This window comes from Juglans microcarpa x Juglans regia, chromosome 2D (genome assembly GCF_004785595.1).
Source record: "Juglans microcarpa x Juglans regia isolate MS1-56 chromosome 2D, Jm3101_v1.0, whole genome shotgun sequence".
NCBI lineage: Eukaryota > Viridiplantae > Streptophyta > Magnoliopsida > Fagales > Juglandaceae > Juglans > Juglans microcarpa x Juglans regia.
In genome coordinates, this window is record NC_054596.1 from 19,848,065 (window position 1) to 19,920,153 (window position 72,089).

Below are 72,089 nucleotides of genomic sequence, written 5' to 3' on the forward strand. Positions count from 1 at the left end.
ATAAGAATAGACCACAAATAATGTGTATTCAAATATGGAGATAAAAATAAATACAATGTGATTCAAAGTTAAAGTTTTGATTGTTTACTGAATTTATCCACAAATCATTCAAATTTTAAAGATTCTTTCATTTTAAAGATACCGATAGCAGTGCTCTAAGCAGTTTTATTGTTAAGTGTAATTCTCTGATCGGCTTCAACCTTGAATAAAACCAAAGTGGCTGTTCTTTATTCCTATCCAAACCTCTCGGCATGATTTGGATTTTTTATAAACTGGAAACAGCGTGCGGGTTATTAACTTTAGTGGACAAAAGACTGAAACAGACAGAAATTACGGATTTGTCGTATCAGGGATGGGAAGAAACCAAAATCATTGGCTGATCCGGACCCAGACCCCAAAACCACCAGCAAATTACTGGTCTTGTTGACGGTTTTTCCAAAACTTCAGCTCCTTTTCAGGTATCTGCCTTTCCATCCCTCTCTCCCTATATATAAAAGAGCCCCTCCATTTGATTTTCTATATCAAGCACATATCCTTCTCGGATCAATTGTATTCTCTAGTACCCAAAGTTTGCAATTCCTTTTTCTCTAATTTCAAGAGCAAATCAGTCTAATTGTGAAGAGTTACACGAAGAAGATGAGTTCAACAAGCAGAGCTATTGTAGCAGCCAGCGTAGGAGTCGTGGAGGCCATGAAAGACCAGATGGGCATCTGCAGATGGAATTATATTATAAGATCTGCACAGCAAAATACAAAGAACCATCTCCGGTCGTTATCTCAGGCAAAGAACCTCTCCTCTTCAACTTCTGCAGTGGTTTCAAGCAAAGTAAGAGATCATCAGGAGAAAATGAAGAAGTCAGAAGAGTCTTTGAGGACAGTCATGTACTTGAGCTGTTGGGGTCCCAATTGAGGCTTTGAGGTCTGCTGAAGAAAGCGAGCCACTGAGTAGTTCTCGGAGAACGTCATTGCCTGAAGGGAAATGTCAGTCCGAGCTTGTCATAGAGGAAATTTTAGACTTAAACATGGCATTCGGTTTATGCAAAATTATTAATGGTAAGGAAAAGTCTTTTGCGAGTTCGAGCACAAAATCCGTATGATTACATGTAAGGCATTCGTTCAAAGCGATGTAAATTGAGATATAATTGATTTTCGTGAGAGACCACTCTTTTTTTTATTTCTTTTTTCAATAAAAAAAAATCATGTGGTGTCGTTATGCGATTTGATGCACCAAAACTACTTTACCTGAAGGCTCTTAATGTAAATTGTGAACTGTTGTACGTAATTAGGACTGAACAAAAAAGCCGGCCAATTTTCACTTCCGGTTTCTCGACCCGACCCGAAATTACCCGAACTGTTTAGCTTTCGAATCGGAACCGGAATTTACCCGACCCGTTTAAAAGCACCCGGTTATTAGCCGATACCCGAATTAACACTGATGAAAAGCACTGCGCCACTCATCACCCCAATATCTTCTTCTTCTATTCTTCAGATCATTTCACACGGATAAAGCCGATTCTAAATTAGGATGAAGGTGGTAGTTAGGGCTGCAACCCGACCAAACCACACAGTATCTGGGCCCGACCCGAACCGACCCGCAGTGCATGCCAATTTGGTCCGACTCGACCCGCTGAAAGTCGGGTCTGATGAGCACCTCCCTTCTTCATCTTCTTCCCTTTTTTCTTTTTTTTTTTTTTTAATGTTCTTATTTTTCAAAGATGGCAGTGTATCATCAGACATAAAATTTACAGGCTCTAGATTTCTTCTTTTCAACGAGAGTTCGGAATTTATGCGGATGCGAACAAGGCCTGCAACCTGTGCCTCTGTCTGATCAAGCAAACTCGATACACCAAGAATGGTTCTTGAAGATGTACTGCAGGATAAACTCTCAGGGTCCTCGGATTCCAAGTCAAGAAAACGTGCAGAGGAGCTACTGCAGGAGCTAGAGCAATACCAATCTCAGCTATCTTCTTCGAGCCTGTCATCAATATTAAGTATAGAAGATGATTTCAAAGATGGGGTTGAACAGTTGATGAACCAACGGGCACCAATCAGATCAAGGAGACTTCCCATCTTTGAAGAGATCTCTCCATTTAGGAATCAGTTAGCTTGTTGATTCTTTTTTTTTTCTTTTTAGTTTTTCCCCTCTTCGTTTGTGAGAATTTGTGTGCGAGCGTCAGGATGGTGGATAGATTCACTTGGATCAGGAGATGTGAGCCTTTGAAAGTAGCTGTATATTTTTCTTCACCTATCAAGAAATAAAAATCAACGACGAGCTGGTTCTCGGGCAAGACTTCCTGTCGCAGATCGCTGAAGAAGATGCAGATATGCAGAGAAGACGGGTTAAAACCGACTTTTGACGGGTTCGACCTGCAAATACATTTGACCCGCATTTTATCGGTCGGATCGGGTCGGATTATTCGGACGGGACGGGTTCACGGGTTTTCTGCCCAGGCCTAGTGGTAGTCATAATGCTTCTCCATCCATGGCTTCTGAAGAGAAACGACTAACCCATCGAGTTCGATGTGGAGAGCATGGCTTCTGAAGAGAAACGACTAAAATCGATGACTTGCACGATTGCATCTTTGCTGAAGAAGGAATGCGAATGTTGGCTTCTGGGAGATTCTAGAAACAGAAAACTTGACTCTCTCAACTTTTTGAAAGGGAAAATGCGTAAGATGGGGATTTGCTTCAAGAACAAGGGCAATTTTGTGAGTCTGAGTCTGAGTCTGAGATATTTCCCCCTTTCTTGGACCGGGCTTGTGTCTGTAAGACCATTGAGCCCAAGGACATAGCATACTCATCCTTATAGGATTTTACTATCATCTAACCATGTTTGATTTTTACTTTTTATTTTCTTTTGAGAATTCAATCTCTAGGTTTGACCCAAATCAAGCCTTTCAGAAGTAATTATGCCAAATAAGATTTAAAAAAAAAAATTCGGGTTGGTATACATGTTTCTTCCGGTATACTTTTCGAGTCGGGTAACAATCGGTTAAGCGGCCAAATGGAATAACACATTTTCAAGTCGGGTCGGAATTTGGTACTTTCAGGGTCGGAGAACGCTTGATTTCCAAGAACCTTATAACTCACTGTCACCAAGGGTTGTTTTGGACTTTCTATATGCAATTTGGACATGCAGCTGTAATGTGTCCGACACCCTTACATTTATGACATATAATATCCCAATGTTTCTTTTCATGGATACGCATATAGTTTTTCTCATCATTTATGTCCCTTAATTTTGCTTATATATAATAGAGCTTGCATTGGTCTTTTCATTGATACCCATGCATTTAGTTTTAGGTCTACGATCACATGACTTACAAAAATAATGTCAATCCGCTCAAAAATTGTTGAAGTAGACCCAAAACCATGCCTAGAGAATGATAGGATTTTTACCCTAATTATCATTTAAATATTCAGTTCATTTATTAAATAAAATGCCACATATATATAAAGAAAATTTTAAAAAAGGGTAAAAAACTAATTAATACTGAGATCAGCTTGTTAATAAATTTAGAATTTTCAAATAATAAAACCACTTTGAGTGCTTAGCCATCGCTTATAATCAATTGTAAAAGATGGGGGTTGCGCTAAATAAGGACTCGTTTGGTTACAAAAATGAGATAAAATAAAAATTTAAAGTTGAATAAAATATTATTTTTTAATATTATTTTTTATTTTTATTTTGAGATTTGAAAAAGTTGAATTGTTTGTTATATTTTATATGTAAGTTTGAGAAAGTTATAATGATTATATGAGATGAGATGAATGAGTTAGTTTGATCTGTATAACCAAACCAATCCTTAATTTCATAGAATCTTTGTAGACTCAGGTAACATATATATTATCATTTTCGCAAGCAACCCTGAGATCTCTGAACGCACCAAGCTCAAATCTATGGGGACAAACTCAGTCATCACTCTAATAGAATTTCAGCAACCATGATGACATCCTCATGAACAATCTTCAAATCACAGAAAGATCAACAAAACGCAATACTAGTCGTTAGGGGTGCTCTACCCGGATGGTGTGGGGCAGGGGCACCCCCTCCCCTTCCCGCACCATGGTAGGGGTGCTGTTTCAACCCTGCCCCCACCTCCGGGGGCCCCCGCCCTGGAACCCGAGGGTGGGGTTGAAACCCCACCCTGCCTCACCCTCGGCTTAACCCAATGATACATTAGATCTAAAAAAAAAATTGGATCTAAAATTTAATTTTAGACTCAAATTATAATATAATATAAATTATAAATTGAAATTTATACATTTAAAAAAATATAAATTCATTAGAATTGTATTTTAGATTATCTTGACCTCCTAGACTAAACATTATATAAAAAGTCAAGATAATAAAATAGCCATACTTAACCAATATAAAATTGGTCTAAGATGCCATATGCCTTCCGTTGGGGTCCCCCCAAAAAAAAAAAATACTGATTGTGGTGGTTTAATAATGAGAAAAAAACCAAGGCTTTAAGGCTCAATATGTGTCAATAAGCTAGCTAGCGTTTCTTTTCAAAAGGTATTATGATTTCTTTTATGACTTTTTCAAAACCTGAAAATCGTGCATGACCATATGTTGGTGTCTTTCATTCACATCGTAGAGTGACATTCTAACCCCCTAGCTACGGTTGTTAGAAATAAGGCCGAAATGGTGAAAAGAAATTAAGTTTTTAATAATTTTGAATTCAAAACCATATATATTGAAAGGGGTAAATATGTTGCTGACACATGGCATCCTAGCCCATCTCAAAGGAGGGTGATTATAAAAAAGGAAGAGAGAGAAAAGAGGAGACAAAAGTTTAGAAAGAAAAAAGGAAGTAAGGAAAAAAGAGAAAGAATGGGTCAGGTACACAAAGTAAGCAGAGAAGTAACATAAAGCAATTACTGACAGGAGCTCAATAAACGGGGGTTCTGAGGTTAGACATCAGGGGGGACGGCTTCCAAACTTCTGGGCGATTAGAGATTGAGCTTCTTCAATTTTTAGACAATAGTGAACTATAAGAAATCATGAAAAATTATAAAATACTTATATTTATAGTGAATTTGCATCCAAAATGATCCAAGGACGTAAATCCTGTGCCGAACCACATAAATATATATATTTGTTGTATTTATCTTATTTTTATTGCAATGAACATACGTACAGATATTGTACTGCAGTTCCGAATTACCATCGTAGACTTCAAACGAAACTGCTTCAATTTCCAGACGAAAGACTCCAACTTTATTATTTGTATAGTGAACTACGAGAGATCATGAAAAATTATAAAATACTCATATTTATAGTGAATTTGCACCCAAAACGACCCGTGGACGTAAATCCTGTGCCGAACCACATAAATATATATATTTGTTGTATTTATCTTCTTTTTATTGCAATGAACATACGGACGGATATCGTATTGCCGCTCCGGATTACCATCGTAGACTTCAAACGAAACTGATCAAGATCCAAACCTATCACCGTGTGCCAAAAATGACTATTTTTCCCTCTTCAATCTGTCGTTACAAAAAAGCCTTTAGTATATATGTTTGATTGTTTTTAGAGAAAGAAAAGATGACAAAACAATGTAGGTTGAAAAATGAGTCTGTATCATTAGGCAATATCTAAGCAGGCTCGGGAGTGAGGCGTGATAAGGACCCTGCTCGAGGTGGCAATTCACCAACAATTTATTTTGAGTGAGTAAGAGACCAGGAGAAATGAAGAGGTCAGAAGAGTCTTTGAGGACAGTCATGTACTTGAGCTGTTAGGGTCAATGTTTTGAATACCGTACCAGACGCCGTACCGGTCAAGGCACTGGAACGAAATATTTCGGTACCGGTACCGTTTCGAGATAGCGTTTCGGGATAACGTTTCGGGATAGTCGATATATGAATAAATTATATATATAAATATATATAAAAATTATATTCTAAAATAATAGTCTATATATAAATAAATTATATATAAATACATATATATAAAAATTATAAATTGTCTAATCTGAATTGGGGGTAAAAAAATAAGCTTGTAGTTTGAAAAAACGAAAAAAAAAAAAAACACAGGCCGAAATATAGGCCGGTACAGGTTGAAATTCAGGCCAGTACGACCGGTACCGGCCGGTATGGCCAGTATTTTGGCCGGTACGGAACATATATAGTACCTGTACCGGCCGGATGGCCGAAACGAAAAATTTCAACCGTACCGACCGGTACAGTACGAAATTTAAAACACTGGTTGGGGTCCCAACTTGGTGAAAACGAGTGGCTTTTGTTTATTCCAATCCAAATCTCCTGACTGCTCAAAAGAAAAAAGTGGTCCAAGACTCCAAATACCTGGCATGGATTGGCTTGTATATTGGAAAACAGCGTGCGCGTTAGTAACTCAAGTGGTCAGCATTATTTTATCTGAAAGTGACTGAAATGTAAACCATTGGCCCCCCGTACCCGAAAACCACCAGCAAATGGTTTAGTTTTGGTGGGTATTCCCAAACTTCAGCTCCTTCCCTAGTATTCGACTGTCCATCACTCTCTCCCTCTATATAAAATGAGGCTCCTCCATCTGGTTTGCTACATCAAGCACGTATCCTTCTTGGTTCAGTTTTATTTGCTACCCGAAGTTTGCATTTCCTTTCTCTCCAATTTCAAGGGCAAAGAACAGTCTTTCGAAGAGTAGAAGATGAGTTCGACAAGCAGAGCAATTGTAGCAGCCAGCGTAGGAGTTGTGGAGGCCATGAAAGACCAGATGGGTATCTGCAGATGGAATTATATTATAAGATCCGCTCAACAAAATACAAAGAACCATCTCCGGTCCATGTCTCAGGCCAAGAGCCTCTCCTCCTCAACTTCTGCAGTGGTTTCAAGCAAAGTAAGAGACCAGGACAAAATGAAGAGGTCAGAAGAGTCTTTGAGGACAGTCATGTACTTGAGCTGTTGGGGTCCCAATTGAGGGTCTGGTCAACTGAAGGCCATTCATAAGTCGGCAAGGCGATGGGAAATGTCAGGCTGAGATGGTCATAGTAGAATTAATTGTAGACTGAATATAGTATTTGATTGATGAAAAATTATGGTAAATTGTGAACTTTAATTGGTAGATTCTCTATTAATACGAGCCGTGTTGAAATTGTTTGTATTCTTCAATCATCCTAGCTACCTTTCATGGATGATCGTATTGCATGCACCTAGCAGCGTTAAAGAAATTGTACCAAATTTACAAGATACAGTGCAAAACTAATTTATTAACTTCGTCTTGTTTGCGTATGCTTTCGGAATAGGCCTCTTCAAGCGATTGTGTTGCCAAATTCTTGCATCGCCAATTGTAAACACCCAAAGGACCAAAAGAGCTACCTAATCAAGCAATCGCCATATGTTCACCTGACAATCTGAAATTAGTATTTTTTTTTTTTTTTGAACTCAGATATTAATTTTGCAAAAATTAAAAATTTAGACTTCAATTTATAAAAATATATAATAAAAGTATTGATAGCGCTATTAATCCAAAAAATAAATATTAAGGGCCTATTTGCATATATACTTAGAATCTATATATATCTATAAATAGTAGTCAAATTGTTTGAATTAAAATGTTTTATTAAATTTTAAGAAATGAGAGAAAAAGTTAAATAAAAATATTATAATATTAAAAAATTATTTGAATGTAATTTTTTAATATTAAATTTTTTTTTAAATTTTGAAAAATTAGTATTTTTATTTTATGTTTTGTTTAAGAGTTTGAAAATTTTGTAATGATTAAGTAATGATTAAATAAAAAAGTTAAAAATTAAAAATTAAAAATTAAAAATATTTTATATTTAATTGATGTTTAGAAAAAAAAAATTATCTAAGAATAATTTAAAACAGTTGCTACCAAACCGCGGACCTTAAGATCACCAATCAGCTTGCACATCAACATCAATGAGTAGAAAGCCTATGTTTTTGACTTTTGCTTTGCTGAACTTAATTTTAAAACCGCAGTATTAATGGACTACCTAATACATTGACTCATCTTGTGGTCTTTTGGATCATCAAACTGGTTGATTAATGGCATTCTGAGGTGAGATAGTAATTATGTGAATATTAGTAAAATTGTTTAAATTTAGATATTTTATTGAATTTTAGAAAAGAAAAGAGAACAAGTTAAATAAAAAATATTATAAAGTTAAAATATTATTTGAGTATTATTTTTATTTTGAAATCTAAAAGAGTTGTATTATTTTTTATATTTTATTTAGAAGTTTGTAAAAATTATAATATAATTAGCTAATAATTAGATAAAAAAGTTAAAAATTTAAAATTGAAAAATATTTTATATTTGAATTATGTTTAAAAGTAAATTACAAAAAAAAAATTAAATGAAATGAAATATTGAAAAAAAATACCGTGTGCATGTTACTTCACTTGCAAGGTGAAGTACTAGTACTGCTTTGTCACGATCAAACCTGCAAGCAATATCAACTTTTTTTCCCGTAAAATCAAATTATTAATGGGGAAAAAGTGATCATATAAGGGCAGAAATATCACTTGCCGGCAGGTTTGGAGGGTGAGATGAGAATTTTATATTTTATTTGAAAGTTTAAAATATTATGTTTTAATATTATTATTTTTTTAAGATTTGAAAAAGTTGAATTGAGATTTGAAAAAATTAAATTGTTTATTATATTTTGTATGAGAATTTGAAAAATATGTAATAATGAGATGATATGAAATGAAAATTTTGTATTTTGTCTTATGTCCCAAACCAACTAGGCTATTAGCATAGTAGTCCGTTTCTGCCAAACAAGTGGGCAAATCTCTCAAACCACTGTCCGACCACCATAATACAAACCTCAAATAAATATTTAAACCCTAAACCAACTATCTAATGTTCATAGAACTAAAAATAAACATAGAAATCCAAAGATAAATCCATAAATCTAAATAAGATCTAGATTAAAAATAAAAAAGATAAGTCTTAGATCGAAAATAATTTTGCTCTTGGGTCTGCCCACCGTCACAACGCATGAGTCGTGGGTTTGTGCACAGCCACAGCATGACTTGGCCATAAGTATGCACTGTGCTGTGGAACGTGGTGAAGGAGAGAATGAGAAGAAAAAAACTGGAGAACAAGAGAAGATAGGGAGGAGAAAAAGAAGACGACGAAAAAGAGCATAAGGGGAAGAAGATGAGGAGGAGGAGGAGGAGGAGGAAGTGGAGGTGGAGGAGGATGAGGAAGAGAAGAAGAAGCAAAAAAGAAAGAAAAGAAGAGACATCATGCAGCTGTAATGAGGAAAGAAGACTAGGAGAGGAGAAAAAATATATGATTTAACTTTAGAGAAATGATAGTTGCAGTCGTGAGTATGTAAGTACTGCACAATCTTTTTGAAAAAAGTGAATAAATACAGGACTTACATGAAAAAGAAATTTGTTTTTTAATAGTGAATCTCACTTTTTTTCAAAATAACTGCATGATGCTCACGCACTTCACGACTGTACGTAGTATTACTCTTAACTTTATATACCTCAACGGGTAGGTGGGTACCTTGCTAACAACCTGCCTACTTGTGTATATAAATTTAAGCTACCCACCTGCACTCACGCCTGGGGCGGCTAGATCGTTGGGCAATGGGCAGGGCAGATGCAGGCGACATGCCCCCACCCCTATTTTCTAGAGATCATCTGTGTCCAACTAATTCATGTACCCAACTCTACCACCTCTCTATATTAGCAAAGATTTTATTCCATCAAACATATCTTAAGGAAAATGATTATCCTATAACTCTCTTACAACTGGATCTATATTAAGTGAATGATAATTTTGTAAATTTTAAATTCATTTTTAACGAAGTTGCATGCTTGCATTGGTTAATTGTAAAATGGGTTATAAAATAGCTGTAAAGAAATTATAGCTATATCATTACTCTATCCTTAAATCCTTAAAGTGCAGTTTTATATTCATTTAAGAGTTTCCATTTACTTGAATTAGTCTATTATTTTGCTTGGCTTATGTAATTCAGGAGATAAAAAACTAAAGGGTTCTGCAGAATAGATAGTAGAAGATGAGCACTTCAGCAAGTATAGATTGTGCTGTGGCAAGGTCTATTGCATGGAGTCGTGGAGTCTCTAAAAATAGTCAAGTAATTGAGTTGCTGTGGTCCTAACTGAGCTGAATTACATGATATTGTATTATATATGGACCTAAGCTGCTGTTTGTTCAGAAATAGATCATAAATGTATAGGCTGAAATCTTTGTCATCTTTTCAGAACAAAAGGAGTTTATTATGTATCTAATATATATAAGAAATAATAAAAAATAAAAAATTTTAAGAGTTAGGTTACATTTGGTTACGCAATTCAAATGAGATTAGATTAGATTAGATATTTTGAATAGTAATGAAATTTTTGAGTTAAGACGTGATGAGATGATTTGTAAAAAAATCTGTTTGGATAGTAAGATGAGTTGAGATGATTTGTAAAAAAATGTGTTTGGATAGTGAGATGTGATGATTTTAACTTTTTAGAGATTTGATAAATTGGGGGATCCCACCACTTATTGAAAAGTATTTTTAATTATTAGGTGGAAAATATTATGAATAAATTAAAAATAAGTATTATCTATTATTAATTTAAAAATCCATAAAGATTTTTACTTTCCCAAAATATATTTTTTATAGTTGGCCATAATTATTTCAATATTCCCAAATATGAACATATTTCTTTGTTAAACGAAATTATTCTAATTATGACCTATTTATTATAATACTATATTTTACGAAATTCAAAATATGTTTTCCTAATTATATATTACAATAAAATAAAAAAATTCTAATAGATAATTATATACATTTATGGTCTTCCAACATCTCCGCTGTTGGTGCTTGCCGACGACCACCAATTGCGTCTGTATGTGCCGCAACCTCGATGGGGCAAAATCAACACAACGGATGAATGACGGTCCCAATTTATTGCAAATTGGGTGGGGATGATGTTGGTTTCACCCGTTACTGGGATACAATGGGTAAAGGGTGTGAACAGAAAGGAGTAAAATTTTGAAATGGGATGGGAAAGGAAAGGAGGATTGCAAATTACAGATGGGTCAGTGTTTTTTACTGTTCACTATCAGAGAGTAATTGCAATTGTTAAAAAGCTTTTGAGATGAGATACAAACTTGAAGATTACTGTTTGGGTACCCAGACGAGACGAGTCGTACAACTCGGTTGAGATAGTTTGTATCTCATCTAGATATTCAAACCAGTTACATTGTTTTCTTTCTTATTCTGACTATTTCCGTCTAATCATACTAGCACAAAATCATCCTAGTAATTTAGCATCCACAAATTGTTTAGTGATTAATCTCCCACCTCCCCCATGGATGAGAATTGGAATACTATGAGGGAATTGGGAATTTACTCCAATCTTGTAGTTTAAATAAATTGTAGATTTAGTTTTGTATCAGGATGCTTGATCAGTATATCATGTTTAAGAACTCCACAATTATATTGAATTTGTATCTAGCCTTTTTTTGTACAGCATTTCCTTCAATAACACAGTATCCCAAACTTAGTATCCCGATTTGGGAAGGTAAGAACGTCATGACCTAAGGGGCTGTTTGGATTGAGATAGCCTCTCAACTCATCTCATCATATATAATCTAATCATTATAACTTTCTCAAACTCGCACACCAAATACAATAAACAATTCAAATTTTTCAAATATCAAAACAAAAAAATATTAAAAAATAATATTCTGACAATATATTATTTAACTTTCTATTTTTATCTCATCTCATCTCATATTAACTCACTATCCAAACCTTTCTAAAGGCATTCTATATATGTGAGGCATGTAAAACATAGTGCAGATCATTTGATAAACTAGACATAAATGACATTGAGTGATTGTATCACCGTTCCTTTCTCCAATGAAAACGCTCTATACCTAAGGTCCAAAATCTTACCTTCTTCGGCCAGAGGGTTGTTGAAGCTTCGGTTCCACCCACCCTCCTCTGTTCTATATGGTCTCAAAGCTATTCTACCATGTTTTTTTTTTTCCTTTGTTTTCTAACTGTAGCATAAAGAAGTGTCAATTTACTGCTTTCCGGTCACCCATGACCGCCAAGCTCTGCACCAGAAGACTCCCTAGTTGCCAATCCTTCGGACGACAGAAGTAGATCGTCAAAAAGAGTGTCACATGCATCTCACTCGCAGCCCAAACCGCGCGTGGATCTCACACGCCGCCACACCAGGGAGAGTCTGTCACCGCCACTTGAAACATTTTGGGGTCAGTGACCTCGAATCTCTTAGATCCAACCAACCTCCACTTTCCTAGTGTGGCACATGAAGAGTCCTGGCAATTGCCCATCGGCGATTCGATACTTCTTCTACTTGCTATCTTCCTATCTTATCGCTCCTCCTAACCAAGGATCTTGGGAAAAAGATAGTGAAAGTCTCATTCTGCCAACCCAGATAAGCGACATGCAGCACAGATCTATTCACTGCGACTTCAGTCACAGTGTTATAGTCTATTTATCGGACTGTATCAAAACCACTACAAGCAGTTCCTCTTGTGGAAAATGCGTGAGAGTCAAGTCATTGGCTCCAGATCCCTCTTTTTTTACTTTTTTTTTTTTTTTTTTGTATTAACCGGTTTGGGATGAATATCGGGCCTTCCCACCCTGTTATCTCTTGTATCATATAATTGTGTTTTGTATTTATAATATTGCTTGCTTAGGAGGAGGGGAAAAAAATAAACAAACTAGGCTGAAATGAAGGGGTATTTAGGTCTAAAGTGCTGAGAAGCTCCTCATCATCAATGAGAAGACCGAAACACATTTGTGAAATAAAGTGCGAATGAAGCATCAAATGCAATCTTCAATGGTATAGACCCCAAAGGGTATGTATCTGAAACAGTAACAAGAAACTATAATTCTGTAACAAGAGTATGGTATAGCCTTACTGTCAAGTGTATGTTCTCCGCAAAGGGAACTAGCTTTTCTCTACGCAGGGGGCATACCTGCCTAGCGTTGTGTTTTTTAATACAAGAGCCATCCCTCATCTAAGCGCTTAGAACTGTACCCATCATTTTGAGTTCCGTTCCATTCCAACCGGAATGTTGGGAATTTTCTGTTCTGATGCAGTATCCAATTAATACGGTATACTTCTTAATTCTGTTTTGTTTCAAATTTCAGTCCCTTTCGCCAATTTCAGACTATTTTAATGACAATTTTATAATTTTCTTGAGTTTAAATGTAATTTGTGTAAATTTTAAATTTAAATGGCATTCATATAATTTTAAAATCTAAAAGAGATTTATATAATTTAAATTTTTTGTAACTTTAAATATGTCCCTTCATTCTTTTTTTATCTCATTATTTTTAATAACTTATTGGCTATTTTTATTTTCTTTATTTATTTTTTTATTTTTTTATTTTTTTTTTGGTGTCTCAACTCAATTTTGTGACTTTTTAAATATTGTCTTTTGACACAAATATCTCTACCATTTTGTTAATGTTTTCGACATATATTCATTTTAGAAATCTTTAATTATTCCATGTATATACATATATATATAAACACACACAAATATATCTATATATATAATATACACTTACACAAGCATGCATGCATTTTTTTTTTTATTAATTAGCAGTTTATATATATATATATATATATAGCAATCCCAAAACGGTATACTGGAACACACCGATATCGAAATATTTCATTCTGTTATTTAAACCAGAATGATCATTAGAACAGAATTTAAAACATTGACATAATCAACATCTTCAACGTCGGGCAGGTATATAATAAAGATTGACCGTTTGAGAAACTTTTCAGTTTGAGTAATGATATCCACACAATACGTTTCATAACATATTTCACAATACATACTTTAAATGAAGGTATTTTTGTAAAGTAATGTTACTTTTATAAATTATTTTACAAAAGTACCCCTCGTTTTAAAATGTTGTGAAAAATAATGTGTATTTATCATTTTTTTCAGTTTTCCTTATCTTTCATGCCTTTGATCTGACATGAAAAGAATTCGAAATACGTATATATGGTACTAAATAAATTACCTTCGCTAGCCAACCCTAATGCCTTGGTACTCTATCCTACCATTTATAAGAGGGGTAGTTGTCACCAAAAGCAGATGAAAGCAGTGAGTTAAGCAATCATCTAATGTCACATCAAGTGATGATGAGAGGATGATGAATAAATTTGTTAAAAGAAAAATTCTAAATACAGTCCCCCCCCCAACCCAGACCCCTCGCACAAACAAATCATTTCATTAAAGTGAAATAGTTCGTTTCATTAAAAACACATAAAGCCCAACCCTTGCTCCTCTGTATTACTTTCATGTGATGAAACAATTCATTTCATTAAGATGAAACTTGGCTACTAGTGAATTGGGAGAGGAAAACGGTGTGTAGAGGAGATGATTTCTTCTTTGTGGTGGAGGAGCTCAAACCCTAGCAGAGGGATTGGGAGAGAAATGGTGGAAGAGCCTTAAGCCGTGCGTAGAGGAAAGGAATTGTTCTTTGTGGTGGAGGTGCTCAAACCCTAACAGAGGTATTGCAAGAGAAATGGTGGAGGAGCCGTGAGCCCTACTATCCCCTGCATCTTGCCCTAGCTGATCCGCACAATGACGAAAATGCCCTTGACTTCAATTTTACTGCCATGAAATTTACCCGACAACTTGCGCTCCTCCACCTTCCTTTTATCTGCCTTTTCTCAGTGCATTTCTATCCACCGGTGTTGACCTACACATCTCTTCCACCATCGTCGACCTATGCAACTCCTTCACCACCGTCAGCCTATGCAGCTTCACCACTATCAACGTGTCCAAAAGCAAAGATTTGCTACAAACCAAAACCCACCCAGCCTGCACCACCCACCACGACGCCACCACCAACTAGGTACACCCATATAAGTATATTAAATATATATAAGTATAATATATCGTAGTATATAAGTAGATACAGTTGTATATCTAACTATAATATAAGTGAACAAATATATATAAGTGAACAAATGTATATAACTATATAAGTATATTATATATATAGTAGTAATATAGAAGTATATATAACTATATATGTAAGAATAACTATATTTAAGTAAATAAATGATATATCTTCTTATTAGTCTATATAAGTAGTATAAGTATTAGTATAAATATAAGTATATAATAATTAAGTATAAGTATTATATAAGTAGTGTTAAGTATATATATTATATTATATAACAAATATAATAATAACTTGCAGAATATATTTTCCTTGTTGGAACGATATTCGTAAGCGTTCGAACAAATAAAATGAATGCGTTCAAATGTCATTACTAGCTGTTCGAATGGGGAAAAAAAAAAAATATATATATATATATATATATATATATATATATATATATTAGGCATTGTGTCTAGACCCAGTGTTGTTAGAACGCAAAACCCTTTCTCCCAATCTGCCGCTCCAGTGCCACGAGCTTTCAAATGCCACCGTTGAAGCCACCGTCCACCACCACTCTCCAACCCGCAATAGGTATGTCCTCTCCCAACTGTTTTTATCGATTAGTTTCTCCTAAAACATGTTTTAAATAGGTTAAAAATGTAAAAAAAAAAAAAAAAAAAAAAAAAAAAAAAAAAAAAAAAAAAAAAAAAAACCCACTTCTATCCCCTAGTTGGCTGGAAATGGGGGACGAGATGACTCTATGGTCATCCCGGCCTCTCATTATTGTTGTGGGAGGAAAAAAGACAGTTCTAAACTGATTGTTTACGGTTTTGGCAATGGTTTAGTAGACTCAGCCATTGCCGATTTTGAACCAGAAATTGCCGTTTGAACGGGTCATATACATTTGAACGGCATAAAATTGGTTATCGTTCGAACCATAATTAGATGGCTCGAACGGAAATCTATGAGCGTTCGAATGTATATTTATTACCGATCAAACGCATTACAACATCATTGGAACGTGTTGTTAAGCATTCGAACGGTATATTTTTATTTTAATTTTTTTTAGATAAAATTACCTTGCTCGAATTATAATTATGATATTTTGTAATCATTATCCTTAATCTTATATCATCAATTTAGCATCATTCCAATAGCTTCTCGGGGAAAGAAGCGAGTTGCGTCAGGGTAATCATCTAGCAAAAAAAATCTAAGAGATGACTATTTTGCTGGAGAGGCAGGTGAAGATAGATGATTTAGGGATCTTCTGTAAGAGAGACATTCTCTTGCATCTATCTTTCTCGATAGTAGTTGGACACCAATCATCGATCAGAAGGACAAAAGCACAAACAAGATAGTTTCATACATCAATATTGTATCTGAGTTCTATAAAAAACTTGGTTGTGCCAGCCAGAAGGATGAGGCATACACTTTCTCCGTCCGAGGCGTCTCAATAAGATTTTCAGTTGATGCAGTTGCTAATTTTTTAAGTATCCATCGACTAGCCACTGCATATCCTAATGTGGTGCCTAGATATCAGTATACACCTGCAGGCGATGGGGAGACTGTAGAGGAAGAGGATACTATGATGCCTGATGAGATTGATGGCCTCGCTATGATGTTCCTTCCTACAATGGGTGCAAAAGCATCAAACAAGTGGACTTATCTAGTTTTTTCAAGATCATGAACATTATAATAGCCAACAACATCGATCTTCAACTGCACAAGACTAAGGTGAGCATGGACTGGGTACAATTTATGTTACGGTTCGCTCATGGGGTGCCTATCGACTTAACGAGATATATATTCGTTAGGATTCAATCAGAGGCCACCTATATTACAACAGGTAGAGTTTTATTATATTCAGTATACTTAGTTACTTCTTTTGATATATATAATACTTGTACTTATCAAAAAAAATTTATGACAGATATATTGCCGTTTGGAGTTATGCTCACACGATTCTTGAAGCAAAAGGAGTCAAGCCATATGAGTTTGAGCATGTTCAAGAGCCAATTGAACCGATCAACTCGACGACCTTGTCTCTTAGCACCTGACACTCCAGAGGTGGTCGACACTCATGGAGGTGCACAGGGTTTATTTGGTGAGGCATCTACACAGGGTGCATCACACAATGCTACTCGTGAGGAGAGGAGATTGCAGATATCGAGCGCGCAAAGATGCACGCACAGACATCAGAGATCATTGATGCAGTCTGGGTCACCCTCGCAGAGACTGAGTCGAAGCTCATGTCTCGAGTGACTAATATTGAGGCACGCATTGCTAGAGTCGACGTTGTGCTACCTGATCTAGCCCAGTAGTATTGTATATCTTTTATTTGTATTAAATGTGCTTTTTTGTACTGGTCATTCTGATAGCCTCTCAATGCCGCTGATGTACAATGCCTAAAGTGGAAACAATGCATCACATTCTCTGCGAGGGACCGAGTGCTCAAGAGGTATGGAGGTACTTTGCAAATCTGTGTCAAATAAGGCTATCGCAGATCATAAACCAGAAAGGTATGATGTCCTTTTGGTGGCAATGAGCTACAACTCAATATCAAGCAGGGTGATACATGGAGCTTTGCCAATTATTATTTTTTAGGCTTTATGGAAGGCTCGATGTGTGGTTAAAATGGACGACACTTCATTTAAGGTAGAGGATACGATTCGAACTATAAAATTTCTACTCAAAGATGCTTCTTCTAATTTGAAGAAATTCCAGCAAATGAGAAAGGATGGTGATGGAGAGTTTAAGGATACCAATTGCCCCTATTCATAAGAAAGAAGTGGTTTTTATCAAATGGGTGATGCCGGAAAGGGGAAACATGAAGCTTAATGTTGATGGTGGAGCTTGTAACAATCCGGGAGACGCAAGGGTAGAGGTATCATTCGAGACTCCAACGGCAAGAGTATAGCAGGTTTTGCGCATCACTACGGAGTTGCGTCTAATACGATTGCCAAATGTCGAGCTTTATTAGATGGTCTTCGGCTATGTAAACAGTTGAGGCTTCAGGATGTTCTAGTAGAATCAGATTTATTGGTAGTCATGAATTGGCTCGCTTCTGGAATTTGTCGACTTTGGCTTCTTTGGGATTTTTGGGAGGAGATAAAGGTACTTGCAAATGAGCTTAATGCACGATTTAGGCACATTTTTCAGCAAGCAAATACGGTGGCAGATTTCTAAGCGAAGGAAGGGACGCATGGTGTTAACTCTGATTTTGTTGGCTCAGATTTTGAACAAATACGTGAGGTTCGTTCTAATAAATTCGGGATAGGGGCCTGTCTTGGACTGGGGGCCAAGACTTTTTTTTTTTTTTTTTTTTAAGTATGGACAATCATGACTATTTTTTTTTTGTACAATTAATTTAAATATTCAAATAGTCATACATTGTATTCCCGCCATACATTATATTTTTGGGATGCAATTAATGTATAATTTTTAATTTTAGTGTTTGCTAGCTTGTTTATTGTTAAATTTTTTTTTTCATTTTACTTACCGTTCTCAATAATATAAAAAAATGACACTATAAATAATATTTGTTTAACATAAAATAAATTACTAAAATAATTTTACATTAATTACATAAAATTAATTTATGAATTTGTAAATATTTTATGTTCCGTTCGAACAAGGTTTAAAAAAATTTCCGCCAATTTTAACTTAATTTCCCACCAAATGTTTCGTTTGAATGCATAAATTTTGTGTTCAAACGAGCTTGCAACCTTCCCCATATTTTTCCCACCAAATATTTCCCGTTTGAACGAACATATTTTTGTTCGACCGGATTTGAACTTTCTCTACCAAAGTAAATTATTTTCCCACCCAAATTACCATTCGAACAAATTATAAACCATTCGAACAAACATTAATTCCAGGTTCGAACATATTTTTGACCATTCAAACAGTTTTGACATTTTGAGACGACCTAATTTGTCACAGAAGATCTGGTCTAATGGATTTTTAGTCATTCGAATGTTTTTATAAAGTCATCCATTTTTTGAGACAAAATCTAGTTTCCAATAATTACTTTTAGGTTTCTTTCATCCCTAAATAATTTTGTCCCTAAAACTAAAATTTCTTGTAGTGATTGTCGTTCAAGCAAGAGTGCTAAAGATAAAATGGGAAAACTACTAAAACAGAAGGGAAAAATTAGAAAAAAAAAAAAAAAGACAAAAATCACTGTTTCGTTTTCCTAACATAGAATATATATATATATAATTTTTTGTAATTATTTACACATTCTTATTTTAAAGCATAAATGTTTTTGTAAAATAATTTATATAAATAATATCGTTTTATTAAAATACTCTTAATTTAAAATATAATTACATAAAAAGTTATAACAAAAAAGACAAGTGGAATACTACTCTTTTTGTTTATTACAATCCAACTCTCCTAGCATGAATTAGTTTTGAGAAATTCTATTCCTAGTACGACTTTTTTATCACACACCACATGACTTCTGATGTGGCAAAACCAGTCTAAGAGAAGTCCGGTCCATTTGTGAATCTCATTCCAGTAAATCGCTCGCAGCCCTAGCATCACTCTCCCCCTCTCCCACCTCCCATCGCCTCTGAGCAATAAGAAATCCTCTTCCCCTCCCGTCGATCCCCTCTCCCATGTGAACATAATCAGAAGCTACCATTGGTCGCCTATTCCCCGTGCGCATAATCCCCCCCCCTCCCATCGGTCCCAGTGAATCGCTCGTAGCCCTAGCATCCACAGACCCTCAAAGTATTACATTGGTTGTTTTACAGTGCATGTGTGGATGGGAAAAAAAAGAGAGATGAATTTTGGGTGTCTCGCTTCTCTGTGTTGGGTGGGTGTAGTGAGCTTTTTTTTTTTATATATAATACAAACTGCATTCATTAATAACAAATATTACAACTTTGACCTGAAACATTTATTACAAGCCAGCTACAACATTAATGACTCCCCAGTACACAATTGTGACAAACATGGTCTAGTCCATACTGCAAACCTCTCTCAAACCACCTAAAAGAGAGCACAACTCTGTCCAAGACAGAGTTAACAAACCTCATACTTTGTCTAAGATGGAGTAGAGGACACACTCTATAGACAAAAGTCCAAGGGACGATGTGTTTTTTTGTTTTTATTTTTCTAAAATAAAAGACGTAACAGAAATTAAAGATACATGGGAAAAAATGAATTACATCTTTGAAAGATATAAATCCACATTTTCAACCTTGGAAGAAAAAATTACAAACAAAGTGACTGTGATGGCTCGTGAGAACCACGCGCCACCCTAGGAGTATGGCAGTCAGTTAGGTCTGGAGTAACCAGTGGCCCTGGATCCAGAAAAGTTGCGCGTGGCTGCAGAAGAGTACCCTTAGCAGTGGCGCGTGGATTTCACGTGCCCACTTTGGACTACGCATATGGGTCATGCACAGTTCCGTTCGGCAAAAAACTCTGTCCGTCTGAAGAATCGGTGACTTGGGAAACCTGCGGGAGGGCACGTGGTGGTTGTCGAATGCTAGAGAGCAGCAGATAGGCTTTTCTCCATACTTAGCCCTAAAAAAATAACTAAAAAAGAAAATGAAAGAAGAAAACTAGAGAAGAGAATGAGTAGGGATGAAGGAGAGAGGAGGGAGGGAGGAGCCGAAACTCCTTCCCCATCTATGCAGGTTTTGATTTGGTGGTGATTTCTAGAGAGAATGAGGGAGTATCTCTCTCTAAACTAGGGCCGGCTTGGTGCAGTGAGCTTTCGAGAAAATGCAACATCAACCCCCCACAGGCAGACAAAACTTATTGTTGGCTTCATTGTGTTTAAATGCACGTATTGTGTTCAAGCAAAAATGTTGTTGGCTTATCTGATATTGTATCCAACGAATGTCCAGTAGCTAGCTAGGAAAACAACCCCCCGACATGAGGACAAAATCCAGAGAGCAGCTTGAATATGGAGCGAAGACAATGAAGAAATGTAAAACCATGGATTAGCTTGAATATAGAGAGAGGACAATAAATACATGAAAACATTGAAAACTGTAAAAAAAAAAAAAAAAAATACCCTTACTGCTTGAATATGGAGTGAGAGAAATTTGAAATCAGGATCTGATTTGGGGAATGTAGGGTAAGGTAAAACGCACGTGTTTAAAAAAAATGACACATTACAGGGCGGTGTGTGGTGAATGAGACTTGAGGGTAGATGAATAGCATGACTCATTAGTTTTATATTGCAAACCAGCGTGCGCGTCACTAACTCAAGTGGATGTACGGGACCATTTTATCCTAAAGCGACAGAAATTAAGGATTTGTCGTATCATGGGGAAAAAAAAACCATTGGCTCCCAGACCCCAAAACCTTAAACACCAGTGGTATTGCTGATCGATGGATTTGCCCCAACTTCGGCGGGCCTTTCCAAGTATCCGACTTTCCATCACTCTCCCTCTATAAAAGAAGCTCCTCCATATGTTTGCCATATCAATTACTTAATCCTTAATCCTTCGATCAGTTTTGATTAGTTGCTACACAGAATTAGCCATTCGTTTTTCTCTAATTTCAAGAGCAAATCAGAGTCTTGTGAAGAGTAGAAGATGAGTTCAACAAACAGAGCAATTGTAGCAGCCAGCGTAGGAGTTGTGGAGGCCATGAAAGACCAGATGGGTCTATGCAGGTGGAATTATATTATAAGATCCGCTCAGCAAAGTACAAAGAACCATCTCCGCTCCTTAACTCAGGCAAAGAACCTCTCCTCTTCGACTTCTGCAGTGGTTTCAAGCAAAGTAAGAGATCAGGAGAAAATGAAGAAGTCGGAAGAGTCTTTGAGGACAGTCATGTACTTGAGCTGTTGGAGTCCCAATTGAGGCTTTGATCAGTGAGTTCTCTGAGAACGTCATTGCGGGAAGGAAGTCGGCCTAAGCATACAAACGGTACACTTTGTACATGGCACGGCAGTGAGAATGTCAGACCGCGTTGGTCATGACTCAATTATATTTGTTAATGTAAATTAAGCGGTTCTTATATTCTTATGACAGAATTTAACTCAATTTTTTGTGTTTAATTCTTATGACAGAACAAAAAATCGCTTTACACTATTTTCATTAAATGTTGGTGAGATTTTCGATCGATCCAGACTATCAAACAGTTGTGCTCCTTCAAGTTTTATCTGAAGTTCGCGATCGATAACCTCTTGAGATTGATAGATTCAAATGAAAAAAAAAAAAAAAACGCAGTCAGAATTTGCGTGTTTGATAGATTGAAATTAAAACAAAAGCAAAAATGTGTAAATTAGATTTCGCTAGATCACCCTCGCAGGACAGGCGAGCGAGCTAACATCCACCTACATGTGAATTGGGCCTTTTTCATGAAGATGCTTGTCGTCTTTGATGTTTCTTGCTGGAAATTTATAAGCTGACCATCAGTTTTCTAGCTAACAAGATGATCATCATGATCTGCTGATTAAACGCATTGGTTTATTTAAAACAAGTTTAACATAACCATGATTATTGATTTTTCCACCCAAAAGCAGTGTACCATCACTGGTGATCTTTTGGATCAAGATTTACTTAAATTTTTATTCAAACTCAAGAATAAAAATTTGACAAATGTGTTTGAATGGTGCAGAAGCTCACCATTAGGTAGCTTCACAGATCATGTGTTAAGTACTTAATATACCATGTGATCTGTCGCACCACTATCAATTATCTTGTCATTAGAAGAAAACGTAGAAGGATTGATTTTCTTGGAATAGAAAATAAAGTATCTATGAAGAATAATGGAAGAAAAATCACCTGAGAGATGTTCAAAAGATTAAGAAGAAACAACATTCGCTGCTTGTTGTGGACAAGCTAGCAATCGAGTCTGAGTTAAGAATGGCTAGAAATCAATATTCTCATCGTGGAAAATATACCGTTGAGACCCTTTTTATATAAGAGAATATCTAAAATAAATATGTTACATATTCTTTGCTTAAAAATATAAAATCAAATCATCACTTCTATATGTTAAAATAAATTACAAAATATATTAGATTTTATTTTTAACAACTTATGAACCAAACTCTCAATTGATTAAGAATATTCTAGATCATGAGAAAAACATGATCGAACTCAATATATCAAGAGTTTTATTTCTTTCAATTGATGTGAAGTAAGAACAACTGATCATTGAATACACATATAATTAGGGAAAGAAATTACATTTCATAAATAATATTACTAAACTTCAGTAAGGTTTCATCATCAACCTTGGTTAAAATTTTAGTTAGACATATTTATAAAAATAAATTTCAAAATGTGATGCCCCCAGATTCTGCTTGGGATCGGACGGACATTTGAAGCGTCGGGACATGCAACACAAGGTTACCTGCCCCCGTTCACGCAGCGGATAATTTTTTTTTTCTTTAGCAATACTTTGCACCAAACTGAAAATATCTCAAATACTTAAGACATACTTCATACAAAAAGACATATTAAACAACTGAGATTATAACGCTAGTCCAAAATGGTTATGATCAAAAGAGTATGCGAGATGCAACTCCATAGTACAAGTAGTAATTTAAGTTAACTACTATACTATCATCGACGTCATACCGTCGCTTACTCGATCGTTTCCAGTTGGTCAATTCTCGACTTTCCTTCAGATCTTGTAACAAGATCTACCATTCGGAATGGAATTGTAATTGAGACTACCACAGTGAGATTTGATTACAAATTTCAGCAAATTAACAGAAAACCTCTACATAGGTTAATGATGCATGTATGGCAATAAAAGCATGAATGTATAATCAAAGTCATAAGTAATCATAAATTAACTTGACATACAACATAGCATAACTAACATAACTTAAACTGAAATGTGAACTGAACTTGACTTGTTTAAACTGAAACTTGACTTGACATGAACTTGATCTGAAACTTTACTTAACATGAACTTGGGCTTGAACTGAAACGTAACTTGACATGAACTTGAACTTGAACTAAAATTTAACTTTACATGAACGTGAACTGACTTATTTACTTAACATGAACTTGGACTTGAATTTTGACAATCAAAATGATTTCGCCAATCGTTTCGTCAAGAATAGTGAACAATCAAAATAATTTCGCCCAACATATTCTGTTAGATATGCTCAGACAATCAAAATGATTCCATCATGATTATTTTAAAACACGTACCCTAGCAATCAAAGTGATGACACCAAGAGTACCTAGTAATACTCTAACAAACAAAATGATTACGTCATGAGTATTTGCATAACTAAACTGGAGCTGAATTCTAACAATCAAAATGATTTTGCCAGAAGTACCTTGCGTGAATTACAAATGAAAATGTTCAGAAAATCATAGTGATAAATTGTGAGTATCCTAGACATAACTGATTTGAACGTAACTCAAAAGATATTACTTACTTGACATAGAAACATTTAGTAACATGGCATAACATGTAACAGACCTCATACTTAACATGACACGCTTGCAACAGTGAATATTAGATGACATGACATACATGTAACAGATAGTATAATTAAAAAGATGTACTTGCAATGTATAGTAAAATGTGACAGAATATCTTGCGTAACAGATGCAAAATTCATGACAGAATAAATTTTGTGTGACAGTTGAATATGTAATTACTTGGCATGGTACATAAGATAACATACATATATACACTGTAATTCATTTCCTTATCACTCATACACATTAAATTGAAAGTAAATTAAAAGTTAAGTTACCTCAGTCTTCGCGTTTCTAAGCAAAAACCCAAGAGCGATCACGAGAAACTGAAAGTAATGATTTCTAAAAGTTAGAACTTAATTACTAACAATTAGAAATATAGAAAAATATTAAATGACATTTTACCCTCTACATGTAGAAAAATAACCATTTTACCCCTAACTTAAGGATTTTGCATCCTAACTCCAAAAATCACCAAAATTTACATACCTCATGTAAATTTTTGCCTAAACTCAAATATCAAATTAAAAAAATTTAAAACTAAACACAACCATGAAAACTCTAAAGGAGCCTAAACTAACATAGGCTTTTTCCCTTGATTTTTGTTGTAATTCTCCCAATTTCAAAACTCATGAAAAACCAACTTTTTGCAACAAAGATCTTCATATCCTAAGTTTTAAAACATACTTAAACATCTATTAAAATAAATGCTAATCATTACCACCAAATGTTTTAGTAAAAAGATCCAAACTTGTTAACAAAAAACAAACCCTTGAATCACAAGTTTTGACCTTTTTGAAAACATCTCTAAGAATTCTAAAAAATAAATATTACATCTAACATATTCATAACATCATCCTAAAATCAACCATGTTTTAAATTATCAAACAAAAGTCACCAAAAATTACAAAACAATACTTAGAGTTTTCAGTTCTATACTTAGTCCAAAAGCGAAAACTTTTCTTTAATTAGCTTTAACCAATCTCTTGATCTATGGTTTAAAAAGATGAGATCTTCAAAATAAAGCATCACATGATTTAAAAATGTATCCTAAAGAAGATCCAACCATCAAACTTAAAATCACATGGCTAAAAATCAATAAAACATGGATCTAACCCAAAAATATCGAATCTTAGGTCTAACCAAAATCCTCTTGTATAGAAAAATCATATCCTTGAAACTAATACTAAATATCTTCATAACAACATCATGCATATAAGAGACATAGGATCACAAAATAAAAATATCAAAGCCGTTAGAATAAGATTAAACCACGAAATATTTAAACTTTCTCAAACAAAAACTATTTTTCCACTTCCAATTTGTAAGTTTCTATATTTAAGAAAATATTTCATCAAAAGCTTTATCCATGCAACAAATCCTTCATAAACACATGTTAACAACACTCCATTAAAGTTCCGGACCAAGATATGTCCATTAGCTTGGTCAAAAACTCCAAACTATAACACACTCTCCAATTTAATGTCCAGAATGACCTTTTCATGGTCAAAAGAACTTTTTACCAACCAAATGACCACGAAATGAAACGAATAAGATACACACGGAAACTATACTCAAATCCGAAAAACTTTCATGAAGAATTCATTACGAGAAAATACATAAACATAAGTCATAAATGGCCAAGCAAAATGACTCAGAAAACTACCCGAGAGAGCTCTTTTGGGTTTCTCTCTATGAACGGAGCGAAGAAGTGATAAAATGAAATGAAAAGTGCCTTGCATGCCTCTAGACTTCTAGAGGGTGAGGTAAGGGCTTTAATGACCCTTGAGGGTTGGTGCGTAGGTCACAAAAAGGCAAGAATAGTAGAGGGGGAGGGGCTGTTGCTGCCGCCATCTAGAAGGGGTGTGATGAGGTGGCTTTTTCCCTCACATCAAGGACTATTTTGGGCTGTTGAGGGTAGAGGTTGATCTTCCATGGGTGGGTGGAAAGTTTCTCTAGAATCTTTGCCAAAGTGGCCAAAATTCGTGGACCTTAATGGGCCTTAAACAAGTGGGCTTTAATTTGGGATTTAGAGAGAGTTTAGTTATGATTTGGGATGCTATCAAGCCCAAATCTAATTTTTCTTGGCCCAATCAAAATTCCAAGAATTAAAGGGTTGGATAATGATGTCATATGATGAATTTGATAAATTAATAGCATGTGGAAGTAATTTAATCAAGTGATTAAACACAATGCTAAAAATTAGATTAAAAAGCGTTTGGAGACCAACTTTAGGGTTTGGGGAAACCATTTAGGGTTTCGGTTTCAACCAAGCTTTTAGGGTTTCAAATGGATTCCAAGCATTTAGGGTTTCACTAGGGTTGAGATCCTCTTTGGTTCGGCACAATTTGGTTGATTAAAAGAAAAAAGAATAGGGTTGCGTTTAGGTGGCATGATCTCACACCTTGATTCCTTCACAAATCATCTCATTGTTCCTCTTTGTGCCAATTGTCCAAATAATATTCACCAAGTGTGGCTAAGATCATGTCAAATGTCCAAATAAAACTTCTCTAACCTAATTTGAACATTCCACACTGTGATTTTGAAAATACTGTGCTAGATGCTACTATATAGGTTACTATTCACTCTAGGAAAGTGAAACATAAGTTTCACATTGTAAAATCCTAAATACTTATACAAATTTAACTGTGCAATACATTTATTGAAATTCAATCCTAAAGTGCCTCGAAATAAGCAAAACGCGTTTTCGAACAAGTTTTTCGTCCAAAAATTGAAAATCGGATTGTTGCGCCATAAAATCCTAAATAATCAATTAAGTCTAATAGCGTAGACCATATCTCAATCTAACACTTCTAAATACATAAAATAAATAAAATCACACTTCCGGCACCATAGTAAGTGATAATTCTGGCTATGCTGACAGACTAAAACTTATGCGATTGGTCGAATCATGAAAATTTATGGTGTTTCCACAAGATTCCTAAAGCCTTTAGAAATTCTAGTAAGCTGTTACACAAAATATGAACGTAAATAAGCATTAAGATTAGGTGTGTAATCGGTAATTTATTTCGGTCATGTTTTGGACATATTTTGAAATCGAAACGGTCTAAGTCAATTTTGGAATTTTGATAACTGAAACAGACCGATTCATCCAAGAAATTGAAACTTTCGATATTTTTCAGTTTTGGTCCAATTTAGTTCTTTTTACAAGTGTAATTCGATTTTAGCTTTTTTTGTGGGCTAGTTGGTTTTTTTGACCCAAATGAAAACAAATTTTATCCCAAATATGATAGAGCCCAAAATATTATTTTCAAAAACACTATCCATATAACTAATTAACCAAATAAATAAAATCTAAAAAACTGCACAAACAATTGCACATACAACCGCCAAAGTAAAAGTCCAACCCCAAAGTATATAAAAATAGAATATCTTATTACCAACTACTTACCTTAAAATAAATTAAAATTACATATTATATTTATATAATGTACTCTTATTCTTATACCCTATTATATATGTAAGTATGTAACTTAATATATAAGTATAAATAATAACTGTGAGAGCCTTGTATTGTATATATATGTATAGAGGAATGAAATATAAAGATTATAGAGTAGCGTTACAATTTGAAAAATATACTAAGAGGATTCAGTGCTTGATTGTGTAGTTTCCATTCTTGTGCTCGTAGTCGTTGGGTGTGTAGTTTCCATTCTGGGTCCTTGACCGGTTGGGTGGTTTCCTTATGTGAAATTGTAGCCGTTTCCGTTGGGCCTGATTCTCGGCTGACTTGGTTGAGTTATTGTCTATATACTATAGTCACCTGCAAACTACCAAGATATAAGGCTAGGTACATTAAGAGCACGCTAAGTGGTACAAGCTGGATAGCCCACTAGCATTGTCTCTTTCTACCATATATAATCATCACCAATATAATTTAAATATATATTCAGCTCAACTATCACCAATTGGTAATGAACGAGACTGATCTTCAAATATGGACCAACATTTATGTCATATTATAATTATTTTAGTAAAAAATAAATTTATTTTAGTAGAAAATAATCATTTTTACAAGAAATAACTGGTCACAAATAAGAGAGTATTGGCTTCATCAAAACCATCTCTAAAATGAAAAGTACATATTTTTCATTAATTTAAAACCTCCCTAACCATAACCCCACATAAGATTAGCTATTAGATTAGTCAAAATAATAATATAATATTATTTGTTTATAATAATATTTTTAATTTATTTTTACAATTACAATAACTAAATATTAATTAATGATTTAATTTGATATTAAAATTATTATTTTTTAACTAATTTTTTTCTTCAACCTAATTAATTCTGATTAATACTTAAATCGTGATGGAATTAATTTGAAAGTTGGAAGAAGTGGTTTTATAATAAAGTAATGGGAATAAACCATAAAACACTATCTTAAAATATAGAAATGAAAGTAAAGAGGTCAAAGTTGGAATTTACATTATTTACCGAATTCAATGCAGCGTTTTTAACCGAAACCATTCAAATTTAAAGATTCCTCCTTTTTGAAGATACCGATTCCGGTGCTCTAAGCAGTTTTCTTTGTATGTATCCTGTAATTTCTGATCGGCTTCAACCTCGAATAAAACCAAAGTGAAGTGGCTTTTCTTTATTCCTATCCAAACCACTCGGTATGAATTGGATTTTATATACTGGAAACAGCGTGCGGATTATACTAACCTTAGTGGGCAAAAGACTGAAAGAGACAGAAATGAAGGATTTGTCGTATCAGGGACGGGAAGAAACCAAAATCATTGGCTGATCCGGACCCAGACCCCAAAACCACCAGCAAATTACTCCTCTTGTTGACGGTTTTTCCAAAACTTCAGCTCCTTTTCAAGTATCTGCCTTTCCATCCCTCTCTCCCTATATATAAAAGAGCCCCTCCATTTGATTTTCTATATCAAGCACATATCCTTCTCAGATCAATTGTATTCTCTAGTACACAAAATTTTGCAATTCCTAATTTCAAGAGCAAATCAGTCTAATTGTGAAGAGTTACACGAAGAAGATGAGTTCAACAAGCAGAGCTATTGTAGCAGCCAGCTTAGGAGTCGTGGAGGCCATGAAAGACCAGATGGGCATCTGCAGATGGAATTATATTATAAGATCAGCGCAGCAAAATACAAAGAACCATCTCCGGTCGTTATCTCAGGCAAAGAACCTCTCGTCTTCAACTTCTGCAGTGGTTTCAAGCAAAGTAAGAGATCATCAGGAGAAAATGAAGAAGTCAGAAGAGTCTTTGAGGACAGTCATGTACTTGAGCTGTTGGGGTCCCAATTGAGGCTTTGAGGTCTGCTGAAGAAAGCGAGCCACCGAGTAGTTCTCGGAGACGTCGTTGCCTGGAGGGAAATGTCAGTCCGAGCTTGTCATAGCGGAAATTGTAGACTTAAACATGGCATTTGGTTGATGCAAAATTATTAATAGTAAGGAAAATATTATTGCAAGCGAGTTTGTGCACTAAATCAAACACTAATTCTGACATGTAAAATGACATCAATTGAGATGAAAATAATTTTTGTGAGACAGGTTTTCTTTTTTTTTTTTCAAAATTTTTTTTCTCTTATTTTTAATTAAAAAATTCATCTCACGTTGGTATGCAATTTGATGTGTCAAACATCTTGCATAAGGCTCTTAATGTAAATTGTGAACTGTTGCACGTAATGGGTAAATGCTAGCTCCATTATATCAACCCTGCAGTAATGGTTGATTATTCAAGAATGTCTGATCTTTTTTTATCTGCTTCACATGCATTAATATAACATTTTATTTCCACTAATTTTTTGGTTTAAACCATAACTCAAAGAGCTTGCTCTAAGCGTCCTCATCATAACTTGATCTGTTATCTTTATATGAATCTGAAAGGCAAATAATATCCTCACCACCAATTAAACTGATGATTAGGAACACTTGATTTCCAAGAACCTTATAACTCACTGTCACCAAGGGTTGTTTTGGACTTTCTATATGCAATTTGGACATGCAGCTCTAATCATGTGTCCGACACCCTTACATTTATGACATATAATATCCCAATGTTTCTTTTCATGGATACCCATATAGTTTTTCTCATCATTTATGTCCCTTAATTTTGTTTATATATAATAGAGCTTGCATTGGTCTTTTCACTGATACCCATGCATTTAGTTTTAGGTCTACGATCACATGACTTACAAAAATAATGTCAATCCGCTCAAAAATTGTTAGTGCCTAGCTAGAGAGTGAATAGGATTTTTACGCTAATTATCATTTAAATATTCAGTTCATTTATTAAATTAACTACCACACATATATATAAAGAAAATTTTAAAAAAAGGGTTAAAAAAACTAATTAATACTGAGATCTTGTTAATAAATTTAGAATTTTCAAATAATAAAACCACTTTGAGTGCTTAGCTACCATGAGTTATAATCCATTGTAAAAGATAGGGGTTGCGATAAATTATGCCTCGTTTGGTTACACACAATATTAGATAAAAGTTTAAAATTAAATAAAATATTATTAAAATATTATTTTTATTTTGAGATTTGAAAATTTTTAATTGTTTATTACATTTTATATGAAAATTTGATAAAATTATAATGATTATATGAGATGAGATGAAATAAGATAAGATAGTTTGATCTGTATAACCAAACCAGGCGTTAATTTCACAGAATCTTTATAGACCCAGATAACATATATATAGGTTTTGAATTTCGTACCGACCGGCCAGTACGGTCGAAATATACCGCTTATGTGGCGTAGCCGGTACATAGAATGATATAGTTTCATACCGGTCAGAATTTCAATTGTTTTGGCTCGTACAGGCCGATCTTTTAGATTTCGGCCGATATACAGATTTCAGCATTTACTTTTTTCTTCTTTTTTTCATCTCTTCAAATTACAAGCTCATTTTTTGACCTCTCAATTCAGACCAGACTATTTATAATTTATATATATATATATATATTTATGTATAATTTATTCATATATAGAGTACTATTCTGAAACAGTACCGGTATCGAAATATCTCATTCTAATGCCTCGACTGAAATGGTCACTAAAACAGTATTCAAAACATTGATATATATTATAATTTTCACAAACAACCCTGGGATCTCTGAACACACCAAGTTCAAATCTATGGGGACAAACTCAGTCATCACTCTAATAGAATTTCAGCAACCCTGATGAAATCCTCGCGAACAATCTTCAAATCACAAGAAGATTAGTAGTTGTGGTTTAATAATAGAGAGAAACAAACAAGGCTTTTAAGGCTCAATATGTGTCAATAAAGAGCATTGACTAGCCATTGTCATACCTAAATTTTGACTAAAATGAGGTTAATTTAGATTATACTAATTATTTTAAAGTCAAAATAATAATATAATATTATATATTTTAATATTTTTTTTAATTTTTTTATATTTTATAAATACATTCAATATATTAATTAATAATTTAATTTTTACTGTCCAAATAAATTATTTAACATAAAGAAGAAAGGAAGATAAACCAAAAAGAAAGAAAGTAAAAGTGAATACTTTTTAACAAAATATTCTTTTGATTGATGAATAATATATCTCACCAAATATGACTTTTATTTTTCATTTACTGTAGCTCATAATTTGAATTGAAGTGATTTAACTAATTCAATGTAGCTGATTTTGAAAAAGAGAATTATTACAGACACAAAGATATTACACAAAAATAAATCAACAAATTAATATGACTTCACGTAATACGTTAGATCTATTTTATATTAAAAATAATTTTATAATCTGACATAATAAATCAAATTACGTCAATTTATAAATTTATTTTTTTATAATTAAATTACTTCGTTTTAAAAAAATTTAATCAAAATTTAGAGTTACTTAATATTTAACTAGTCGTCTAAGCTAGCTAGCTTTTCTTTTCAGAGGGTAATTATGGTTTCTTTTATGACTTTTTCAAACCCTGATAATCGCGCATGACTGTGTATAAATATGTTGGTGTCCTTCATTTACATCCTAGAGTTACATCCTAACCCTCTAGCTAGCGGTTGTTAGAAAGAAGGCCGAAATAGTGAAAAGAAATTAAGTTTTTAATAATTTTGAAATTCAAAACCATATATATTGAAAGGAGTAGAAGGGAGCCGTTCCTAAATATTTACAGAGAAGGTACATTCTCTCTAGCAACCCAAAATAGAAACCACTTCACCCCCCTCCCTTCTCCTAGATGCAATTTTTTTACAAGTGTTTATTTTTCTAGTCGGTATTTAAGTTTTGTTTTTGCTTTCTTCTGTTCAAAGCATGGAGAAATAGCATTTGATGTTTTCCAATGGCCAGCAACCATCATGCGCCTCACCATGAGATTCCTAAGCTGTCAATCTTCATATTGCCGAAGATTTTTGCCAAAAGAAGCGGCTCGTGATCCACACAAGTGTGGCCTTCACACGCCACCACACAAGGGCTCTGTTGCCACCACACACAGTGCTTTCTGGGGTCAACGATCTCGGCAGCTCAGGATCGAAGGCCCAGCACACTCCTAGCATGGCGCATGTCCTTCACGCGCCATTACAGCTTCTTTGCTCAGTGTTTTTTCGATTTTCAATGTTTTTCAATTTTCAGTGTTTTATTGTTATTCTATTTTTTTGGTATTTCCTATGTTTTCTATTCTGTTGTTTGTGTTAGGTAAAAATAAAATGAAATATACTATTTGACTTGTTGTCCATAGCAGGAGAACTCTCTACTCTATAGGAGGTGATTTTCTCTCTACTCTTTTGGAGGATGGGAGTCGGTTATCTTAGACAAACCGGGATTGAAATCTCTGTTCTTATAGAGTCTCATAATTTTAGAAGGTTTTGTCATTAAAAAGCTTATAAAAGTTAAGACAATGTTTATCACAAAGAGATTTGTGTGTGGAGGAGCCCCAAACAGATAAGTAATTTGGCCTGTAATCTGGATTTTTTTCTCTATATTTATTAGTTACAGCTGTAACTTCGATTTTCATTGAATGAAATAAAGTCTATTTTCAAAAAAAAAACAAAAAAGGGTAAAAATGTCTCTAGCTCATATGGCATTCTAGGCCCAACTCAAAGGAGGGCTCTTATCAAAAAGGAAGAGAGAGAGTAAGAAATGAGGGGACAAAAACTTACGTAGAAAAAAAAAAAGTGGAGGAAAAAGAGAAAAGAGGGTTAGGCATGCAAAGTGAGCAACAAAGTGACATAAAGCAATCACTGACAGGAACTTAATAAACAAGGGTTCTAAGATCAGACATATGGGGGATGGCTTCTAAACTTCTAGGCAATTAGAGACGGAGCTTCTTCAATCTCCAAATGGAAAACTCTAACTTTATCATTTGTATAGTGAATTACGAGAGACCATGAAAAACTATAAAATACTCCTATTTTTAGTGGATTTACACCCGAAACAACACGTGGACGTAGGTCCTGTGCCAAACCATGTAAATCTATGTCTTGTTCTCTATTTATATTTATTGTATTTATCTTATATTTACTACAATGAACGTACATACAAATATCCTATTGCTGCTCTAGACCATCATCGTGAATTTCAAACAATACTAATCAAGACCTGAGCTATCACCGTGTGCCAAAAATTACTATTTTTCCCTCTTCAATCTGTTGATATAAAACAGGCCTTAACATATATGTTAGATTGTTTTGGAAAAGAGAAATTATACTTTCAGCCGCCCGAAGTAAATGCCGCGTAAGTGACTGCTGATGTGGAGAAATTTAATCGATATGCACCGTTTCGATTCCACTCTTCCCTTAATATTTTCTTCCCCATTCCCTCCCACTCTGCATCTGCGTTTCCTCTCCTCCTAAGACTAGAACTCCCTCTCTCGATCCTTCCATGATTACAGTACTGTCGAAGATGGCGAGTCCATCCCCTTGAAGCGCCTCCATCAAAGACTCTGAAACAGTGACCCAGAATTTGAAACGGCACATACCGGCGAGAACAACAAGTAGGATGAAATTATACTTGTTGAAGACTCTGAAACAATGACCCAGCGATGTTAAAAGGATATATGATATAGAATTTTTCGTTTAGAAATTCTATTTTTGTTTAAGGATGATAGAATTTGAAGTGCATCCTGGAACTTTCTTCTTATATTCTTTTTATAATAGCACTGCACCTAAACCCCTAGGTTTTCAGTATCCAAGTCAAAAAGATGTTCTGCAATATATTCACCCAGTTCAACACGCCATGAACAAAACAATCTTCAAGAAGAGAACCTCAGATGGTCCCATTTCCATATTCTTATGGCCTCTACTTCATCAAACATCCCAGCTTGGCCAAGAAGATCTAAAGTGTTCCTGTAATTTGGTGAAATATTAAAATGATGGATCATTAAACTAAGATATTAGCGTACAAGTTCTAGCAACCCGGCTTGGGGTACAAACAAATAATAAACCCACAAATGTTATATCAACTGGTTAGGGTCTTAGAAACCCATACAAAGGGCAAGATATCTAAATCAGATCCTTACTTGTCCATTTAATCCCACTTGATGACCCACACGAAGATATGCTTGAAGACCCACATGAAGATTTGCTTGAAGACCCAAAGAATCACACACTTCGCACACATTGAATGGAGCAAATACAAGGGGAATCATTGCACATCATACACGAAGAAATGTAGTTGACTGAGAAGAGAAGTAATGATCTTACCCGCGAAGACGACGACCCACACGAAGACCCATGGTTACGAAGACTAGACGAAGACTTTCTCCTTCAACTTACTCCCACACGAAGACCAACAAAGAAACAAAACAGATGGGACCACTCCCACACGAAGATGAAGACAAGGCAAAAACGAGATTTGCAGTTCTTCAAATGCAGACGAAGACGCTTAGCTTTGGGTATTTTGATTTGTCTTTCTTGACTTTTTTTTCTCTTTCTTTTTTTTTTATCGGCTGACGTGGCCCTTGCCACATCATTCGATTGCGCAGCGACTCCAACTAGCCGCTTGTCCGTAGAAGATAAGATGACAAAACAATGTGGGTTGGAAAATGAGTCTGTATCATTAGGCAACATCTAAGCAGGCTAGGGAGAGAGGCGTGATAAGGACCCTGCTTGAGGTGGCAATTCACCAAGAAGTTACTTTTGAGTGAAACAACCTAATATTAATCCTTTGGGACTCAACTTGGAGAAAACGAGTGGCTTTTGTTTATTCCAATCCAAATCTCCCGACTGCTCAAAAGAAAAAAGTGGTCCAAGACACCAAATACCTGGCATGGATTGGCTTGTATATTGGAAAACAGCGTGCGCGTTAGTAACTCAAGTCGACAGCATTATTTTATCTCAAAGTGACTGAAATGTAAACCATTGGCCCCCGCACCCGGAAACCACCAGCAAATCATGGTTTAGCTTTGGTGGGTATTCCCAAACTTCAGCTCCTTCCCTAGTATTCGACTTTCCATCACTCTCTCCCTCTATATAAAATGAGGCTCCTCCATCTGGTTTGCTACATCAAGCACGTATTCTTCTTGGTCCAGTTTTATTTGCTACACGAAGTTTGCATTTCCTTTTTCTCTAATTTCGAGGGCAAAGAACAGTCTTTCGAAGAGTAGAAGATGAGTTCGACAAGCAGAGCAATTGTAGCACAGCCAGCGTAGGAGTTGTGGAGGCCATGAAAGACCAGATGGGTATCTGCAGATGGAATTATATTATAAGATCCGCTCAACAAAATAAAAAGAACCATCTCCGGTCCATGTCTCAGGCCAAGAGCCTCTCCTCAACTTTTGCAGTGGTTTCAAGCAAAGTAAGCGACCAGGACAAAATGAAGAGGTCAGAAGAGTCTTTGAGGACAGTCATGTACTTGAGCTGTTGGGGTCCCAATTGAGGGTCTGGTAAGCTGAAGAAAGCGAACCAGTGTTTCCTGCGAGAATTTGCCTGACGGCCATTCATACGTCGACATGGCGATGGGAAATGTCAGGCCGAGATGGTCATAGTAGAAATTGTAGATTGAATATAGTATTTGATTGATGAAAAATTATGGTAAATTGTGAACTTTAATGGGTAGATTCTCCATTAATACGAGCCGTGTTGAAATTGTTTGTATTCTTCAATCTTCTGAGCTACTTTTCATGGATGGTCGTATTGCATGCACCTAGCAGTGTTAAAGAAATTAGAAATTTTACCAAATTTACAAGATACAGTGCAAAACTAATTTATTAACTTCGTCTTGTTTGCGTATATATGCTTTCGGAGTAGGCCTCTTCAAGCGATTGTGTTGCCAAAATCTTGCATCGCCAATTGTACAACGTAGACACCCAAAGGGCCGACAGAGCTACCTAATCAAGCAGATGCCATATATATGGTATTAGGTTTTGGAGAAGAAGAGAAAATAAATTGAATAAAAAATATTTTTTTAATATCTTTTTTGTTTTAAAATTTGAAAAAATTGTATTTTTTTAATATGTTATTTGGAAGTTTAAAAAAATTATAATGATTAGTTAATAATTAGATAAAAAAATTAAAGATTTAAAATTAAAAAATATTTTATATTTAAATGATGTTTGAAAAGTAAATTATAAAAAGTTTTTACATGAAATAATATCTTGGAAAAAACCGTGTGCATGTTGAAGTGAAGTAACTAGTGCTTTGTCACGATCAAACCTGCAAGCAATATCCAACTTTTTCCCCTAATAAAATTAAATTATTAATGGAAAAAAAGTAATCATAAAAGGACAAAAACGTCATTTGGTGACATCCAAACTCGCCCAATAAAATTAAAAAAAAAAAAAAAAAAAAAAAAAAAAAAAAAAAAAGAGAACAACCAAAATCATTGGCATAGCTACGACATCACGTTTCTGATTTTCTAGTAGGGATGTTACCCACCCATTGACGGCCCGACCAGGTTAGGAGGTCATCTTCCACCTTGCCCTTGGCCCCACTCTTCCGTCATAGTAGTCCGTTTCTATCAAATAAGCGAGCGGATCTCTCAAACCACCGTCTGATCACCATAATCCAAACCTCAAATAAACATTTAAACTCTAAACCAACAATCTAAAAGTTCATAGATTAAAAAAATAGATAAGTCTTAGATCGAAAATAATTTTGCTCAAGGGTCTACCCACCGTCAAAGCGCAGGAGCCGTGGGTCTGCACACACTGACAGCATGACTTGGCCATAGGTATGCACTGCATTGCGGAACGTGGTGAATGAGAGAATGAGAAGATAAAAAATGGAGAACAAAAGAAGATAGGTAGGAGGAAAAGAAGAAGACGAAGAAGAGAATAAGGGGAAGAAGATGAGGAGGAGGAGAAGGTGGTGGAGAAGAAGAAAAGGAGACATCATGCCGCTGTAATGAGGAAAGAAAATTAGGAGAGGAGAAAAAAGATAGGATTCAACTTTATATACCTCAATGGGCAAGTGGGTACCCTGCTCAGAACCCGCCTACTTAGAGCATTCCCATTGGGTTTCCCATATCTCCTTTTTCCCTATAATTTAAGAAAAATTTTAGGGTTTTGAAGAAAAATCCCTCCCCATCCCAATCTCCATTTTCCAATTAGGGTTTACAGTGTGTATGGGGAACGACTGTACATCTCATCGCATTCAGTTTTGCCTTCTTCCTGCGTCTTCTTCTCTTTCGGTTGGCCCCTCCCTCGCAACTCCAACAATCATAGCCCTTCTCTATCGGCAATTTTTGTAAGTTTGATTTCAGTTTCTTCAAAATCGTTACCATTTCTCTCTTCCCTTATTTTCTTGTGTTTTTCTTTTCCTATCTCTCTCCTTCTCTGTTTCTCTCTTTCCCTTTTTCTTCCTCCCGACGCCATGATCAAGGTATAAGTATGCGATGGAGAGCCTACAACTCTCTCTCTGCATTGGCGATCTCTTCGCTGTTTGGCTGTTGAGAAAGTTGAGATGCTTTCACCAACTTCATTTTTTTTTTTTTTTTTTTCACTCTCATTTAGAATGTGATTTTAAGCTTTGTTTGAGGAAACCACTTCTCATTTTTTCTTGCATTACCATTGATTTGTCTGTATTTTTTTGGTTGTGTTGACTGTTTGGCTACCGAGAAAGTGATGATGCTTTGACATTATTTTTTTTAATTACTTTGTTTCTCTCATTGTTGTCTAACCATTTTTCTTGATCAATCCATTCATTTAGGTTTGGAATTGTAGATTTTTTAGAATGATCTGTGTTAGGTTTTAGGCTGTGTATGTTTTTGGCTACCGAAAAAGTGATGAACAATTTGATACGGATTTTTCTTTTAAATCTGTTTCTCTCATTACTGTCCAACCATTTTTCTTGATCGATCTATTAATTGAGGCTTGTGATTGAGGCTTTTTTAGGATACTCTGCGGTGGGTTTTTGGCTATGTATGTGGTTGGTTGTGTTGACTATTTAGCTACCGAAAAATTGATGATGCTATCATATGGATATTTTTTTTTTAAATATGTTTCTCTAATTGATGTCCAACCGTTTTTCTGGAGGAGAATTTGGTGGAATTTGTAGTTATGAAATTTGTAGAGTTTTTGGTTTTAAGGAGAATTTGGTGGAGTTTGTGGTTATGGAATGGGCGAATCATTGTTTGTGGTTATCCATTCATTAAGTTTGTCTATATATTTTTTGCTGTGTTGGGTGAATTTATTCCTTCCCAACATTGCTTTTTTGATATCCAAAATATGTATAGTCAATTCCTTAAATCAAATCAGTTTCATTGTTCTTTCCATGGGTAACTTGTTATATATTGTTGGGTCATTTGCAGTGTTTCGTATCTCTCGGGAGAAGGTGGTTGTTATTAGATTGTGATGATAGTATTATAGTACAGGTTAATTCACAAGTGTTAATAGGGCCCCATCGATTTGGCAGGATAATCCTCACCCGGATTACCATATTGCAGTTTGTGGTACTTTTCAGAAAAAGTAATGGACGTTTGGGTGGGGTTTTGCAGCCATTCGATATGAATGGCTCCTTACTTACGCATGCTGTCAATATTTCTATCATTCTTAACCTCATTTATTTATACATTCGATTTAAATGCACTGGATGAGAATGCTCTTATTTAGCATTATTGTGATTTGCATGCTGTTAGTGGTTGTTTTGTGTGAATATGTGAATTAGTCAGTTTTGTTACATTGTTTTTTGTTGTGTCATTACTTTGTGTTATGTTGTGATAGAGAAGTAATGTATAAATTAAACCTCATATGTTGTGATGATAACAAAGCATGGTGGGGATATAGGAAATTTATGGTCATTTTCTCAATAGCTAGGTAACCCGGACGGCCATAAGTAGTGACAACTGGTTGTTGCAACCATGAGAAAGTGTCCAAATTTTTTAGATATCACCATTTGGTTCTTGAGCAGGCAATGGAAAAACTCTAAACTTCATAGTTACGTGTCTAACATTTCAATGCATTTTTAGAAATGGATTCACAAGACTCTGGACATATGTACTTCACCAACCTCCTAAGTGAAGATTCTCAACTAAACCCCACTTGTGGTGAGCAAATTGAAAACTTTCCTATGATTGTTGATGACTCTCCACCCCTACCCCATAATGATCCTATCAGCATTAGGAAATCAGTCAGGGATACGAACTTTACCCCCGAAGAAGACAAGTTACTTGTCTCCGCATGACTTAATTGTAACTTTGATGCCGTCCAGGGAACAGACCAAAAACACTCTCAACTTTGGAAAAAAAATTTTGAATACTTCCAACAATTTAAAGAAATCACAAATAACAGGACCATAAAGTCTTTAATATATCGATGATCGGTTATTCAAAAGGCAACAAATAAATTTTGTGCGAAACTAGCCCAAGTTGAAGGGTTGAATCAAAGTGGCATGTCCGAGCAAGATAAGGTAGACTATCTATACTCTTGCTTGTTTTACAAATAATTAATTTTTTTATACATTGGTTTAACATAAAGTTTTCTTGTTTACATGCAAGTTTGACAAGGCCAAGGTTATGTACCAATCGCTAGAGAAACGCTCCTTCCAGTTCGAGCATTGTTGGCACCTGTTGAAGGACCAACCTAAATGAATTTGGTGTTCCACAAAGGAAGATCCAAAGCGAAAGAAGACAATGTCTCCGTCCCCGACCCCAACTCGATGTTCGGGCACTATGGTGGATTCAATTTTTTATATCGAGGCAGATAATATGATAGATAATGACGTGATCGAATTGGACTAACCAATAGGAAGGAAAGCTGAGAAATGAAAACGAAAGACCCAAGGCACGTCAGCATAGGAGATTGTTGTACTCAACAAGCTGAAGTATATGTTTTTGGAGAAGTCATGTGCTTAGGAGAACTAGTATTTTCGCCTCAAGGCCGAAGAGATTGAGTATGACAAGGAAAAAGAGCTAAATTTCATCCATCTCGAGGATGAAAAACTAAGGTTAGACACCGAGAAGATGGAAAATGATAAGGAAAAAGAGCTAAATAAAATTCATCAAGAGGACGAAAGACTAAGGTTGGAGGCAGAGAAACTAGAGCTCGCCAAGAAGGAAGCGGATCATCACATTATGATGATGGACGTGAGTGTCATGCCAGGACTATAACGGTTATATTCCCAAGAACTGCAAAGGGAAATCATAGTGAAATGCAATGCTGCATCACATTTGGATTGATTAACTTTTTATTGTAAAAAGTTTATTTCTGTATTTTCTGTTTTTTCCAATAGAAAAAAAATACGAGGCATGATGAATGACAATATTATTGATACTAAGACAGTTTAATTTTTATTTGGATTGTATAAATTGATATTTTGAAATAAAGAAAATGGCCATTACAATTTCAGAAACTATTACATTACCTCAAATATAGTCACTACTAATGTGAAGGAAATACGAATGTAAATTTAATTAACTCAAATATATTTTATACTAACATGAAGGAAATACAAATTGAAATTTGATTATACTAACATGAAGGAAATACAAATTGAAATTTGATTAACTCAAATATAGTCACTATAACATGAAGGAAATACCAATCAATTATGCTGTATGTCTACTGTTGGGAATATAATAGCCATTAATGTTCAATTAGATCTGCTTGGAGCTGATGATATGCCGAGCTGTCTCTAATATGATGATAATGCTAGATGAAGTCCATAAGTTCAGTTGTATGATTGCACGACAATTACGAGACTTCATCATCAAGTTGATCGTACTCAATGTTCGGACCCTCACTATCATCACACTCATCTTTAATGATCATATTATATAGAATAACACATGCTTTCATTATATTTGTTAGTTTCTTGACTTTGAACATTCGGGAAGGTCTATGAATGATTGCAAATCATTGTTGAAGTACCCCGAATGTATACTCGACATCTTTTGTTGTGGATTCTTGTACTTTCACAAAATTTTTCTTCTTATTCCCTTGTGGTGATGGAATCGTCTTCAAAAAAATTTGTCACATGGAATAAATACCATCCGTAAGGTAATACCTCATCTGGTAGTGGTTGTCATTGATTATGTAATTGACTGGAGGAACATGCCCTTGGGCAAGTTTTGTGAAAATAGAAGATCTCTAGCACATTAATGTCGTTATGTGAACCGGGCATATCAAAAAATGCATGTCATATCCAAAGATCATATGAAGCAACTGCTTCTAAAATAATAGTTGGTTCACGAATGTGGCTGGAGTACATATTTTTCCAGGCTGCGGGACAATTTTTTCACTTTCAATGCATGCAGTCAATGCTTCCCAACAATCTTGAGAATCCCCGTTGTTCACCAACCGCAAGCAATCGAGCAATATCATTGGCATTTGGAGACTGCAAATATTCATCTGAAAACACACTTACTATTGTCTCAGAGAATTTTTAAGGCTCTTCATTGCGGTGCTTTCACTAATACGTATGTATTTATCCATAAAATATCTAGTAACCCTATAAGCTAGCATTCTAAGTGTTGCGGTTATCTTTTGCATAGAAGATAAACCGAGTCTTCCGGCATTATCTCTTCTCTAGATGAAGCACGGTTCGTAAGACTCCACCTCATTTAGAATACAGAGAAATAGGGGATGGCTCATCCGAAATCTCCTTCGAAATAGATTTGAGGGATATACTGAATTTTCTACGAAATAGGAGCTAGTGCCCTTGAATATGATCACGCTGAATAAACTTACGGCATTGGTGATTGCCACGATGTCTCGATGACTGTACATCGGCCTCATTATTAAAAACAACATCCAACTAATTTTCAAAGGATAAGTATGCGAGAAATTTGTGAAAGAATGTACGAGTTATTTTATGAAGGGAGTGAGAGATCAGGAGAGACTATTGAATTTCGGTTCTTTAGATCAAATAAGACTTGCGATAGTGAGAATTTGAATGAAAGCAGAATGCGTATTTATAAAGAAAAAAGTTACCGTTACATATAAGACAAAAAATGTTACCGTTTGAGACTAGACAAAAAAAGTTACTGTTGGAAAAAAACAAAGAATGTTACCGTTTGAGGTAAGAGTTCAAAATGTTACCTTTTGAGAAAGTCTTCAAAATCTTACCATTAGAGAAAGGAGAAAAAATGTTACCGTTACAGAAATGACAAAAAATTTTATCACCGATACGTGACTAGGTATTACCATTAGAGAAACTGATAAAGAGTAAATATTAAAAATTATCATCACATTAGAAAATGCACATATTAAAAAAAATTACTATTTTATAATACGGATTTCGGTTTAAAAAATAATATTGTATCCGGTAGTCAAAATCGTATAAATATTTAGTAGAATGTGATATTTGAAAAGAAGATAATAAGACAAAAGAGTTAGTAGTTAAGATTGTAAATGGAAGTGAGAGAAAAAAGTAATAAAGAAAGAATAGAGAAATATTATTTAATAGAATAGAGATAGGGATGAGGAATGAGATGTATAAGATTTTAGAAAAATGAATAAAATTTAGGAAAAACTTTTAGGGAATGTGATTTTTAGTTAAATTATAAGGAATTTTATAGGAAATCCAATGGAAATGCTCTTTATGTATATAAATTTAAGCTACCCACCCACACCCGTGCCTGGGGCAGGCATGCAGATGCAAGTGACATGCCCCCCACCCTATTTTCTAGCGATCATCTGTGTCCAACTAATTCATGTACCCAACTCTACCACCTCTCTATATTAGCAAAGATTTTATTCCAACTAACATATCTTAAGGAAAATGATTAACCTACAACTCTCTTACAAATCTTTTACAATTAAATCTATATTAAGTGAATGATAGTTTTGTAAATTTTAAATTCGTTTTTAACGAAGTTGCTTGCTTGCATTGGTTAATTGTAAAATGGGTTATAAAATAATTGTAAAAGAATTATAACTATATCATTACTCTATTCTTAAAGTTCAGTTTTATATTCATTTAAGAGTTTCCATTTACTTGAATTAGTCCTATAGTTTGCTTGGCTTCTGTAATTCAGAAGATAAAAACCAAAGAGTTCCGAAGAATAGATACTAAAAGATGAGCACTCAGCAAGTATAGCTTGTGCTGTGGCAGCCTCTATTGCATGGAGTCGTGGAGTCTCTAAAAACAGTCATGTAATTGAGTTGCCGTGGTCCAAACTGAGCTGAATTACATGTTATTGTATTATATATGGTCAAAGATCAAAGATCCTGAATTCAGATACTAACTCTACATTTTATTTAATTCAATATTTCCCGTGTTGAACCTTATTAGTTATTAATATAGAGTCTGACCAACCCATGAAGAAAAGTGTTAAGAATATATAATACAAATAATTAAACTATATCTTCCCATCAGTTTAAACTTTTAAGACAAGCAGAGCTACACAAGGGGCAATCCAAAGGATTTTTTTTCTAATGGTGGATGAGAGTTAAAAGCATGGTCTATGCGTAATGGAATGGCCTTTTGAACTATTTCGGAGTCACCTTCCCCATCTGATGCTTCAAAGTTGGAGTGAACAGGCTTGTAATGCAGCAAGGAGAGCACTTAAGGGCTCAATGGTGTGACATTTTTTTATAACCAGCTGTGTAGAGTTATTTTTTCAAACATGAAAGATAGTTGTGATGATAGAATAGTGGTTTTTGTCCAACAAGGAGTGTCGCTTTTTCACACGTTAAACACGACGGTGTTTTCATTTATGCTAAGTACTTGAGATATTATCATTTTCTTTCTTTAATGGTATGAGATTTGCAGCTTCCATCAGCTAAATGGATGTCCCCTCAAATTTCTCCACTAAGAAAAAGGTGGTTATTCTATGCCTTATCTTTACAAGTATCATATACATATATCAATGAGTAGGCAGAAAATCATCTTGAGGCAATAGGCTCGTGGGTCCAGCATTCATAACACGAAAAAAGAGCAGGGAAAAAGAAGGATGACTTTAAGCATTGGCTGTTGGGTCATGCCCTTATAACATACTAATGAAGAGTAATGTTACTCATCATTTTAACTTTAATCATCTTTTCATCATCTTATGATGTGGCATTAGGTGATTGAAAATTATTTATTACATTTCACTTGTGACCTGATCATTTAATGCTACATCATGGGATGATGGGAGTTTGGATGATGAATAGATTTTTTCATTAATGAATCAGTTTTTTGGTAAAAAGATGATGGAAGTTGGGATGATGAATAGATTTTTTCATTAATGAATCAGTTTCTTGGTAGGTTACATTCTTGCCCATCAACAACAATTTAGATGGAAAAAGAGAGATGCCTTTTGCAAAAAGGCCACATGGGAGTATATATATATGTCGCCAATTTATGCGCAGTTTTATTATTAAAAAAAAAAAAAGATTGAGAGAAAAGACAATATCTCCATGTTTTTACTAAAAGTTGAAAAAAATCAAACTTTTATTTGAATTTGGGAATTATATTTAGAAAAAACATAAATATAAGAAATAAGTCCTACAACATTATTTATTGATTTTAATGTAGATTCGCCTCGAGCAACATTAAATACTCATAAATACTATAAGACCAACTTCATATGCTTACATGATCTCTTCTTCTTGATTTCTTCGAATTCAAATAAAATTTAAAGGAATCTTGATCCTCTTATTTACGAGAAAATTCATAATTGCCATTCAGGCATCTTTACTATTACATCATTTTTGTGTAGTCATCTTTAATGACACCACAAGATTTATACCATCAGAACATATCATCGTCCAGCATGATGCTCTTCAATTATAAAAAGAGACTGTCTTCCATTCTTTAGCAAAAGCCGAATCTTAAAAATGAATTGAGTAATTAAACGAAAGTTAAAAGTTGAAAGAGGAGAATAGAATGCCAGTTGATTAAAATGAACCCAAGGCTTTCAATTTGATCATCCCCGTAGATTTTCCGTAGGCCAAGTGGGTTGTGCAATTTCAATAACAAAAAGTCTACTTGCACCTGGGGTGGAGAATCCCCGGTTTCTGAAATAGAACCCTACATTTTTTTCTCGCCCAGAACACAGCAATGGAAATTACACCTTACTATGTATTTTTAAAGTCTAACCCTCCTGCGTATTTTCTATGTCTAAACTGTGTATTTGGTCTTGGTCAACCCAAGGTCCAACCAACCACACTGTATTTTCAACCATGGAAACGATTATGACCTTGGTCATAGATGAAAGTGAAGAAATTTCCTCAGATCTTCTCATTCCTCTTCTAGCTAGTGTAAAAAAGGAAAATGAGGTAATTTTATTGACTCTACATATGCTGCATCTCAATTTCTTTAAGAAATTGGAATCTTATCTATCTTTACTTATTGTTTCAGACTGTTTTGCCTATTGAGTAGGAACTGGGGGAGAGAATTATTACTAATTTTGTTGTTAAGCTTAAATTAGGGCTGAGCAAAAATCTGACAATCCGACTCCGAATCTGACTCCACACCGGCTCGACTCTGACTCAGCTCCGGCTCCAACAGGAGTCGGAGTTTTTTTCCTCTTAGAAGTCGGAGTCGGAGTCATTGATTAACCGACTCCGGCTCCGCTCCGATCCGACTTCGACCCTCCGCCTCCGACGTGGCCCTCCGACTCCGCCTCCGATTTTATACATATTTTATAAAAAGATGTGTTTTTCTATATATTAATTATTTAAATTTTATACAACTATATCTTATATAGTTAGTTAAACTCAATAATATACTAGTTAAATAATATATTTATACTATAATATATAGACTAAATTGACTAATAATAGTTTAGTATATGACTATATGTAAATATCATACTATTACAAATTTACAATATTACTACTATGTAACACTAAATTACTAATGTATAAATATAATAGCATGTAATACTAATGTATATATAATATACTATAAACACTAAGATGCATAATAACATCAACATGTAATATTGTAATACTAATGGATAAACACTAATTTATAAATTTATAATAACATATAATACTAATGTATCATAACTAAAGTATTATTCATATAAATTACTAATAGTATTAATTACTATATATAAATTAGCAAACCACTTTAGCCTATATATAAATTACTATATAAATCACTATAGTATTAATTACTAATATTATATTACTATATGATACTATTAACTATAGTGATATACTAGTATTAGACATTAGTGTACTAATACAATCAGTGATATAGTTAGTATAATATTTATACTAATATTATTATATAGTTATACTAAATTAAAATCACTATAGCAAATACTAATATATAATTATGCTAATCACTATAACTAATACTAATACTAATATAGACTATAGTTATAACTTATAGTATTATAACTATACTAAATCACTATAACTTATACTAATATATTATATAGTTATACTAAAATTTAAATCACTATAACTAATACTAATATAGTTATATTACTATAGGATACTTTTAACTATAATGATATACTAGTATTAGACATTAGTGTACCAATGCAATCAGTGATATAGTTTAGTATAATATTTATACTAATACTATCATATAGTTATACTAAATTAAAATCACTATAGCAAATACTAATATATAATTATGATAATCACTATAACTAATACTAATACTAATATATACTATAGTTATAACTTATAGTATTATAACTATACAAATCACTATAACTTATACTAATATATTATATAGTTATACTAAATCACTATAACTTATACTAATATAGTTATACTAAATCACTATAACTAATACTAATATAGTTATACTAATCACTATAACTATATATAGTATTAATAATAACTAATACCAATATAACTATTAGTATAACTAATATAACTACTAGTATAACTAATATTAATACTAATACTAATATACTAATACTATTAGTGTATTACTAATATTTATATATATATATATATATATCAAGTATAAGAGATTAGAGATTTAATATATATATATATATATATATCAAGTATATTAGTGTATTATTTAGTATGTTACTTGTTTTATCTAGTTGTATTTTTTTGTTATAATCAAAAGTTTAATTAGTTTAGATTGTAATGTTGAGAAAATTAAAATTTGAAAGACCACAATTTTTTTTTTTAAAAGAAGTGGGTCAAATATGAAGTTAAAAAAGACAAAAAAAAAATCAAAAAATCCGAATCCGCTCCGACTCCGCTCCGACAAATTGGAGTCGGAGTCGGAGCGGATTCTATACGTCTAGGAGTCGGAGGTCGGATTCGACCTTCAACAAAGTCAGAGTTGGAGTCAGAGGTTGGGCCCTCTGACTCCAAAACGGTCGGTACTCAGCCCTAGCTTAAACATTGTCTCAAGGAGGCAGTTCAATCTATGGGCATTGCTTTGGATGAATATTCTCAAACAGTTGCTTCTATATGCCAAAGTTGATGATACACCTTCTGAAGACCCAGATTCCTCAATGACCAATTTATCCCTTGAGAATGTGATTGAACCTTCAGCTTTCAAACCCAAATTTCTCGGTCGATAAGTTCTCGCAGTTTCTTCTAGCACAGTTTCAAGACAACAAGTTGATGGTCAATGCTCATATGGGTTCGATGGCACGAAGAGGATCAAGTTGATGGCCAATGCTCAGTCGACGGCATGAAGACGACAAGTTCTTGCAGTTTCTTCTAGCGCAGATGGGTTAGTTGAGATGCAAACAATTCTACTACGGAATGAGTTCGGCACTAGGTGAGATGGGTTTGATTTTTGTCTAAAATTGATTTTTTTTTTTAAATAATATCGGCTCAACCGATTCTGCAAAAGGTACCCAACGACGAGTACCTGAAGCAGAATTGTTTCAATAATACCTATTGCATGAGGGGCGGTAGTTCTTGTTCACGAGTCGTGTACGTATCATATCTAGCCATGAATATTCGATTATATGGGTCAATTTGAACACGACACGTTAAGTTAAATAGATCAAACGTTCAAACTCTAACATGACTCATTTAAATAACAGATTATGTCGTATCACTCATTTTAATCCGTTTAATAATTAATTAGAAATGGATCAACACAACACAACTTATTTCAACCCATTTACATGTATTTCAACCCGTTTCATGTAAATGGATTGAACTAACTCGCATAACTCATTTGACCCGATTAACATAATTTCATATAAAAATTAAAACATATATTTATTATTAGCCACAATATCCAAAAAAACAATAAGACTAGGTACCTACTAACAAAAAATATCAATATTTTTTAGATTTTAATTTATAATAAAACCAATATTACAAATCCAACAATAAACAATATAAGCATAGGTTCCGAATTACAATCTCTACAATAAAAACATATTGAGAAATACCGATATTACAACTCAATAATAATAAAATTGTAATTTTAAAATAAAATTTAAACAGATTATTGTGGGTTAATTTCAAGTTAATCAAGTTGACCCGTTATTGACCCGTTTATTAATTGTGTCTTAACAGATCAACCTATTTTGACCCGAACCCATTTATATCAAATTCAAACCCGTTAATCTCATATTATGCTTGTATCAAATTCATATAGATCGTGTCACATATTGTCACTCCATCTACTTTTTGCAACGATATATTGCTTCTTTCGTGAAATAACGTTTTCAATCTATCACACTTTATCATCATGATTTTGAGTTTTCGAAAATTGGGAGAGAGTATTATTGTTGCTTCAACGTAAAAATGAAAATGGTCAATGCTCTTGCATTCTTGTGCAGCTGCTCTCTCTTCTACGAAAGATATCCAACATCAAGCATCCATGTCTAACGTAGGGTACAGATCAAATTTAACACTAGGAACTTAGCTAATAATGGGATCTACATCAATATCCAATCCTTTAAAAAAATGAAAGGAGCAAACAATATAAGAGAATGGAGACCTAAACCAACACAGCAAAAACAAACGTTACAATCCTTCAAATTAAAAAAAAAAAAAAAAAAAAAAAAGAAAAAAACGAAAAATAAAATCTTATCTCTCTGGTCTCAGATTTATCGGATCTCAAACAGACCAATTAAATAGAGGAAAGTCCCAAACTTTAAGATCCGAGCAATGGCATGCCCGCCCAACCAAAAAGCATCTCTTGTATGGCTGAAAATCTCCGATAACAATGAAGATCGCTTTTTATATCATCTTATTTAGTTATTATATTTTTTTATATTGTTATATAAAATATATTAAATAATTTAATTTTTTTAAATTATAAAATAATAATATTATTAAAAAATAATATTTTATTGTATTTTTATCTTTCTTCTCACCTTTCCTCCATCCCATTCACTGTCCAAACAGCTCCCGAATAACCAAACCATCTGAGAGTAAAATTTAACCAACGCCATATCAGAAAACGAAAACAAACACTGCTGTAATGCCATTTTCCGCCATATATTAATGAGCGTTCACATCAAAAGCAAATCTGTGTCTCAAGCTCAAGGTCAAACTAGAACAAAATTTATCTTTGCAAGAAGCAGCTCCGGCAGAGACCCAAAGCCAGTTTGTGGTGGGTCGGATTTCATCTTGTAGAAATGGCCGTTGATAGTGAGAAATCAGTTGTTGATGTGAAGGTTTGGAGTCTTTGTAAAATTCCGTTTTGGCACACGAGCATTGCTTCTTCTTCTTCTTCTTCTGCCTCTGCTTCGGTTTCTGGTCAGAGTCATATTCATCAAGCAGTTGAAAGTTCGAGCCTGCATTCTTCGAATGCCATTTCGTCTATGGCCAAGTCTCTGCTTCCTTCCCGGAGGAGGCTCCGGCTTGATCCACCCAACAAGCTCTTCTTTCCCTGTAAGACTATTTTTTCTCTTCAGTTATTTACCTTCTTAGTAAGTTTAATGATTTGTCCATTTGTGAAGCTAAACTGATTTCTTTTGCTAATTCCAAATCTGGGTCTGCTTCAAAGAATCTCAAGGAGCTGAAATTCTTTGTTGTGTGTACAGCGTGTACAAGGAATTTGTTTGTATTTCTGAGAGAGTTGATTGAGTTATACATCGCTTAATTGTCGAATTAGGTTTCAATCATATGCATAAAACATGAAAAAGAATGAAATTTTGATTTATTTGGCACTTGCTGATCTGGATCGTCTTAGTTTGGTTTCTAGAAGAGAGGTTCTTTGTTTTTGTTTTTTTAGAGTTACATTGGGTGGTTTGGTAGTTTGTATGAAAAAAAAATGTTAAATGTAATTTAGAAAAACTTACTTATTCATGTATCAGTTATTGATATGCTGAAAATTATAAAATTTTGAATTTCAAAATTTGAATTTTAGCAGAAAACTATACAAGTAAAAGTTTAAGTACATACAATAATTGGAATTGTTTTAGACAAATAATCATTTTTTAATTTGCGGCTCAAATTGTTCTTTTTGGAGTAACTTGGCTCAGCCAATCATGATTCTCTTGTTAATCCATCAGGGCTCGGGGCATTCATGAAGTTGATAACAGAATTGTTTCGATTAATATATTTTTTTTAATTGCGGCATTCATGACGTTCACTACTGATTCATTCAATTCAATTACGCATGAAGATGAACCTGGAAAGCAGGTCAAGAGCGCCGTTGGGATTAAAAACACCTGCAAGTCTCATGTAGCTTTCAAGGCATGTATAATTGTATTATTTATTTTGGTTGTTTCTTCATTGCCTTCACTTTTTTCCTGTAAGTACTTGCGTGTGTTGCACAGTCATCTATACCTATGATTTTTTTTTTTCTTAAGTGTCATCTATACCCATGATTACTTCAACATGTTCTAGAACCTGGCTTTTAGCTGTGACTAGTTTGTCAATTCAGTCTTTGACCAGTACCTATCACATTGGAGCTCTGTGTGAAAAAATTTGTCTGTATGTTAAGTCATAATAAACAAATAATTTACCATTTTTAAGGGTTGATTGTTCCAATATCTTCTATTACCATTTTTAAGGGTCGATAGTTCTAATATCTTCCATTAATTTGATGAGATTTGTATAGAAAGATTTGCAAAAGTTCAGTGCGATGTCTCTGAAAAAGTCAAGGTTAGAATTAGGAAAATCATTTTGATACCAGTCCATGATAAGTAGTCTTTTTTTTTCCACAAAGCGTTTATATGTTGGTTATCACAAATTTGCCTATATATGTTGTGAAAGCTTTGGCTGTTGTATAGCAATGCTCGACTTCACTATAAGATGAAAAAAAGAAAGAAGAAGAAGAAGAAGCATTATTGCAGATCGCTTATTTTTTCCTTCTCTCTTTTATTATTATTCTAGACATATTTGTCAGAATTTCTGTTACCACTAGGACAGGACAATCTAATGACCTTGGTTGTTTTAGTTCCAAACAACTGCACCAAAGAGTTGTTATATGCGTCCTCCAGGTGGTGTACTTGCTCCTGGTGAAAGTATAATTGCAACAGGTGATTCAGCTCTCTTGTTCTCTTCCTCATTCCCCCCCGCCCCCTTCCTCCTCTTTCTCCTGGCATTTGGTACTTTCTTGCTGCATTAATGAAAAATATGCTGTGTTTGTTTATATTAAGTTCCTCTTCTGAATTTTTTTTTACCTGAGTGACAGTTTTTAAGTTTGTTGAGCCTCCTGAGAACAATGAGAAATCGATAGATCCCAAGAGCAAGGTTAAGTTCAAAATCATGAGCTTGAAGGTGAAAGGTGAAATGGACTATGTACCAGAACTGGTATATCTTGCTGGCCCTTCTATTTGCTGTTCATTTTAATTTACTCTCAACTTATCATGTCTACTTGGTATGTACACTTATGTGGAATGTCTTGATCTTGTTCCTGACTTAATTGTTTTTGTATTATTATATTAGTCATCGTTGTATAATTGTATTGCTAGGTCGCTAGAACTACACTTGCTGTTTGTTGAGTAGAGGCGATAAAAAAAATGTTAAATTTTTGAAAATTTGGTAACATGGAAATTGTTTGAATAGGTTTTCTTTTGATACCTATGTGGGTTTTGTATGTTAGGGCTGCACTAAATTTTTTGATAAGTAGGGATGAAGTAAAATTAGGAGCTTCATGCATGTCTATGACCTGTATTTTACCTTGGATTTTATAGTTTGTGACTTCTTCATGTTATTCTTAAGATACCTCAACTTATTTTACAAAATGTTCACGCTAATCCGAATTCATTTGCATTGTCAATGTTTTCCCTAATTGTTTTTCCTCTTTTGTAGAATGATATTGCTGCGCAGAAATTCATTTGCAAACATCTACAATAGCATTCTAGAACCACACTTTGCACCGTGCTAGAAATGAAAAAAGTCGTTTGTCACTTGAGTTGTAATACGTGTGCTGCCATGTGTGTTTACATAGTACAGATTATATTGGGATTATTCTAGTTATTATCGTCTGTCTCATATAACCTTACATCCAACAATCTGCATGATATATATAGAAATGTATAAATATTTAAGGATCGAGTAAACTTTTATGTTGAATGGATTCTTTTGTAAACTGGACTTGCCTGTTTATTCTGAAAAGCATAGTTAGAACAACACCTGTGTTCTTTTTTCCTTATTAGATATTGAGACCACTATGCAGCAATGCTTCATTTTTCCCCTTTTAATCACCAAATTATTTAGATGTTGAAGAAAATGTGATGTATGACACATGCAGTTTGATGAGCAAAGGGATCACACAGCTGTTGAGCAAGTTTTGCGGGTAGTTTTCCTTGACCCGGATCGTCCTAGCCCTGTAAGTAAGATTGAAATGTATTTTCTGTCATGTGGCTGCTCTTATTTTATGGGTGCGCTTCCATTGTCAATCCTAATAATTAAAAACATTCACAATGATTCAATAACTTCATACATCCTTTGCTTAAGGCCCTGGAAAAGCTTAAGCGGCAGTTGGCTGAGTCTGAGGCTGCAGTTGAAGCACGCAAGAAACCCCCAGAAGACACAGGTCCTCGAATTGTTGGGGAAGGACTTGTTATAGATGAATGGGTGAGGCAATAAATAATTATGGGTTTGAGTCTGACTAGCCTTTTATGATTTTTGTTTCCATAAATCTTACAGTCTGCCCTCTGTGTCTATTGTTTGTAGAAAGAACGGAGGGAAAGATACCTTGCCCGGCAGCAGGTTGAAGGGGTGGATTCAAAGTAAAGTACTGTTGTTTCCTCATGTTTTGTGGACGTTTTTTTGTTTTTCCAAGTGGAGGTAGAGGCAAGCAACAGGAGCTGTCAGAAGTTGTCATAGATGTGAGTAAAATTGTATTTCTTTTAAAATACTTTATTGAGGGCCTCGTCCATGTTACTTGTCGATAGCAGGATTTTAAATAGAATTGAATTGTCGAATATTGAATATATTTCCCTTGATTTTATGCAAACATATCCCCATTTATTCACCCACACTGTTTTCCAAATCATCTTCCTCCTTTATGGTTGGTATCCCCCCTCATTTACTTCGATAATTAAAAGTACAAGATGGTCCATAGCACTCAAGGAAAGTTCAAGTTACACCCTGGTCTGTACTTCAAAATGACTAGTCGGGGTTACAATTTCAATCCCGTAGAATCATTATCTACTGTAAGAACTTCTCTTTTCGAAACAGTAAGGAGTCCTATTCACTACTCTCTCATACTATGTTTGGTGTATTACAAAACCAGAAATCAGCTCGATTATATCTACAACTCAATATTATGACTTCAAAACAGTACATATTTGTAAAATATATCAGTAGGATGTTCCCAATTCCATTTTTTTTTTTTTTTTTTTTTTTGGGTGCAGAAAATGGTAGGAAGGAACATTCAGATATTGATATGTTTTTTTCGTTAAGGACTTGTTATTGAGGATTCATCCAATATATGAATAGAGAAGTGTTGATTCAGTTCTCATATGATGCCCATGCTATATACATTCACATGCCAACTGCTACTCCCTTTTTTTCTTTTCTTTTGTTATATTTTTTTCTTTTTTGTCCTTCAAAGCATGGTCTCCCATCTGTTTACTTCATTCCCCTTATTTTCAGAGGGCTCCATATGGGCGTTTTCAGTAGACATTGATGATAAACACTAGAAGATTGTAAACAAGAGAATTTAGAATGCATACATGAAAAGTATGCTTGGCATTATTTGTTCCCATCAAAGTGACCACTGATGTGTACCCAACTCTGCTGGCATCGAGCACTTTTAGTGATCATGGATAATACACTAGATGGAAACGTGGTCAGAGTTGTCATTTAATTATTTGGGTTGACCATATCAAAGTGATCTAAAATGCATAGGCAGCTTAGGTGGAAAAATGTGTAGAAGATTAATATAATCATGTTTGATTTGTTAATTAATTGGAATTGATGGAATGTAGATTATGATCCTGATATTGTTTTTTGGTCCACTAACTATACACTAATCTTCTAAAGTACCTACCGAATCTAAATTCCTTATTTTAATTAACCCATTGAGGCTCTTAAGCTTTTTAATTAAAGCTCTGTTATTAAATAGAGTCTAATTTACGCATCAGGAGGAGGATTAGAACATAAAGTAAAATATTCGAATTCACCTGAACTTTGAGGCATACTTATTAATATAGTGCCCATTCCCCCTTCCCTGTTCCCATCCCCATTGAAGGAATTGGGCAGGATCTTCTAACATTTTGGCATGCTGGCATTCAATATTCCAATTTTGTGTAGCCTTTTTCTTTTCTTGTAATAATATAATTTTATTTAGCCTTGAGTACAGAGAGAGAGAGAGGGACTCAAATCTACCAGCATATCTTCAGCTAAACTTAATTTAATAATCAAGACAGAGACATGTGATAATGGGTAGGATAAAGGGGAAGATCTTTAGTATCTTACCTCCTAAACTATAATGGGGATTAGGTACCGAGAACTTTCTTTTGGGGAATAATATACAAAAGCCCACTGGAGGAGAATCCATTTTTTGTGGCACAAGAGAGATATTAATTAATATTATAAATACCCATATAAATATTCAAGTATAGGCCACGTGGCCAGTGTTTTTCTCTTTTTTTCTTTCTAGAGTATGTAATTTAATTTTTATGGCCAGTAAAGAAGTTGGTTATATGGAGGATTTTTACTTCATTGAGTTTTTTGGATGAAAAATTCTTCTCATCAGTCATTATTTATTATTCAATATTCTATATCTTATAAAACATCATCATACTCTATGAAAAAAAATTATAAATAAAGAGTATAAAAATAAATAATAACTGATGCATAGTATTCACCTCATACCATGTCACCCTACTAAGGCTTCGGAAGGCAAATTCTTGCACCGGACATTGCCATAATATTCCATTTGATAATATCCCAAAATATTTCCCATATATGTAGTAGGGAAGTAAAATTTTATAATACATTTGGATTCTAAATTCATCTCAACTGATCTTAATTTATTATTATAATTTTTTTAAATTTTAATATAAAATATAATAAATAATTCAATTTTTTTAAATCTCAAAATAATAATAATTTAAATATTTTATCATTTCAATTTAATTGAACATCTAAATGTAATTTATAGAATTTTTTTTTTTTTTTTTAACAACTGTAGTGTTCGGAAGGAGAGGGTGTAAAATAAAAACGAAATGGGCAATGAAGCTCAGGCCCTATATTCCTTGGTTAAGTCGAGGAAAGGATCGCAAAATGCAGTTTGATTCGATCGAAAAGTTAATCGATTGGTTGTTGTATTATCTCTCAGGAACATAGACAGAGAGACCTAGACATGGAAAGCCACAATCGCCGACCACACCAAATGAGAACTAGCCACCGGCCCCACGCGCAGTTTGAATATTTGAGGTCGATAAGACTCGCTAGAGTAGCTTCTCCCTCCCCGAAACCGAAAACAGGGGTTTTGGATCTTTAGAGAGAAGATAGAAAGAGAGAGATAGAGAGAGATGTCCTCACACTGCTACTTACTTTTATTTGGTGCGAGGGTGTCTAATCTATCTATCAGCTCTACCCCACGGCCCACGTGATGCCCCATTCCCTACCCTTATACATGTTATCGGGAGGACTGCCTCTGTCCTCACCTTCCCACATGTTTCTCTCGTACATGCGACAAGCTGTGTATCGATGCAAAAGGACAAGATTATCCCTACGAAAATACGACAAACAACTTTATGAATGGGACATGGCACAATTAAAAATTGAAAAAAGACAGTGAGAAGTGGGTGGGGGTGTGGGACCCAATGCTGAAGCGAACCCATTGGATAGATGGAGATGAGTCATGATCGTACTTTAAGATAAGCCCGCCACCTGTTCCCCCATCTACCGGTTAATTAATAATAACCCCTCCTATTCCTATATACGACAACGCATACTGCAATTATTGATTGATACAGTGTTGAGTATCTTTTTCTTTTATCTCAGCGTTGTGAGTATCAGCGCCTTTTTTTGTTTTTTTTTTTTTTTCACAACTATCCGCTCGACGCTCGCTATAGAAATACTTTACATAGCCATTTAAAATAATTTTATTTGATATGATACATAGTTGAATTATAAATTATTTTTATATATATTTTTTATGTCTGTAATATTTAAAAAAATAAATAAATGCTTTCTTATATATGTAAATAAATAATAAATTATACAATTTTTTGAGTTTTATTTTTAAAGTGTTTTTCGATTTTCAGCAGATCATATTCCAACATATAAAATAAATAAATCACACAAGATTTTTAAAGGATTTTGCAATAATCTTGGTGGCCATAGAAATAACAAATAAAATCTCCCAGCATTATCTCCAAACTCACAAAAGTCCAGGAAAAATAAAAAAAACCTCGATCATCTCGCCAACTACTCCCGCCCCAAAACCCACTTCCGGTTTCATAAAACCACTCCTTTTCCTCTCTCCTCCTCCCCTATAAATACACGCCCTTTCCTCCCCGCAAAACTCACTCCAGTCTAGAACTCCCAAGTATCGGATAATAATTCATTTTCAACGTTCGGGAAAAGCATCCGACAAAATGAACTACATAAATCGGGTTTGGATGGCGGCGAGCGTTGCAGTTGTGCAAGGCCACACAGACCAGGGGTGTAAATTGAAATCCGGCGCCAATTCCCTTCAACTCGGGAGAAAGAAGTTCTTCTCTGGGAACAACTCGTCGGATCCCCGCCCAGTATCTGGGATGATCGGGTCGGATCTAGAAGTGCCTTGGGGGAGTTCCGACGCAGACGATGGGAGGAGACAGGCTGACGATTCTCTCCGCCGAGTCATGTACTTGAACTGTTGGGGACAGGGTTAAGAAGTGGCGAAATGAAGTTGAAAATTAAATCGGATGTGATGAGTCTGTACTCGGGTATAGCTGAGTAGGATTGGTCTGGACTGGACCGATCCGATCCGATCCGATCCGACGGCGAGCTGAAAGTATTCGCGGGAGGATGAGGAGTTGTCCGGATGTAAACACTAATCAAGTATTGTACAGAAACGAGAAAACAGTTTTATCTGAAAATTTTCTGCTTGTGAAATGGAAACATCTAATCCTGCAGTAGGGATGATATGTTTAAGCAATGGATTCGAGTTTTGTCTGCATAATATTCTTGCTAAATTCTGTATAGCCCATTATTCATATAAGATTGAGGTCTTCATTTGCTAAGATGAATCCCACAACAAGGGTTTTGAGTTCAATGTTTCCTTAGATTTTGAGGAGATTGATGCCGTTTGCAACTGAACATCGACATATGCCCATTATGCTTTTAATTTCAGAGAGAAGGATTAGGCTGTTTTAGTTGCAAGATTCAGTTTAATGTTAAGTTAAGTGTAACTTTTAAATATTCAATTTTTAAATTTTTACGTTCATTTTAATTCAAAATTTTCATACAATATAATTTATTTTAATTTATTACATAAGATTTATATTTTCTTTTATTTTTTATAAAAAAAAAGTATTTAATTGTTCTTAATATTCAACAGATTTTAAACTTAATCTTAATGTCATTCTTCCTAATATTTATTATTATTTATAAAGAATTAAATTCAGCTTAAATCACCTCCGATTGCCAGCCTTAATATCATTATTTTTCTGCCTGTGGAAATTCGTATTCGCGTCGATTATGTAAATTTAATTGTAGAAGTTATCTACATTCGATTATATATCAATCTGAATTTTATTAAATGAACAATCCGATTTCGATGATTCGCTGAAGGGATTAAACTTTTAAAATTTAACTCAATTCATTTAATTATGTCAATTCATTTAAATATGTGTCAAATCACATATTACCTCATAATTTTTGTCAATCAAAAGGAGCAGCAAAGTACGTTGCTTTATCTTTTTCTTTGCAAAGGTAATGCTTTTTACTATATTTACGAATTAATAAAAAAAATTATTTTCTTAAGACAATTTTTTAAAATGATCGATGCAATATAATATCGGAGTTTGAAACTGTTTTAAAAATATTTTAAGAATAAGATGAGGTGAAAAATTTATAAATAATAATGAAATAATTTGAAATAAAATTATGTTATTAAATTTTGAAAAATATAAAATAAAAAATTAAATAAAAATATTATATTATTAAAATATTATTTTTTAATATTAATTTTTTTTATAATTTGAAAAAGAATAAATATTTACAACTTCTTCATACTCTATATTTTTTTTTAATTTTTATTTTTATTTTCTTTTATCAAATATTTATTATATGAATAAAAAATAGAAAACTTAAATAATTTAAAAAGAATAAATTCAATAAAAATTTAAATAATATATTGAAAATTTAAAAAAAAAATATGAAGTGTGGAGTATGATGAAGATTATATAGTAAAATTCTTTGAAAAATAATATTATATTTTATGTTTTATTCAAAATTTTAAAAATTTATAACAATGAAAAGAATTTAAAATTAAGGGTTAGTTTGATTACATAAAATTAAACTATCTCATATCGTTTCATCTCATTTTATATAATTATTATAATTTTTTTAATCTTTTATATAAAATATAATACATAATTTAGCTTTTTAAAATTTTAAAATAAAAATTATATTAAAAAATTATATTATAATAATATTTTATTTAATTTTTAATAAAATATATCATATTATCTTAATTGTGTAACTAAACTAGACTTGAAAAATATTATATTTTTATTAAATAATATTTAAAAAACATATAAAAAATTTGAAGATGGGAGATATAATAAATAAATTTTTAAGTTACGTTTAAATATTAAACTGAGTTGAGTTGAATTGAGTTAAGATAATAAAATATTATTAAAATATTATTTTTTAATATTATTATTATTTTAAAATTTAAAAAAATTAAATTATTTATTATATTTTATATTAAAATTTAAATAAATTATAATAATAACTTAAAATGAGATTAGGATCAAACTCACCTTAGACGTTATAATTTGAAGAAATTTGATGTTTTAAGGAAAAATAATATACTATTAACATGTCACTTCATAAAACATTTTGAAAATAAAAAAATTAACGTTAAAAGTTAAATAAGAATAAATAAAATTAATAAGAATTAACTAATATTCGGAAAGAAATGAAAAAGTTGGCAAGGGCGACTTTTGGATGACTAAAGTCGGGTCACTCAATGGTGGCCCCCCACAGGTCACCTCATGGAGGTAACCAACAAGATGCCACTTCTGTGGATGTCGCCTTCATCGGGACCACCCAAAAGTCTGGGCCAAAACTACGACTACGAGGCCAACTTTCTTGGAGGTGGTCTTCTTTCTTCCTTATTTTTTTTATTTTTTATTTTTTTAGGTAGCCGACTATAAATTAAATTGAATTAAATTAAATTGAGATAATAAAATATTATTATAATATTATTTATTATTATTATTTTAAAATTTAAAAAATTTAAATTATTTATTATATTTGTATTGAAATTTGAAAAGATTGTAAAGATGAATTAAGATGGGTTTAATAACTAAACGAAACCTTGAGTTAAAACTATCTTATATTACAATTTTATATAATTATTACAATTTTTTATATAAAATATAATAAATAATTCAATTTTTTCAAATTCTAAAATAAAATAATATTAAAAAATAATATTTTATTTAATTGTCAATTTTTATCTTATTGATGTAAGGGATCCAAGTCTGAATCCGAGACCAATGAGGCTCAACTGATATATGCAACATTAAAAGTACTAGACTATTTAGAGAAAATAGACCAGCACAAGTAGGCTGGAAGAAATAAAGATTTGGGTGAGAAGTGGCAGATTTGGGCGAGGAAACTTAAGTAGGTGGGAAGAGATAAAGACTTAGACGATGAGACTTATTTCTTAGTTAGTTGGCTAAGGAGAAGTGGCTGGAGATCTACTTGCTGAAGAAGATGCTCTCGTTGGAACTCCTCGAGAGGTTGAAGAAGAAGTCGAAGAAAAACCTGACCAAAAAGTCTCTCCAAACGTTCAAAAAGAAAGACCTCCTAAAATCGTAGGTATTTTGTCCCTTTTATCTGACCATTTTATTGCGTGCCCTTCAGTAGTGGTGAGGGATGTTTGCTTTGTGTGTTTGACCGTCTCTTTATTTCTTATTTTCTCTTAATACATCCTTGTCTCCTAGGAGTGAGCAGCGGGGGCCCGTACTCCATCCCCGTCCACCCCTCCCTGTAGGGAGAAGGACCAACGGGGGCGGGGGGTGGGATGACCCTAGCGGGGCCCCTCCCCTCTTCACATATATAATTTTTATTTATTTTTATATATATAAAAATATATTATATATAGATATATACAATTTATTAAAGATTTGAAATTTTATTTAAGTTATTAGACTGTCATAGCCTCCTAGGCTAACCTTTATATAGTAGTAAGTCTCACATTATTTAAGTATGACTATTATATTACCTTAACCTTCTATATAAAGGATGGCTTAGGAGGCTAAGATAATCCAAAATATAACTCTAATGAGTTTAAGTTATTTTTGTAGAGTCTCCCCGCCCTGTATCATGTTAGTAACACCCCTATTGTCTTTTGACACCTTCACCCCTTGTCTCTTCTTGTCTCATTTCTCCATCTCTTTTCCTTTATCTTCTAGTGGTGACCCTTTAATGGGTCAGGCCTTGAAAATCATTTTGAGCCTGGTGTATTTTACTCCCTCACAAAGGGCGGTAATCCTTGATGTTGTAGTATTAAATTATATAAATCAATTTTAATTCCATCCGATTTATTTAACTAGAGAAATCCTAACATTTGAATTCGATTCTTTTTAATTAACAGGTGATATAACATGATTCGATTAACCCGTTTAATAATTAATTTTTATTAAGTTAGCATAGACACAACACGTACTTCAACCAATTTAACCGTTTCATATAAATAGGTTAAGCCGACTAGTATATTTATTTTTTATTTCAATTAAAATAATTTCATATATAGTACAATGATAACTATATAAATAATTCACAATTACGATTGGACTCATAATAAAATATTTTATTTTCAATATCTAAACAAATAATATATAAGAAAACTAATATTTTAATAAAGTAAAATTACATATTAACAAAAAAAGTTTAATAGTTTGAGATATAATGTAGTTAAATACTAATATCACACATCCCCCGCCCCCCAAAAAAATGACATATAAGTCTAAAAAATTATAAAATTTAAAAGTAGAATTTAGTCTTATTATATAGGTTGATTGCAGGTTTCGCAAGTTGACTTTCAATTGACTTGTTTATTAATCGTGTTTTATCAGGTCAACTCATTTTGATCCAAATTCATTTATATTAAGTACAAATATGCTTATTTCTTGTCGTATTTGTATTGGATTTAAGGATCGTTTTATATATTATCACCCTAGTTTGGAATTTTTTTTCTAATTGTTTTTAGTTTATTAATATTTGTATTTTAGTTTTAAAGTTCTTTCCCCATTCCTAATTGTTTTCCATTTGTTTTCCTAATTTAAGTTATTATATCTTTTGTTGTGATTTGGTTATTTATTTTAGTTTTTGTTGTTTGTTTTTATTTTGAACTTTTTATGAAATGGTACTCGAATAAAAAATTTACGATTTTTGAATATGAACCAGGCATTTTTAACTTTCTTTTGTTCCTTCTTGCTTTTTCTTTTTCCTTACAAAAGGTAATGATGCTTTTTACTATATTTACGAATTAATAAAAAAAATTTTTGCTTAGGACAATTTTTTAAAATGATCTATGCAATATAATATCGAGTTTCTTAAGATATTTTGAGATGGAAAATTTATAAAAAAAAATAGTGAAATAATTTAAAATAAAATATTTTTTTATTAATTTTTAAAAAATTTGAGAGAAAAAGTTGAATAAAAATATTATATTATTAAAATATTATTTTTATTATTAGTCTTACTAAATTTGAAAAATAATATTATATTTTATGTTTTATTTGACAGTTTAAAAAATTATAATAATTAAGTAATTATTAAACAAAAAATTTTAAAATTTTAAATTTAAAAATATTTATATTTAATAATACTTGAAAAAAAATTATGAAAAAATTTAAGATGGAAGATACAATAAAATCTCATAATTTGAAAGATATTTGATATTTTAAGAAAAAATAATATACTATTAACATGTCACTTCATAAAACATTTTGAAAATAAAAAATTAACGTTAAAAGTTAAACAAGAATAAAATAAAATTAATAAGAATGAACTAACATTTGAAAAGAAGTGAAAAGTGAGGCAAAGGACGACTTTTGGATGATTAAATTCGGGTCACTCAATGGTGGCCCCCCACAGGTCACCTCATGGAGGCAGCCCACAACCTGTGGATGTCCCCTTCATCGGGACCACCCAAAAGTGTGGGCCAAAACTCCGAGGCCAACCTTCTTGGAGGTGGGGTCTTCTTACTTCCCCACCCTTTTTTTTTTGGTTCCTTTTTTTAAGTTTGTTTTTTTAATTTTTTGAATTTTTAGGCTGATTTGGTGATAGAGTTAAAACTATCTTATATAATAATTATAATTTTTTTAAATTTTTATATAAAATATAGTAAATAATTTAATATTTTTTATCCTAAAATAAAATAAAAATTATATTTTAATAATATTTTATTAAACTTTTAACTTTTATCTTATTGATATAGGGGATTCGAGTTTGAATCTAGGATCAATGAGACTTAGTTGACATATGCGATGTTAAAAGCACTGGACTACTTAGAGAATGTAGACGAGTAAAGTAGGCAGAAAGAGATAAAGATTTAGGTGAGAAGCAGCATACTTGGGCAATGAAACTTAAATAGGTGGGAAGAGATAAAAACTTGGACAGGACACTTATCTCTTAGTTGGTTGGGTGAGGAGAAGTGGCGGCATTCGTATTTTAAATATAACTTAGGCTACAGGTGCCAGAATCGCGCATATGACCCTAGTTCGGAAAGCTCTCTTCGGCGCGCACGTCATGGTCACCATACTCTGCATAGTGGGTCCCTTTTCAACCCTAAGATCAGCCCTTTTACCCCTAAAACGCCAACTTTAATCAACTCTTTCATTTTTGGTTAATTCTCTTTTATGGTAATATTTATCTTTATTAATGATTTTATTTCGAATTCTTAGGCTACATTTTAGTCATAGTTATCTTATTTATTATTCTATTTTTTGACTGTAATTACAGTTTTATCATTATTCGTTAGCTATTTAAGCCCAACCTGTTGGCTTCAGAAAGGGAGGATTGATTTTTTTTTTTTTTATATATATTAAAACCTTAATTTCAAAGTTTATCATTGTTTGCGATTTTTCTCATTCTTAATCTCTAGCTAACTAGCTTGGTTTGTGAGCTTCTGTTGTTAATGCCCAAAAACGGAAGGGGAGAAAGATCCATTCTCAGATGCACTGAGGTTGGTTGGGCCTCGATCGGTGACGTGTGGAGCCCCTAGCGATGATTCGGTGCGGGTGTACAGTGTCCGTGCATATGTCCATGGCGGTAAACAATATTTAAATGCAGAGAAAATAATGAGAGACTGACACATAGGTTTATGTGGTTCGTCACAAAGCCTACGTCCAGTGGGTTTGGGGATGGGAGATTTCACTATAATATACTTGTTTACAGTCTCTCATTTCTCGCTGTACAATGGAAGCTAGAGATCTACTTGCTGGAGAAGATATTCTCGCTGGAGCTCCCCTTGAGAGGTTGAAAAAGAAGTCGAAGAAGAATCTAGCCAAAAAGTCCCTCCAAACATTCAAAAAGAAAGACCCCCCGAAACTGTGGTCACCCTGTCCCTTTTATCTAACCCTATTCTTGTGTGCACCTCAATAATGGTGAGGGATATTTGTTTTGCGTGTTTGACCACCTCTCTCATTCCTTCCTACTTTCTCCTGACACCTCCCTGTCTTCAAAGGGTAGGCAGCGGGAGCCCGTACCCCACTACCCCACCTCTATCCGCCTAGCCCTGCAGGGAGATGAACCAGCAGGGCGGGAGGACCCCATCGAGGCCCCACCCCGCCCCCACTCTGCTCCACATATATAATTTTTTTTATATATAAATAAATATATTGTATATAGATATATATAATTTATTAAGGATTTGAAATTGTATTCAAGTTATTGGATTGTCTTGTCCTCCTAGGCCAACCTTTATATAGTAGTAAGTCTCAAATTACTTAAGTATGACTATTATATTACATTGGCTTCTTATATAAAGGTTGGTTTAGGAGGCCAAGAGAATCTAAAATATAACTCTAATGAGTTTAAGTTCTTTTTGTATTTATAAATTTTAATTTATAATTTAAATTATATTATAATTTGGGTCAAAAAATATTTTTTTAGATCCAATAGGTTGGCCTAGGAGGGGGCGGGGTGGATGACATTTTTTACCCCGCCCCTGCCTCTCGGGGGTGAGGTGCGGGGAAGGGTCCCTTCGTCCCGCATCATGCGGGTTGACCCCTCTTGTTTCCTGACACCCTCACCTCTTTGTCTCATTTTCCTCTCTCTTCATTTGTCTTCTAATGATTACTCCTTGATGGGCTGGATCTTGAGAACTATTTTGGGTCTGATATATTTTACCCCCTCACAAGGGGTAGTAATCCTTGATGTTTCAGTATTAAATTATATAAGTCAATTTTATTTCGATATGATTTATTTAACCAGAGAAATCCTAACATTTGAATTCGATTCGTTTTAATTAACATATGATATAACATGATTCGCTAAACCCATTTAATAATTAATTTTTATTAAGTTAGCATAGACACAACACATACTTCAACCAGTTTAACCGTTTCATAAAAATAGTTTAAGCCAACTAGTATATTTATTTTTTTATCTCAATTAAAATAATTTCATATATAATACAATGATAACTACATAAATAATTCATAATTACAATTGGACTCATGATAAAATATTTCATTTTCAATATCTAAACAAATAATATATAAGAAAACTAATATTTTAATAAAGTAAAATTACATATTAACAAAGAAAGTTTAATAGTTTGAGATATAATGTAGTTACATATTAATATTAATATCACATATTCCCAACAACAATAAAAAAAAAAGACATCTAAGACTAAAAAATTGTAAAATTTAAAAATAGAATTTACTCTTATTATATTGGTTGATTGCGGGTTTACGAGTTGACTTTTAATTGACTCGTTTATTACTCGTGTCTTATCGAGTCAATTCGTTTTGACTAAAATTCATTTATATTGAATACAAATATGCTTATTTCATGTCGTGTTTGTATCGGATTTATCGATCGTTTCATATATTGACACTCTAGTTTGAATTTTTTTTTAGTAATTGTTTTTAGTTTATTAATATTTGTATTTTAGTTTTAAAGTTCTTTACTCATTCCTAACTGTTTTCCATTTTTTTTCCTAATTTAATTTAATTTATTATATATCTTTTGTTGTGATTTCGTTATTTATTTAAGTTTTTGTTGTTTGTTTTTATTTTTAACTTTTTATGAAATGGTACTCAAAATAGAAAATTTACTATTTTGGACGTAACAAATGAGTGTCATGTAAGTAATTTTGTCGTAAAATTAATGAACATCAAGTGAAGGGATCATTTTGGTATATATCTAGGGATTGCCGAGCTCATTGGGCAGCCGGGAAGAGAACGAGAAGATTGATTCACAAGACACGAGCGCATTGGGCAAGCAAAACGTGCCCTCATAAATCGCAATCGTTTTGGGAGTGGCATTAATTACACCTCCTCCCAGAAGTTATTACAAGTTCACAAGTCAATCTGCTTCACAGGTTTTGACAATGATTTTTTGTAGATTTTTCTACTAAAGTTTTGTTACGACTACTCTTTCTCTAAATGATAAAATTTAATGGACTTTTCGGACGTCGAACCACCCACCTTGCCGCAATTGAATTTTATAGTTTAAGGAAAGTTTTGGAATTGGACAAAACTGAACCTCAATAAATAAGTTTATAATTTACAAACGTGTGTATGTATATTCCCTTATATTTAAAAGAGCCTATCTCGTTATAAATAGTATTTGCAAATAATAATGAACAGTTACATTTCTTCTTCCACATATGTTCCTCTACATCCTTACAACAATTATCTTTCTCACAAAATCATCGTAAATAGTCACAAAATCACCACACAACACAATACAACAGAACAAGGAAGTTGTGTTGTGGCTACTAGAGACGGCATACTGCAGCATTGTGGTGGTCCTACGGCGGTGGATCTGGGATCCCGTGAAGAGAAAGGGCATGAGAGGAGTTGGGGCTTTCGCTGGAGGAAAGGAGGAAACATAGGGGTCGTCGGCGAAAGAGAAGGCTAGTGGTGGTGGTGCGGTGGCATGGGTGTGGCTATCAGCGACTCTACGGGGAGAAACTCGTGCGTGTAAAGGGACTACGTGCGTGGGACTAGGAGGAGTTACGGGTGGTGGGTTCCATGGAAGTGATGATCCATGGCATGAGGGGAACTTAGTTGTGGTGGTTGGTGGAGTTGGGGCTGAGCTGCGGTGGTGCAAAGGTGGAGACCCGTGCGTCGAGACCCATTTTAGGTTGCTCAGGTGTGGCTGAGGGAGGAGCTGTCAATGGGTTTCAACGGTGGGGTTTGGTCGCCGGCGTGAGGGGAAGCCAATGAGGTAGTCGGTGACGCCGCAGGGTGGCGCACGGCAGCACTGGGTTGCTAGAGGGAGTAGATCGGGTGAGAGAGAGGGAAGACGTGCAGTTGGGAATGAGAGAGAGGGAGAAAGGGAAAGTGAGGGGAAAATTATAGGTTTGGAGTTTTAAATCTCAGTCCTTCATATTGACTCCTCAAATTTAATCTAATGGTGGAAGTTTAAACACAGATTTAAACTAACTTAAAATAGATATTTAAAATATAAATACCATATCATACACTTAAAATCACTTTAATTTATAAAATATTAATCGTTCATGAAGTTTTGCTAAATATTTTTAAGAAAGTAAAACCATATAAATAATTAGAGTTTTTAACATTATTTAAATCACATAATATTCTTAATTAACGAAGAAGAAGGGAGAGCATGAATAGAGAGGGTGGATTAGCTTCATACGATCTCACTACATCTTCTGCATAGTTGGAGGTGACATGACATGCATGCATTGATCTCTACCGTCAAATATGATTTATTTGTAGAGCTAAAACTTCCATACAACTTTAACATTATTTTCAACAATTTTATGTTTTTGGACACATAATTTTCAATTAGGCAAATGGGCAAACGCTGCTAATATATATATATATACTATATATATATATATATACACATATATACTAAGAAGGTGGTAAATGTATAAAGCATGTTTACCTAGTTGGATGAATTTAAATTTTTTTAACAAAATTTATATGATTTTGTAAAAAAAATTGATTATTGAAAAATTTAATGGTTAAAAAGTAAATTTTAGCAAATATGTTTAGATAATGATAGGTTAGAGAAATATAATAATTACATGTTTTGATAGATTAGAAAATAAAAAGATAATACGTTTTCTCCGATAAATACCTCAGAGTTGTCCCTCAGAATTCTTTATCAATTCTGACAAATAAAATAGCATAAACCAACTACTCGTGTTTGGTTAGGTCTAATTCTTAATTTCTTTTTAAAATAGAATAAAATATACTTTTTCGAATTAAATACCTCAGAATTAAAATGACTTGATAAAAAGAAGCCAAAAAGAAACAAACAATTTTTTCCTTGAAATTTTTTCCTAAAAACCTTATACATTTTTAACAGATATATAAATAAACATTCGGTTTAGTCAAATTTTGTTAAGTCAAGCTTTTTGGATATCCAGAAAAAAGGACCAACATTTTCTTTCAGTGGATAATATTTTTCAACATTTTTTTTACCTTAAATTTTTCAAAAGATAAACAAAAATTAGGTTAGTACGTCTTGTCAAGCCCATGTATTGAACCAAAAATAACATAAAACTCAATACCATACAAATCGAATGAGAAGCATGTGTCTGTTTTTAATAAAACCCTTGACTTTTAATGGAAAAAAGAAAAAACTATAAGCCTAAAATAGAAAAGAAAAGAAATTCTTCAAGGGGTCTCCTCTCTCAGTAGAGGATTCTCTCTTGTCTTAGTACAGGTCCTTTCTCGTATGTTTTGTTTCGTTTGCTGTCTCGATGGCAGAGGACCTCGAATTTCTATGCCAACATTTGTCTTTATCTGAGAAGGAGAAGGGCGAGATTCATGTGGAATCTACTCTCTTAAAATCTAATATAGCACGTGGGGAATGTTGTTTGGTGATGTCCTTGTTAACTAATCGTTATTATAATCGAGAGGCTCTCAAGAACACGATGAGGAAAGTCTGGCAACCTGTATACAAGGTGAGCATTAAGGATCTGGGCTCAAAATTATTTCTAGTGGAATTTGAGGCTGATCGTGACAAACAACGTGCTCTTCGAGAGGGGCCTTGGTCTTTTGATCATAATCTTGTTCTTTTGAAGCATCTGGAGGGGGACTTACAAGAAACGAAAATAATACTTCATGAGGCTTCTTTGTGGAGCAGGCTATATGACATGCCCTTAAATGCTATGAATGAAGAGGTGGAGGAGACTCATTGGTAATAAGATTGGCATTGTGGACGAAGTTGATGGGGAGCAGGGTGAAGTGGCATGGGGTGAGTATCTAAGGATCTGAATAAAGCTTGATATCTCTCAGCCTCTTATGCGTGGCATCACTATGAATCTTGGTCAGTTTGGTTCAGGCTGGATTCGTTTTGCTTATGAACGCTTGCCAAACTTTTGTTATATGTGTGGTAAACTTGGTCATCAGCAGAAAGACTGTGAGCTTAGTGGGAATCAAGATGTACGGGATACTGATAAGCTACCTTTTGGTCCATGGCTGCATGTTGGAACTACTGTGGGAAGAGTGAAGGCAAATTCTGGTCAAAAGCACTCGCCCCATCGGGAATTCTCGCCAGTTACTTCATCGGAGTCAGAACGACAACCAGCTGGAGTTAAAGGCTGGAAATCAGGAAATTGTTGTGAACAACTCCTTTAGTAGTGCTTTGGTTATGCATGATTCAGGGGAGGTCATTATGGAGGGTATTAATGCAGGAAGTAGTAATGGGATGTTTCCCTCTGAGGTTGATATCGGGGAGGGATTCTGATCCCTTAATTGCCTCTCAGAAGATTCTTCCTAGTAATGCAGTAACTGATCCCCTAATTGGTGCTGAAAAGATTCTTTCTTGTAATGAAGGGGCTGATTCGTTATTCGGTGCTACTGTGGTCTTGACAGATAAGTTGACTCAAGATGATGGGTCTAAGATCATAGAGGGATAGAGCTTTGTGGATCAAAATTCAAGGCCCAGGAGGGGAAGGTCTAGCAAGAAGTGGACTAGAGTTGGTCTTCCTTTGCAATTGAATCCAAGTGATTGCACTTTGAACTAGGATGTTAAGGGAAAGAGGAAGGTTGTTGTGTAGCATGCTAAGGTTTCAAAACGTGGGAGGACTATTTTGAAGGAGGATGGGGGTGTTCCAACGGTGGAGGCTGCTATGCAACCCTGCCAAGATTAATGAAAACAATAAGTTAGAACTCTCGTGGGCTTGGGAACCTACGAGGAGTTAGAGCACTTCATGACTTGGTCACGAGGGAAGGTTCCAAAGTGTTGTTTTTACAAGAGACTAAGATGACTATTAAGCAGATGGAACGTGTATATGTTAGAGTGGGGTTTGATTGATGTTTTGCAATAGCTTGTGAGGGAAGAAGTGGTGGTCTGGTAATGCCATGGAAGAATGAAATCAATTTATCAATTGAGAGCTTCTCTTCCTACCACATTGATGCAAAGATTTAGGATGATGATAGGGGGTTGGTTTGGAAACTTTTTGGTTTGTATGGGCATCCAAAAACTGAGAAAAGAGGAAAAACTTGGATATTGCTTCAAACTTTGAAAGAAGATGGGGATATTCCATGGCTTGTTTGTGGTGATTTCGATGAAGTGCTATGTCAACAAGAGAAAATGGGTGGAAGGCCTAGATCAGAAAGATTAATGCAAGAGTTCAGAGAAGTGCTTGATGATTGTAATCTTATAGATTTGAGCTTTGAGGGTCCTATATTTACTTGGTGTAATAGAAGAGATGAGCAACAGGTGATTAGTGAAAGACTTGATAGATTTGTTGCTAATATCAGTTGGAGTTATTCATGGTATTTTTGCTCATTCAAGGTTTTGGCAAGGGAGTGTTGAAGGGAGGTCTATGGTTGAAATAGCTGACAGATTAAGTAGTTGCAGTAGGTGGCTAGAAGCATGGAATAAGTTGAAATTTGGGCATATATAGATGAATATTAGAAGGGCTTGAGCTAATATTCAGAGATTGCAATTAAAGGAAGCTAGTAGGGTCTCAAAAGAGGTATTAATGCAGGCTAGAAATAACATGTAGCCTTGGTTGGAGAGGGAGAAAATTTTGTGGAAGCAAAGAGCAAAAGCTTTATTGCTGAAGGGAGGGGACAGAAATTCAAAATTTTTCCATCACAAAGCATCTCAGAGGAAGAGTAAGAATTAGATTAAATGGTTGAAAAGTGAAGATGGGACATGAAAATATGAAGAGGAAAGAGACCAGATTATCTTAAGTTAATTTCAGTCTTTGTTTAATTCTAAACAACAGAATAGTAACTTGGATTTTCTGGATTGTTTGAGTGAAAAAGTTACTATAGAAATGAATGCTAATTTGTTGAAGGAGTTTTCTAATGATGAAATCAAGGCAACTTTGGATCAAATGCATCCTACCAAGTCACCTAGTCCAAATGGTATGGCCCCAATTTTCTTCCAACAGTATTGGCACATTGTGAGGAATGATGTCACTAATGCAGTATTACAAATCCTCATAACTGGTACTATACCTTCCTCACTGAATCATACTTTTATTACTTTGATCCCTAAGAAAAGCAAGCCTGAATTGATTTCTGAATTTAGGCCTATTAGTTTATGTAATGTATTGTATAAATTAATCTCCAAAGTACTAGCAAATAGGCTTAAAAATGTGCTTGAAGTGATCATTTCTAGCTCTCAGTGTGCTTTTGTCCCTAGTCGACTTATAACAGATAATATCCTTGTGGCTTATGAATTGATGCATTTTTTTAGAAATAAGAGGAA

General features: G+C 33.9%; 6 protein-coding genes across 9 annotated transcripts; all 6 read left to right on the top strand.

Moving 5' to 3' along the window:
* The first annotated feature begins 401 nt into the window (after positions 1-401).
* On the top strand, positions 402-22,350 carry LOC121248747. Of its 2 annotated transcripts, XM_041147303.1 has the most exons (3): positions 402-910; positions 21,737-21,780; positions 22,187-22,202. In XM_041147303.1, the coding sequence occupies exon 1, from the start codon at positions 637-639 to the stop codon at positions 907-909; it is 273 nt and encodes a 90-aa protein (XP_041003237.1). In that variant the 5' UTR covers positions 402-636; the 3' UTR covers position 910; positions 21,737-21,780; positions 22,187-22,202. The 2 variants fall into 2 exon arrangements, with proteins under 2 accessions (XP_041003237.1, XP_041003236.1); XM_041147302.1 differs by having other exon boundaries at positions 21,737-22,350.
* On the top strand, positions 6,440-36,393 carry LOC121248750. Its single transcript, XM_041147307.1, has 2 exons — positions 6,440-6,948; positions 36,194-36,393. Exon 1 carries the CDS (start codon positions 6,661-6,663, stop codon positions 6,928-6,930), a length of 270 nt encoding a protein of 89 aa, XP_041003241.1. The 5' UTR covers positions 6,440-6,660; the 3' UTR covers positions 6,931-6,948; positions 36,194-36,393.
* On the top strand, positions 21,179-21,744 carry LOC121248749. Its single transcript, XM_041147306.1, has one exon. The coding sequence runs from the start codon at positions 21,466-21,468 to the stop codon at positions 21,733-21,735; it is 270 nt and encodes an 89-aa protein (XP_041003240.1). The 5' UTR covers positions 21,179-21,465; the 3' UTR covers positions 21,736-21,744.
* LOC121248748 lies at positions 28,995-29,817 on the top strand. The gene has a single exon (XM_041147304.1). The coding sequence runs from the start codon at positions 29,349-29,351 to the stop codon at positions 29,619-29,621; it is 273 nt and encodes a 90-aa protein (XP_041003238.1). The 5' UTR covers positions 28,995-29,348; the 3' UTR covers positions 29,622-29,817.
* A 13,574-nt stretch (positions 36,394-49,967) lies between the features above and the next one.
* On the top strand, positions 49,968-54,943 carry LOC121250400 (vesicle-associated protein 4-2-like). 3 transcript variants are annotated; one of them, XR_005937777.1, is made up of 8 exons: positions 49,968-50,456; positions 51,193-51,263; positions 51,970-52,051; positions 52,207-52,325; positions 53,269-53,346; positions 53,475-53,594; positions 53,694-53,848; positions 54,618-54,943. XR_005937777.1 is itself a non-coding variant. In XM_041149528.1 (7 exons), exons 1-7 carry the CDS (start codon positions 50,201-50,203, stop codon positions 53,751-53,753), a joined length of 786 nt encoding a protein of 261 aa, XP_041005462.1. In that variant the 5' UTR covers positions 49,968-50,200; the 3' UTR covers positions 53,754-53,994. The 3 variants fall into 3 exon arrangements, 1 of the variants encoding a protein (XP_041005462.1); XR_005937778.1 differs by lacking the exon at positions 54,618-54,943 and adding an exon at positions 54,377-54,481; XM_041149528.1 differs by lacking the exon at positions 54,618-54,943 and having other exon boundaries at positions 53,694-53,994.
* Positions 54,944-69,120: 14,177 nt separating this feature from the next.
* Positions 69,121-70,000, top strand: LOC121249349. The gene is made up of 2 exons (XM_041148060.1): positions 69,121-69,543; positions 69,659-70,000. Exons 1-2 carry the CDS (start codon positions 69,121-69,123, stop codon positions 69,998-70,000), a joined length of 765 nt encoding a protein of 254 aa, XP_041003994.1.
* The last annotated feature ends 2,089 nt before the right edge of the window (positions 70,001-72,089 follow it).

Coding starts and splice junctions, on each gene's coding strand:
- LOC121248747 (XM_041147302.1), top strand. CDS start 637: ATGAGTTCAACAAGCAGAGCTATTGTAGCAGCCAGCGTAGGAGTCGTG.
- LOC121248750 (XM_041147307.1), top strand. CDS start 6,661: ATGAGTTCGACAAGCAGAGCAATTGTAGCAGCCAGCGTAGGAGTTGTG.
- LOC121248749 (XM_041147306.1), top strand. CDS start 21,466: ATGAGTTCAACAAACAGAGCAATTGTAGCAGCCAGCGTAGGAGTTGTG.
- LOC121248748 (XM_041147304.1), top strand. CDS start 29,349: ATGAGTTCAACAAGCAGAGCTATTGTAGCAGCCAGCTTAGGAGTCGTG.
- LOC121250400 (XM_041149528.1), top strand. CDS start 50,201: ATGGCCGTTGATAGTGAGAAATCAGTTGTTGATGTGAAGGTTTGGAGT. Junction 50,457..51,192: donor CAACAAGCTCTTCTTTCCCT/GTAAGACTATTT, acceptor TTACGCATGAAG/ATGAACCTGGAAAGCAGGTC. Junction 51,264..51,969: donor AGTCTCATGTAGCTTTCAAG/GCATGTATAATT, acceptor TGGTTGTTTTAG/TTCCAAACAACTGCACCAAA.
- LOC121249349 (XM_041148060.1), top strand. CDS start 69,121: ATGGCAGAGGACCTCGAATTTCTATGCCAACATTTGTCTTTATCTGAG. Junction 69,544..69,658: donor TAAATGCTATGAATGAAGAG/GTGGAGGAGACT, acceptor GATATCTCTCAG/CCTCTTATGCGTGGCATCAC.